Genomic DNA, 72,089 nt, shown 5'->3' on the forward strand with positions numbered 1-72,089 from the left:
TAGTTTTCTAATGCTTCAAGACATCTCTATGAGTTTTAGTCTTGTTAAAAAAAAAAAAAGTCAGTGAAGCCAGGACCTCTGATGTCCTAGATGGTAGGACTCTTGTACAGCAAGATGAGGGGAAAGCATATTAGAAGCTCTCTGGTAGATCTATTTCCAATTTTCTGAGATCTACCTGAGATCTGTATGCATATAAGTGTTTGCCTTCATGTATGTCTGTGCACTATGTTCATGCCTGGTTCCTTCAGAGGCTGGTAGAGGGAATTGAATCCCCTGGAACTGTAGTTCCATATATGATTGGGGCCCACCATGTGTGTGCTGGGAACTGAGCCCACAACCTCTCTAAGGGCAACGAAGGTGCTTTGTTTATTTCTTTATTTTGATCCTTGAGCTGTCTCTTCAGCCACCTCATGCTTCTGTTTCGAATGTGGAGCACTAGGGGATAAAATAGTAAAAATTTTAAAGTAGTCTTGTGTGGTGGTTTGAATATGCTTGGCCCATAGGGAGTGGTACTGTTAGGAGGAAGTGTGTCATTGTGGGGGAGGGCTTTGGTGCTTGCCTCGTATGCTCAGGTTCCAGGCACTGTGAAAGAGATCTCTCTCCTAGCAGCCGGAGGAAGTCAGTCTCTCCTGGTTGCCTTTGGAACGAGATGCAGAACTGTCAGCTTCTTCTCCAGCACCACGTCTACCTGCATGCTGCCATGTTTCCCACCATGAGGACAATGGACTGAACCTCTAAACTGTAAGCCAGTCCTAATTAAATGTCATCCATTATAAGAGTTGCCTTGATCATGGTGACTTCATGATTTCAGCAAATGAAACCCTAACTACAACATCTTGTCTCTTTAAACAAATGGCCTTCATGGATTAGTCTCTGTTAAGTTGAATAAAAAAAAAGTAATATCCTGAGATGAGAGTTAGATTTGTCAACAATGAGGTCCTGTGTAAGTTTGGGAAAGACTTGATGGGGGCAACTGAAAGGCACATGGTCAGAAAAGCAGGCATCCGGTGGTCAGCCTGCTCTGATGGAGGCACAGCGGCCTGGAGAGGAAATGTATTCCTTCTATATAGCTGGAGAAGGGGGTGGGTTTGCTAACTTCAGTAGTGAGTCCCTTAGGGGAGTAGACTCAGGTTGCAGTCACCTGGGAGGAGTGTAGAGAGAATCTCTTAAAGTATCACCTGTCGATCAAAAGACGTATGGCCAATAAGCTGGGGCAGAAAATAGGAGTGGGCCATCTGGCAGGGAGAGAGAGAATTCTGGGAAATAGTTAAGCATTTATTAATAAATAATCAGTCTCAGAGTAATTATTTTCTGGGAATTGAGTGACTGGGAAGGAAAACTTATTTTTCCTTTTTTCAAAGGAGGAAGTTGTGGTTGATGCTTTCTGCATAAAGTCAACATTCCTACTTGGAGCAAGGGAAGGTCTTGCCCTTTACCTGAGTCTGACCCAGGGAAGGCCTTGCCATTCCCATGGATTTGAGCTATTGGGGTCCCTGCTGTGGATGCCATGCCATGCTATGCCATGAATGTTCATCCATTCAGGGTGTACTTGCTTCCTAACTCTGTTGAATGCTAAACAGGAGATACATAAAACTGTTTCTGAACAGAAGTAAAAAGTCATGCTACTCAAATCTGTATCCTGAAACTTATTTACCTAGTTATTTGGAGACACCAAGCCACTCAATAAAAAAAGACACATCAACTGTCACTGAGAGTTGATGTATATATTTTCTGAATATATACTAAAGAAGATATATTTTTCTGCCTTTTGTTAGGGGTTGTTAATTGGAATTAATATCACAGAAGACATGGTTTCTGGCTTACATAGCTTGAAACAGTATAAAAAAATGATCTTTACAGATTAGCTTTTAAGTTGAATTGAAAGGATGTAATGTCCCAAGATAGGTGTTTGAAGACATTTGTACTTATTGGCTTGTCTAGAACATTAAAGATTTGTTCTCTGTGATGCAGAGTGTGGGTGTGTGTCACATACATGTTAAGCCAGAATATACACTTCTCTTAACTATTATGAGAGGTCTTTTTCCAGTTGACATTATTCCATTCCCTTATTTACAGCAAGAAATTATAGACAGGACCATCTTGTTAAATCTGTGGTGATCTAGTTCATCTAAAGGTTTAGTACTAGGTTAAAAAGAGTTGAAACAGTGCGTTTTATACCTGCAGACATGGTATTTTTGAAGATATCCCCAAATGTCTGTAATCCTATGTGACTTACTCTAGTGTGGCCTTGACACATGTCTTCCCTCCTATCAAAAGGTGAGGTGTATGTGCTTGAGTTTGGATAAGCCCTGTAGGCACTTTGGCCAGCATAAGATAATGCTGGGCCTCAGGATAGTCGTTAACTATATTTGTTCTCTTCCTTGCTTGTTAAGGAGCTATTCCTGTTCTGTGGTTCATTTTGCTTTGCTTTCCCCAGAGCCACATGCTGCGAAAAACTAAAGTCACACAAAATCTTTCTGTCAACTTGACATGATCTAACATCATTTTGTAAGGGGGAACTTCAGTGGGAGGGCCCAGCCCACTGGGGGCAGTGCTGTCACCTGGGGGTTATAGTCCTGGATGGTATAAGAAAGAAGGCTGAGGAAATCAGAGAGAGCAAGCCAGTAAGCAGCATCCTCCATGGCTTCGGCTTCAGTTCCTGCCTCCAGGTTCCTGCCTTGAGTTGCTTCCCTGAATTCCCTCAGTGATGGATTGTGGTTTTTAAGTATTGTAAGGGGGAACAAACCCTTTCCTCTCCAGGCTGCTTTTAGTCTTGGTGTTTTATCCTATCAAAAGGAGCCCCAACTAATACAAGTGGGTACTTGATTCCACAGCCCCAGCTGATCCTTCAGAGGTTGGCGTCTACGGACTCTGAGCCACCTGAATGTCCATCCACCATGGATGCTTACCTGGGGCTCACATACTGAGACCCTTCTTCTGCGTGAGCTCAGCCTAGGAACAGGCAGCCAGCTGAGGCCATCCAGTGCATGGACCACGACTGTAAGTACTTGGTTTTATTGAAATTGTGGCTAGATATTATAAAGATGACTTATACTTGGTTTATAAAATATTATTCCAATTAAAAACATTTCAAAATTGAACACTGAAAACTGATATAATATCCATTTTTTCTCACTAGAAGCTCTTTTAGGTAAGGAAATAGGGATAGTCAACTTTGGAGCCCCAGGATTCAGTTGCACTTAATAAATGCTTGTTAAATATGTGACTGTGTTCTTCCGTATTATGCTCCCCGATTTCTTATTCATCAAGATCCTTTTATCTATTTTCTGAATTGAATTAATAATCTTTCCCTGTGATTGCTGAAGACCATGGTTCTGATGAAAAAGTTCCAGCACTTTTTTTTTTAAAGTCACAGAAGGCTTTAGTAGTATTGTGAATATATAGGCCTCTCTACAGGTGTTATACACAAAACAGGCTAGCTAGTCTTTAGTTTTATTTTAACTCTAACTTTCTCTCTCTCTCTCTCTCTCTCTCTCTCTCTCTCTCTCTCCTCTCTCTTTTTCTGAGATTGCAATATAATTGTGCCATCCCCACTACCCTTTGTTTTACTCCCTCCAAACATGGCTTAGAACCTAGCAAGTACCAATCCTATACAAAGCCCTACAGGCAACCAAGGAAAGCAGACAGCAGGAGAATTAGTCTTCCCTCGTTGGGGGTGGGGTGGGAGGGTGGGGGGGCACATCAATTGGTTGTGAAATACCAAATGGCCAGCCCTGAAAACACACTTACAAATAACACTACACAGACTGACCAGGTTGTACTTAGGTATTTAGTCTTTCGTCCCCCACCCCACCCCCCCCCCCCGATTTGGAAAACAGGACGATGATATGCTTTCACTGCCCTTTCACTGGGGCAGCTTTGTGGACGATAGGCAAGCACCTTATCAACTGAGTAGTTCTTGTTAAAAATAATAACCAAAACTGTCTCTGATGAGCAAGGCTATAGGAAGAGGGCTTAGTTTTCTATGGCAAGATTCTTAAAATTTTCATATGAAGCCAGGGCAATGTCTCTGTGGGTTACGCTGTTTTCTGTGACCTTCAGTTGAAGGTGGCCTTGTTTCACAAAGAGTACCCACAAAACAGGAAATCGACTGTGGAATGGGAGAAGGAAAGACTTTGGCAGAGGTGACACCCTGACAGCTCCCAGGTTTGATTTCTTGTCTTTCAGGTTTTGCCTTCTTGCCCCTAGGCAGCATGAGATGCTTTTACAACAGTACAGTAAGTTTCTCCTCTCTATCCCGAGGCTGGAGACGATAGTTTCTGTTGGACTTACTGAAGGCAAACAATTCAGCCAGTTATCAGACTCTCTAAAGCCCAGGAGATATATGATCATTTTTAAAGGAAGACATGTAAACTGACGAGAGGTGTTCCTTCACAGTGCTGTCTTGGAATCCTCAAGCACTTCCTGCATTTTGGCATCTGTAATTCAGTATATTCATTAGTTGTTTGCAGGTCTTCACAATTATGTCTCCACTACCCATTTCTGTGCAGTCTTCTTTTAGGCTCACTCCCGTCAGTGAGATTTCTAGTCTTTTCAACATCTCTTTCGTTGTTTTTCTCATCTCATTTGTTGAATACATGTCTTCTCATAACTCCTTCCCTCTCAAGTCTCACATTTGAAAAAAATATCTTTTTATTTGAGACATAGTTTCTCTGTGTAGCCCTGGCTATCCTGAAGCTTGCTTGGTAGACGGGGCTGGCCTTGAATTCAGAAATCTGCCTGCCTCTGCCTCCTACGTGTGGGGATTAAAGGGATGTACCAGTAAGGTCTGTGTGAAAAATGATTAGTTTACATTTTTACTTTAAAAAAAAGTGTATACGTTTGTCTATATGAGGATATGACATGTATGTATGGGTGCTCATGGAGGCCAAAAGAGGATGTCAGACCCCCTGGAGCTTTTTATAGGTGGCTGTTATCTGACTAGTAGTGTAGGCTCTGGAAACTGAACCTGGGGCCTTTGAAAGAGCAAGAAGCACTTTTACCTGTTGAGCTATCTCTTCAGCTCCTGAGAGAGATACGAAAACCAGAGGGAAAGGACTTTGCCTGGTTAGGCCAGTCTAAATCTCTCAGCCTTCTACAGTTGGCCTTTTCTGCTTCTACCCTGAGAAGATGGAAACATCACCATCGGTCTAGTTCGTAGAACTAGAAGGGTCCAGATGGAAGACTCCTTTTGCTTTGAGGGTGAGACATTGAATAACTACATCTCTTGCCACTCCATTTAAGGGAATCCCCCGAGGAAGTCCTTTCTCAGTCCCAGGCTCCTCCACTTGGACAGTGATTGACAAACACATGGCCAACTCTCTTTGTAGCACTTTTGATTTTGTCTCAGGTGCTTTCCTGGAAGCTGTGATGTAATTGTCTCCTTCCAGGGTGACCAAACTTTCTTCAGAACTTTGGCCCAACCCTTAATTCCTGAATCTTCATGGGAGCTTAAAACTAAATATAGTTCTATGGTCACTTGGGCCTGCCAGTTCCCTAGGGTGAACATACAAGTGGCACATCTCAGGTACAGTTTCAAGCAGTGTCTGGACTGGTAACGAGTCAAGAGCTATGCTCAGAAACTTAGATAAAGAAGTAAATTTACTTCTTATGGGAGTGCTTGAGGCGTGATGTTAGAATTCTCGGGGATAACAATGAGGACGAGGAAGTCTAGACATGATTTAGAATCCACAGGAGGCATGATAGATAAAGGATGTAGACTTTACCCTTGGCATTCTCATAGGCCATCATCTGCCTCCTGAGTAGACAGACAATAAACAGAGCCTTTACCAGCCCTGCAGCTCAGAGCAACCAGAAAGCATCCATTTTGATCTGCAACTTTCCCTATCTGCTGTGTTCTTCTGTCTTTCCTAGGTAATCCTGAACTCCAAATGTCACCCAAATTTCCAATTTGATCGAAGCTAATGATCTTGTATTATACACTGTCTTATTTCAGTGGCCTCCCCTCCCCTGCCAAGAAAGAGAATAATGTTCGAGAGACACAGGCTTGAACTTTCTTGCACCCAGAGCTAGATGATCAGGACCTCTCTCCTCACTTTCCAGGATATTGGTAACCAGTAATATGTTAACAGTACCATCCTCTTGATAGTTCTGTTTTATTGACTGACATGTTCCTAGAGTTCTGTCTTAGTTACTTTGCTACTGTCATGGAAAGACACCGTTATTGGGGCCTTGCTTAGAATTCCAGAGTGTTCTGTTCATGACCATCATGGCAGAGTATGGCCACAGACAGGCTGACATGGTGCTGGAGCAGTAGCTGACACATACATCTGACCCATAAGCAAGAGGCAGAGAGAGCAAGAGAACAGGAATTGCCTGGGCTTTTTAAATCTCAAAGCCCATGCGGACCCAGTGACACACCTCCTAATCCTTCTTAAGCAGTTCTACCAACTGTGGAGCAAGCATTCAAATATAGAAGCTTATGGGGGGGGGTGTCATTCTTATCATTAGTTTCTTTTTGGTGTGTGGTATATGCAGTATTCTGTTGATGTGCATACATGTATGTAATGGACAGAGGTCAACACTGGGTGTCATTCTTCATGGCCTATCTTAATTCTTGAGCCAGCATCTTTCATTAAACGTGGAGGTCTCCAATCCAGCTCAGAGATCCTCCTGGCTTCACTTCTCCAGAACTGGAATCACCAGTCTGTGCCACCCCATCTAGATCTGAACCCAGGTTCTCAGGTTTATGTGACCAACAGTTGCCTATCTTCTCAGATCTTGAAATAGTCCTAGTTGTAAAGATTGCTTACTGATGGCAGGTGTGTTTGCACTTTGTCAGTACATTTGTGGTTTAGTCTCACCTATTTGATCTGGCTACAGAGTGCTTTTTTAATTTGGAGTGTTTTCATTTTTGAAATAAAAAATGAATCATAGATATATCACCCATAAAAAATTAATTAGGGATTGGAAAGATGTGCTCAGCCATTAAAGGGCTGGGCTCATGACAATGGAGAAAAGAACCTTCAATTAGGAAATACTGCCTTTTAATGGCTTCTTCTCGTGGTAGATTGATAGGCCTTCCTTAATATGTTCTTAATATATTTTGCTTAGTTCATAAAAACAGAGTGAGACCTGGCTGTTTGCACTGTGTCTGCTGGCCCTGGGTGTCAGTCTCTGCTAATCTGCAAGCCATTCACAAGAGAGAAGACACAGACATCACTCCAAACACAGTGACAGCACATTGGGTGTGGGTTGGGGAGCGTTGTATTATGGAGATGACAGTGTGAAACATCTTACTAGAGGTTCTCCGGAGGAAGAGGACTGAACAAAACAAACAAAAACAAACACACACCAAAGAACAAAACAAAAACCCCAAAACACCACTATTGATTTAACATCCCTTTAGAGGACAAACAGAAAATGGAGGTAGAATTCTGAACGTCTTCCTTTTCACCTACCTTCTTGGGGGTGGAGAGCTGTTTCTCGATTCACATAGAAATAGACATTTGGTTACAGGAATACAGGGTAAATCTATAATGATCTAAGACTGTCATACCTTGGCCCACTCTAGGCAACAAAATAGCTACATATATATGTATATATATGTACATGTATATAAAATGAAATTAATCAGGCAACAAACAGGATTCTTAGATTTTTGAGTTCCAGAAAACTCAAATTCACTTGCTGTTTAAGAAAATGGAAAACTTCTGTCTGGGTCTCTGGAAAACTGGAGGTCTGCTGTGGACGAAATGGGGTTGCATGGCTGAGCACATCTTTCGAAATGGCTTACACACATGGTTACTGAGCACCCAGGAACTGTATCTCTGGTGCATGTAGCTCACATGATCCAGTTGACCTAAAATTTCCCATTTCTGTGCTCTGACACGCAGCGAGCTCTCTAGAACCCTGGTTCCCTCACTCTGGGTTTACTCCATTTAGCATCCCACCTGGCAACAGCAGGCGCTTTCCTGAGTCTGTTTCTTTTCCAAACTCTCCTACCTCCTACTTCCTCAACGCAGATCACTTAGAGTCACGTGACATCTCCTGTTAAAACACCCAAGAAATGAAGGTTTGCAAGCCTTCAAAGACAAAAGTCAGGAAACAAACCAAACCGAAACAAACCAGTCTTGCCTCCCAAGTATTTTCAGCATGGTTAAGTCGCTGTTTTCTAGTCGGCCTTCAAAAGACCTGAGGTGCAGTGTCCTTAAGGGTCAAGGCTACTCATTAAAGACAGATCTTCGGACCAGTGGGGCACTGCTTTATTTGTGATCGCTTAAAGGTTATAAAAAAAAAGAACTACAGTAACAGTCAAGCGGGCTAGTGGGCAAGTACAACTCATGAAAACTGATTAGGTATTAAGTCCCTTCCTCCTCCTGCAGAGGTTCCTCAGCTCGTCCAACAGGTGTCACTGTAATCACAGAGCAGACATGGGGCAGCATGGTCCGTAACTTTATTTTTCTAGCATAATAATTTAACGTATTTACATAGCACACACTCACTGCTTTTACACAGATGCTTACTCATATACCTATGAACCACATCTACAGGTTTCTCTGCAAGGACTCGACACAATGGGGGTGGGTTTCAGGCACAGCAAAGAGGGCAATGTGTTTTTTGAGTCTTTCCTAAGAGAGACCTGGGAAGATCTGTGAAAAAATCAGTGTTTTTGCCCCAAGTTTCAAGCTCTCCCAGGAGACCCGTGAAAAGCAATAGCCTATCTGTTTGCCAGTACGGGCTGAAATTCTTCTGGCTATGGACTTCATGAAACAAGTTGAAGCACTATGTTCCTTAGAAACCCCAAAGAAAATCTGGCCCTTCTCTACAGAAGTACTTTACTTCTAAAAGTTATCTGTGGGAACCGTAAAGGACGCGTAGGGACACTAATATGAAGGAGAACCTCCAACACGCTATTACTAATACTACTGCTGTAGTGTATCATGGCATCCACCCTTCCCAGCTAAACAACACAGCTAAACAGGCAAACTTTCTCTTCCAAACTATGGATAGACATGGTGGCTTTGTTCTCCTCAAAAGGATCAAAGGTGTATGGATCACATACTCTAAAGGAAGACACGGCAGGACCTTCTATTTTACTTTTACATTTGCACAAAAATAGTGGTTAAAAGTATCCAACACTCTCCCTCCCTCGTTCTACTCAATTACAAGTCACTTAGCTATTGACAGCTTCTGAGCTTGGCACATGGCTTCATAGGTGAACAAAGGTGGCCATGCTTCAAGGCTCAGGGTTGGTTGGTCCTAATACAGCTTTCTTACAAGGACCTTCTTTCAAAGGGCTAGATCCTAATTCTCTGGAGTTCAACCTTTAAGAACACAAAGCAGGGTACCTTCCTAACTGCCCCCAAGGTAAGAATCTGCCACCTCTACATGAGCATCCCATGGGTGAGATCACTTCTCTAAGAAACACAACTTCACAAAAGATTCCGTTTACTGACAGCCTTTGCCTGTCAGTCCCCCTGGCCAACAGGACATGTCAAAGGGCATCGCCATGTCCCAATGACTTTATTTAAGGTTTGTATCTTTGCGAGCGCATTAATGCAAACCTTAAATATGAAAACACAAATCCTATTACTTTTTGGAACCAAACACATTTAGATAGAATACAAACCTACCTACTCGGGAGTTAACTTTGCTAGTCTCACTGTCTTCTGTTATGTCCCTTTTATAGCTGGTGTAATGGAAGAGGCAAGGAGAGATTTTACTTGAGGAGGATTTCACTAACTGGCAGGTAACTATAATATTCATCTACAGGTGTTAAGATGGCAGACAGCTGCAAAGGTGGACATCACTTGGGGAGTGAAATGCCTGGTTATTAACACCAGGACTCAATAGCATCCATGGGCAAGTGCCCACTAATATACACCAAGACAGATTTTTCTGTTCTTAAGGCTGTACCACTGGACCTCAATCAGAGGAGTACTAACAGCCAGTGTTTGGAATCCTGAGGGGAGGTTAAGGAGATGCTGGAGCAGAGCCAGAGAACACTGTTAGGACTCCAAGCAGCCAAGGAGAAAGTTAAGAACGTGAGTTTTACAAATTACCAAGGAGAGCGAGGCATGATCTCTTCTAAGCTGATGGTTTTGTTTTGCCTAACGACTTAATGGAGGGGAAAGTACAGTTTAAACAGGGACAGAGGATGGAAAAGAGTTATTAGCTGGGCTATAGCAAGGTGCCTGGTATTCACTTGAAATGGCCACCTCCAGACTGGCACCTGACAAAGAGCAGCTTCAGAAGGGTCAATCTAATCGGCCATATGTGCTCAAATGCACATGAGTAATGGCTGCAGGTGTAGCACTAATGCCCCCATGTTCTGGAAAAGTGAGCTGTTAGAAATGGGGCTCTTTAGTGAGATCCACATTTTAAGAATCAAAAGTACTTACAAGTGAGGGGACAACTTTCAAATTGAGACTTCAAAGGAAGGGAGACAGCTCCATCAGGAACCGGTACCTTGGCAAATCAGTAGTAACGGGAAGGGCAGGAGGAGCAACCAGAGGAGCTATAAATTAGTCACCTCCAAAGGGATTGCTGTGGTTGGTGTCTGTGTATATGCACTGTACATATTAACCAGGTACACACATAAATATTTAATATATAAAAAATAAAGTGCTTTCTAAGAGGTCCCTAGGCAGGGACATTATAAAACATTTCACAAAACGGCAAAACAAAATTGATACAATCAAAAAACACTATAACAGACATATGTGAAAACAGCCAAACACATAATGTACAATCTGGTGTTCCAGGACAAACATCTGTCATATACATGGTATATACATATATACTTTTTCACTCAATATATTATGACAATATATATTTAAAATTTTGCTATAGACAAAAAACCAAAACAAAACAGAAAAACAAAACAAAAACAACAGAGAACTCCTACAAAACCATAGTAAGGATCAAGCACGTGAGTCCAAGACCAACAGGCAGATCGCTGTGTCCCCCATGGCTGCTGGGGAATATGTGCCAGCGTTCCTTTCTCGGGTGCAGCGCTGCCACGTCCTCCAAGGCACTGTGGGCCGCAGCAGTAAAGTTGGCATCACCAGTGGTGAGCAGGTCAAAGACACAAGACTGGAAATAGATGTCCTTCACTGGCATCTTCTCTTGGCATTGGGTGCTGGCAGTCTCCAGTGTGTAGCCAGGCCAGGCCTGTGCTGAGGTGGTGTGGGGCAGGCTGTGCCCCAGGATAGCAGACACCTGGCCTTGTCCATCATCAATGCATTCACTCATGGGGCAGCCATTCACGCACAGCTGCAAGTCCTGGCTTTCCTCGTAGGACATGGCCAAGTCTTCGGGCATCCGGATAGCGAGGGTTAGGTAGCGACCCAGCTGTCGCACAAACACTGTGGTGCCTATGTAGCGGGCATGCATCTCTACGTATCGGCCACTCTCCTTCTCCACGATGTGAAGACTCTTCACATCACCGTCCCCCCCACTGGTGGTGCCATCCACAAAGGCAGCCGGCAGGTCATCTGTCACAGCTTGGTAAACCTTCTGATCCGTGCACTCATGCTGTGCTTTGAAGATAATGGTGATCTGTGGGGTGGAAGAGGTACAAGTTAACACAGCTGGAGGGGAGTGCTGGAGGGAGAACTGAGGCCTTGGGAACAGTCCATTTATTTGTCTCCTTCTAAAAATCACCAAGGGACAGCAAGCATAGTTGGGGTGAGGTGGGGGCTCCTTGCTAAGACGTACAGAAGCTTCTAGGGACTTAATTAATGATAACAGAGCCCTGCCTTCTACAGGGAGATCATTCATTGGACTATCTCCATTTTGCATGACTCATCACTATTAATATAAATACTGAGAGACAAAAACAGAGGCTCTTTGGGGGTGGGGGTGGGGTATCCGCAACAACTACCAATCATGTGCCTGCAGAGAGAGTCCTTTAAGTCTCTTAATCAAATGTTTCGCATCCCTGCTTAATCCCGGTGACAGGGGATTATTTGGCAAGCACAGCACTGGCAGAGATAACAAGCCCCAAACCTAGTAACAGAAGAGGTTTGCCCCAAACACTGCCGGGGCCTCTGACTCCTCATGGCTTTTCCCTGTAAGCTCTTAATTTTCCAAATGAAGCAAATAGTTCAGGGAGAAAAAAAAAAAAACCCTACCCATTGATAATACAAAACCTTCCTTAGCAAGACCCACCTTCTTCCTTGTGGAATCCTTTTATTTTAACATTTATAAAATCTGTAACAAATGAACCCCCTCCCGTTTTTGCAGCCAGCTTCTGGTGAGAGAGGGTAACTGGGAAGGGACAGAGGGTCTGTGTGCCGCTCCCCCAGCACCATCTGACATCGCCTGAGACTCGGCTTATTGTTGGTTACGCGGCAACAGTTTGCTTGTTCTGCTTTTTAATTTAAAAAAAGAAATAAACTAAAGGACACTGGGTGACCTGAATCAAGAAGGCAGGCAAGCCACACACTCTGTAAGAAACTCTGAGGGCATGAGACTCTTAGCTCCTGCAAGGAAACTAGTCAAAACAATGGACCCTTGTTTAAAAGGCCAGAAATGCCCCCCAAATCCTGACTACCACCCTCAAGCTCATGTCTGAAGTTTTTCCCCAAGTCAGCCGGCATTTGCTCACACTATTTAATTCCACATGTTCCCACTGGTGTTACTTGACTGGAATTTTCCAGCCATTTCATTTTACTTCAGCCAGTTACAAAGCCCAGATCAGAGCCAGCTGCACGACAGCAACTGGCTAAGTTCATATCCGTTGTTTGCAGCTGCAGTCGAAAGCCAGACAATGTGCTGTGAAAACCCGGGCCTTTCTCTCCTAATTGCCCAGAGCCACAATTTGATTTCACGACCAGCCCTTCTCACATTTCAACACCTTCTTAACAAGCCAGAGAAGGTGACCAGAGATGACTCAGGAGAGCTGCTCACTCTAACCAGGGCCTTCCCCTGTGAGGGGTTCTGAGGTGGGTATCTAAGGAGACTGTAAACAGATTTATTTGGTGGCTCTAACGCCAGTTTGACAAGTCCCTTTTTAAGACAAGCTGGGATTGCTAGGAGGTGAAAAGTAAATTCTGTACCTGAAAACACCGGAGGAGGGACAGAAAACGCTAAAGGTTAACCAAACTAAAAGTCAACAACACTGTTTCACACAGTCGTGATCCTCACGGTATGAGGATCCTCTCAACTACAACACATTTAAAAACAGAAAGCTCAACAACTCAGCCATGAGTCTTTCTGGGCTAACAAACCTTCAGGCCAGCTTGGCACTGCACGCAACACTACAGGCATTTTGTTCACATTAGGAAGAGAGAAAAGGAATTCACTTTTGTTGGGGCAACAAAGCAGAGATATCCAATTGCAAACGAGTTACCGAAAAAGACACACAGGAGTCTATATTAAGATGAGTGGAATAGCTTCATGTTTAACCAAGCCTGGTTTTTTCATTAGGCACAGCAATTCCAACCTGGAACTCTGGACTCACTTTAAACACCCCTCACCCATCACCTTCTGTGATACAGGGCTCGTGGAAAATTAGCATTCTCTAGGACCTGTACCTATCAAATATTCTACTCTACCTCATGGGTTTTGTCTACCCATTTTACTTGAAGAGACTTTCCATCCGATAAAATTACAATGTGATTTCTCACTTGGGCATGAGTATAAAATTATCTGTTGAATCAACTTGCTGGGGGGAGAGGGAGGCTGAAAGAACTTCAGAGCATGGGAAAGGGTCCCTGAGAAGTCCCTTATAATTTCAGTGTGTACTAAGCAGGGACCTAGATTCCTAATCAATGCAATGTAGAAAAAACTCTGGGTGGCAGTTTCACATGACTTGACTTTTGTACTGCGATGCCATTCCTCAGAACAATTACAACACAAGCTCTCGACCAGCACTCAGCCGTGACCAGCACGAAATCCATTTTAGATTGTCCAACTCTCAAGAAAAGCAAAGTTGTTCACCCGTAATAATTTTCACTTCAATAATATTCAAAGTTTCACTGGAATTTCTGCAAATTACAAACTTTAAGAATTTTAATATAGCAGCCATCGTAATCCTAAAATGGGTGTTCAGACTGTTTAGAGCTTTCACTCCGCAGTTAAAAGCTGTAAAACAGTGGCTATGCTGCTGGCTTCCCTCCACTAACTGATCCATGTGCAGTAATAACTCAATTTGTCACATCTGTCATGCCACACCATTTATTATTGATGGGTGGCATTTCTGTGCATTTAAAACATCAATGTCTTTTGTTAAACGTCCTCCGTCTAGTTCCTCTTAACCCCACCTTAGACAAACTACTCTAGCTTTCCTCATTCATTTTTAATCTCACTCCTGAGATCTCTACCACCCACAAGGTCTATGAGGGAGAGAGGGATAGCAGCTACAAATCAACCTTTCCACACACAAAAGGCCGAAAGAACTTAAGGGCTGCTGTAAAGGAAGAGCAGCCGTCCTCGACCTTCCTAATGCTGTGACCCTTTAATACAGTTCCTTGTGTTGTGGTGACCCCAACCATAAAGTTATTTGTGGCTACTTCATAGCTGTAATTTTGCTACAGTTATGAATCCTAATGTAAGTACTTATCTGTGCTTTCCAATGGTCTAAGGCCGCCCCCTGTGAAAAGGGTGTTTGATATCCACAGGTTGAGTACCATTAGTTAAGAGGCACCTGCCTGCTTCTTTCCAACTGGCAGGTAAAGGAAATATATGAAATGGAATTGAACAAGTCATGAGGAAAATCTAGGCCCTGCTTCCCCAGGATACAGAGAAATCTTCCCAGCCTGGAAAACACCACGCACAGGTTTTAAAACACAACTCCCCAAAGGCTTTGCCCTCAGTTCTCTGTGTAGACTGTAGCTCTGGTACACACTGTGGAAGAAACATTTACCAGGGTTCCAGCAGACTACTTAGCACCACAAGTGCAAAGAACTTTCTTGAATGAATCCTCAACAAGAGAACTGGGCTTTTAGAGCTAAACATGGGACTAGAAACGAAACTGAAGCAATGAAAGGTAATTTGATTTGTATCTGTTTAAAATTCTGCCATGTACAAGGAAGTTAAAGCGAATTTTATTTCATCTAATTAACTGATATGTCCATGTTGTCAAGTCACCTGGGAGTAATTATGTTGGAAAAAAAAAAAAAAACACCAGCAGACCCTCAAGGAGATCAAGACCGGGCTCAGGGCCCCTCTCAGGCCTGCACATGTAAGTAGAATACGGCTTTTCCCCTCAGTCCTCTAGACAGATTAACATGACCATTCCAACAACAGCAATACTGAAGCCACACTGGCTTTGTCTCCAGTACTAACAAACCTAAATTCTACTCAGGAGGCCAATTTTTCTCAATGTTGAGAAGCTCATGGAGGAAGCTCTGAAAGAAGCTGAGGCCCTCGACTGCACCTTACTTTATTTCCAGGGTCATTGGAGTGTGGATTCTAGCTGGGGCAGGCCTCTTCTGTGCAGGCAAGGAGGGAACTGACCTTTAGTTATATGAAAATGAGCGTAACTCTCTCTCACTTTTGTGAAATGGGGAAATTCACACACACTCATTCAGAGTAACTTTCTGTCTGAACAATTTGATGCAGAACCCAGACGAGAGTCTGTTTATATGCAGTATACTAAATGCTGGGCGGGAGGTACATGCTGTCACTGACCGTTTTCCCAAAAGCATCAGGGAGAGGGTCTGTTAGGAAGTTGTAAACTCAATAAACCAGAAAGCAATTTTACAATCACTACTCAGCTTACATCAAATATTATACTCGCAGAAAGTCTAGGAATTGCAGAAGTATAAGATGTTAATTACTTTTATTGGTTAGGACAATATACCAACAGTTAAGACAGCACACGTTTATAAGGTGAGCAACATATTACCCTAGACTCCTTTAGGGTTTAGGCAAGACCAGGGTTATATATGCCTTCAAAACAGGTACCAGGCGTGTTTGCTTCTACAGAGCTCTCTGCTCTGAGCACTCATGGGCAGGATGCAGCCTTCGGTGTTGCCCTAGGTAATGAGCACAAGCAAGAACAGGGGCAGCTTTGGCTGCTGAAGGGGTACTTGGCAGCAGATGGAGAACTAAGAAGCCAAACCAGAGGGGAAGGACACCCACAGCTGAAGGCTGCTAGGGTGGTCCAGAGAAGCATCGGTCCAGTTGCTGGAAAAAACTCCGAGAAGGAAAGCAATCTGGCCCAGGGATAACACACGAGACGGACAGGCACAGAAATGCCAACTTTCAAAAACCAGTTTCTATATAATTAAAACAAGGAAGGCGGGAAGCATAAATAGGCACAGAGGTGGGGAAGTTAGCCAACTTCCTTCTACACACCAGAGTAACACCATGCCGAGCATGAGGAGGCAAGCCCTCCAGGCCTGCAAATCTCAGCAACTTCACAGCCCTCAGCTAGGCAGGATCTGTCACACAGGTCCCAGTTTCCAGGGGTCAGATCCTGCAAGTGCTCAGGGTCTAGGTTCCACTGTGGTTCCTCGACTGATGGATTGTGGGAAACCATGGCCTCTCTGATTACTTCTCAGCATTAGGGAGGGGAGAAAGGGAGAAAAACCCTCATCGTCTTCACAATATACCAATTTTGCCAGCTCTAGGTTCAATTTCAAGTTCCCAGAAACAAAAGAGAAAAGGATTAAGACCTTCAGAATTGGTGCCCACATGTTTTAAAAGGTCAGTAACTGGCCAAAAACATCCTTGTGCCTGGGCAGGAAGACGGGAAGATGTCAGTACCTGACAAATGTCTGTAGGTCCAGACTGAAGCCCGAATCTGTCAAGAGCACTTGCACGGGAGATGAGAAGTTCATGTGTAAATGCTGAGGTGTCCATCTCCACAGTGCAGACAGAAAGCCAACATAAAAGAAACCTACCAGAATTAGCTGAACTCCCTCCCCGGCCCCAGGTATTGAAATAATCAGCTGTGGAGCAGAAAGAGCTCCCATTCTCTAGGAAGCTGGTTTCACTTGAGTTCCAGTTAGGACCCACCAGTACCATAGGTTCACTCCAAGGCTCTCCAGGTTAATCTCTCTTAGGTGTGTTAGTTCTTGCTCCTTAGCACTCAGACAGGCGGAGCACTTGGTTAAATTACCCCACCCACAAGAACACAAAATCCAAACACTGGAAGAGCAAGTTTTCTGGCAGTCAAAACAAAGACAAAGCGGGGAAGGGAACATTGTCACTGTTGCAGTTTCATTGTTTCACTGTTGCAATGTTGCACACCGTAGGTAACTCTCAGCCCATATGCCAGGCAGAACACGTCTGGCTAGCATTAGCTGAAGCCAGCAGCAGCAACAACACCACATGGGAACACCAACCAACCAACCAGCGTTTCCTTCTCGACCCTTCCCCTCCAAAGGTTGACTCAAAGAAAACTGAGCAGGGCAGAGAGAGACACTTGGAAACTTGACAGTGAAACAAGTTCTGACTCTCAGCTGTGTATCAGACTTGGCTTCCTGCCCCTGCCTTAAACTATGGAGGAGTGTGGATGTGCTTTGCAGCAACAGAGGCCTATACCACACAAGGAATCCTGCCTGGCTTGGACAAACCTCGTTTAATTTCACTTACCAAGGGGGATTTTAGAAAGCCTCCTTCCAAGGACATCTGGGATGGGAGTGGGCAGTGTCAAGAAGATTAAAAGATGGTAAAGAACTTTTTACCCAGAGTATTTTTTTTTTAAACATATGTGGAAAAACCAAAGTGATACCTTATTTGAAAAACACAGCAGAAAGAATAACTAAGGAGCCCATCTGTCTTACCAAATGCTCTCGTACTGTATACACCAGTCACCCAGTGACAATTCTCCTTTCCCCTTTCTTCCCTAACAAGCACTTGGAAATCTTTCTACCTCCAGGCAGTTTACTGAAACTATACCACACGGTAGTTCCTTTGGCTAACACCTTATAATCCAGTACAAACGAGAGCCTTTTGGGACCTTGAGAAAGACAGCAGACCAGTCCCATCCAGAAGCACAGCTCCTCTGTTCTTCTAAAACCCAGTCTTTAACATTTCAGTGCTATGTCTAAAAAAAAAAAAAATATCAGGAATGACAAAAATGTCTAACTCATGACTTAGCGAGGGTTTTAAAAATTAGATGGGACTCTGAAAGGTAATTAAGACTGGTGATGGTAGAAATATAGATGCAGGTGGCAGGCACTGGCTGTGGGAGGTGGGAAGACAAAGGTGCCAAATCCCAGGAGCAAGCAGGGCAGGAGGGGTGTGCCTGGGGGATGGCCTGTGATGCACTTCCACAGTAGCTGCTCTCTATTGCTTCCTGACAGCCGTGTCAACCTGCTAACTAATGTCTCTGGGAATCAATGCATTCTACCAAGACGCTCTGAGGACAGCTGGGTCTACACACAAACCCACCCTTGCCTAATGTTGTACATTTCAGCCCAGACAATGCAATACCGAAGCTACGCTCACCCCTACATCTCCTACATGATGATTTAAGGATAAAAAAAATACAGCAGCACCAAATTAATGACATTTTTTATCAGAAATTATTACACCAAGGGAGCTACAACTATAAACTAGTATCTTTGTAGTCAAAAAGGATCAAAAGGAACAAATGGCTATTATTACACACACACACACACACACACACACACACACACACACACACACACATATCTTACAAAAGCAAATCTTAGATTTCAATGTTTAGATACTTCTAAAATTAGACCCTTTGCCACCATGACTACCACTGAATGCAGGTCCATACATCTAAGCACAATTCAACCACAGTGAAGGAGGGACATCTTTATTGATAAAAATTAAAAAATCACTACTGTGTAGCTCAAAGGTATTCACAGTTATTAAAACAAGTCATTATAGAAACTTGGCTACAAGAAACAAATATGCTAAGGTGTGAGGTCAAGAGAGTACAGATTTCTGAACCGTGATCTGGAGATGCATTTAAAACGACAGCTGAAAGCTTTTGCAATGCGGGCATGTCTGAGCAACAGATGACTCCAGAACGATGACCTACATGTCCACTGTTGCTGTGCGAGTGTCTAAGGGCCATCAGAAAGAGTGGCCACAACATGTTCTAGTGCTACCAAGGTGGATTTTATCAGAATGGAGACCTTAGGCTACACTGCTCAAGAAAGATATTAACCAAAAAGAAATAAGACCAAGCTGTCTACATGTCTGGTGGAAACTCTCACAACTTCCAAGAGAGCAGCTAAAGAGCTTGAGATGTATAGATATGAAACTGCCTTGGCTCGGCACTGGGTGCGGCCCACAGGATAGCAGGAGGTGGTGGCCACTGCAAGAACTAGTGTCTTACTTGGCCAATGGTCATCTGGTTCAGGGAAGCATAATGAACAACCCCTTTCTTAAAGGTAACTAACCTGCCTTACAGCAAACCCTTTCCGTGGCTCAAGGAGGAGCCCAGGATGTGTGGTTCCCAACCTTCCCTACCTCTGATTTGTTTACATGAGATTTAAGTATTTTATAGAAAGCCAGAGAAGTGGGAAAGAATGTGAATACAGACAAGCTAGAGGGAAAAATAAAGCGGAGGAATACTTGTGAAAATCATCACTAAAAATATGGTCACTGTTAGGTAGGTAACACGAAAGTTTAACTGAAAAGCACTTTGAAAGGTTATTGAAAATGGACTTAAGAGACTGAGTTTTAATTCTTTAAGTTACATTTTATCTGTTTATTCTGTGTTTGCACGGAGAGCTCACGTTGGAATCGGAGCACAGTTTGTAGAGTCGGGTCTCCCCTACCACTTTACTTCCTGAGCTAACATCAGGTGGGTCAGGCTTAGCTGCAGGCGCTTTACCCACTGAGCCATTTTGCTAGCCCCAGACTGAGTATTTAAACAGTGTCCACTTTCATTTTCATTTGTAGGTCTGAGGAGGTAACTCACAGTAGGAAGCCTCTACCACTAAACTCTACTCCTGTCTCAGCAACTTTAATACATGGGCACATGCAAAGGGATTGAGAAGTTTTACTTTCTAATCGCTTTCTGTGATCATGCATTTACGTATCCTTTCTAGGGACCTCTGTTTAAGGGCAGAGACCCAGGCTACTGAGCGGTTGTGTTGAGTCTGAAAGTGGCAAAGAAAATGGGAAGCAAAGGTCCTAAGCCAGGTGTCCCGAGGATAGGCTACCTGGCTCCTCTGGGGCGTGTGAGGTCAGGACAGCCACTGCCCAGTGCTTCTCTGGAACTGGCAAGGTGTGACTGCCTCCTCCCCAGCAGGAAACCCTTATCTCTGCACTCCTAACGTTTCTAGTTCTAGTGCCATCTCCCCCCTCCCAGCCCCCCCATTTCACATTCTCTGTGCCTGCATGCCTGCAGCTGCCTCTCACAGCCAAAGGTGGGGAAGATGTCTATCTGAGATGAGGTGATGTGTGTAGGTGTGCCAGAAACTCTTGCAGCCCCGGGGTGGAGAGATGAAAAGCTTGCCCTGGCTTCCCTCCTTGAGTAACACATCGACCTGGTGAGCTGGTCCACTAGTACAGTCTCTTCCAGCGAGCAGGGTCTAAACAAAAACACGGAGGCCCTAAGAAAGCAAACGTGCACACCGTGACCACCTGGAAAACAAGCCCTTCTTTTCCCTTGGGGAAGGGAGAGCCAGTGTGTGGTGAGAAGAGTGGATAAGGAGAGATAAAGACACATTAGACTGTAGGTCTATCTGTCTGAACCCACTCGCTGCTCATATGCAGAAAAAAGTGTACTTAATAAATGTCCCCGAGTACAGTGACTTCATCTTACTTTAATCTGTTTAGGTGTCCTTTGGTGACAGGGGGCAGATATGTTTGGAAGGGAGACCTTGCTAAGCTCAACTTGCAGGTGGCTGGCTCATGAAGCCAGGCTCCCAGAAGCCAGTTGTCTTAGTGACCTCACACTGAGTAGAACACCCAGTGTCTAGCATTTCTCACAGTGAGATGCATGGATGTTTAAACGTAACACTTCAGCCTCACAGATGGCCTTCCGTGGGGCAGTTACTCTTTAAGTACAGAGATGTAGCACGCAGGTACGCTTCCTACAGTGTTGGTCGGGTAGATCCAGCAATTCTCAGTGCAAGAATACCCAGGAGACTGGGTTGGGACCCTTGTTTATGGGAAGTGTTCTAGCTGGTGGGACAATCCTGGTGGATTCATATAGAATCTGGGGAGTGGTGGGAAGCAGCTGGCATCTAGGTGGAAGGAGCTGGCCACCTTCCCAGAAAGTTACACCTTGTCCCCAGCCTCCTCGCTTACACTCTTTCTTTTCTCCTCTCTCTGCACAACTGGATGCTTGTACTTTGTCTTGTCTGAGGCTCAAATCAGTGGATTTGGTCAAGATAGGACTGAGACCCAAATGACCCTTCTCTCCCTTTTTGCCGCTTTCTCTTCGGGTACTTGTCACAGAGACAAAAAACGGAAAAGGCTACTGTGTGCTGAGAGTCACATGAAGGAAACCCTTCCAAAACTTTTTAATAAAAGAAAATGTTTTAAAACAGATTTTGAAAAAAAATCAGATTTCGCTTAGAATGTATTTTGTAAGGACATTGTGCCTCATGTGTTTTTATTTTTATTACCACTTTTTCTTTAAAGTCCTTAAAAACGAGCCTGTGCAGCGTAATCGGCCTTTGCTGATTTCAGCAACACACAGCACAATGGCGGAGGGCCATGGAGTATGGCTGAGCAGCATGGGGGAACAGCGCTAAAGCGCAGCCAGAAACCACACACTCCAGCTGACCTCCTGAACCCCTTCAGAGGACTTTTCCTCCATTTTGAAAGAACAAAGACTTGGGCTCTTACCAGATCAAGAAAACAGACTTGTATGTGTGTGTGTATGTATATTTATTTATTTGCTAATCTAAATGCACTGTTCCATATACACGTGTGTGTGTGTGTGTGTGTGTGTGTGTGTGCAACAAATTATTATTTAATTTGACCAAAAGTCTTCCAAATCCTCAACTATTTGAACAATGGATAACTATTGCCACATTTGAGGTGTCTTATGAATGTTGTAATCCTAGATTTTTGGCAATGGCCTACCTTACAACTTCATAATCATACATATATATATATATATATGTATATATATATACATATATATATGAATGATATATCATAATCTTAGATATATATATATCTTAAGGGTTTTTGTGTTGAGTGTGTATGTGCCTTGAGTTCATACATGCAAGTGTCTTCAGAATCTAGAAGAGGGCATCAGAACAGAGAACTTGAGTCACATGGTTGTGAGCTGTCAAGTTGGTGCTGGTAACTGAACCCAGTCCTCTACGAGAGCGGTAGCTGCTCTTAACTGCTGAGCCTTCTCACCAGTCTCATAATCACACATATTATATATATATAATATATGTGAACTTTTCTACGAACCCCATATTCTGAGATCTATGATAGAAAAGTTATTTATAAACATATAAGAGCCAGAGAAAGAAAGCTTTATTTTTGAGATGTAGAATTTGCTAAGGCAAGAGGCAAGCCTGAGATTTTACAGGGTTGAAATATAAACATTTTGGAGACTCCCCTAAAAAGTCTGCTGCGCTGGAACAGCTCTCTGTGTTCAAGAGCAATGGCTTCTATTTTTAGATTTGTGACACTCCTGGGTGTCTCCAGATATCTCCTGAGGTGTTGTAAAATTCCCTTCACAAAATGCCAAGTAAAATAATTTAAACTCACTTAAAAATATGCCACACATTTGGAGGCAGGGGAGGGAGCCAAAGGAACAGCCACAGGACTTCCAAAGCTTGATCTCTGTCAATTGTATTTAGTCTATGACTACTAAAGAGCAGGTATAATAAATACAGGAAATCAAAGCAAATCTATCTGTGGGGTTCATGGCCGGGGAAGACAGGGAAGGAGGGGGGTTAGTTGGACACTAGGAGAAACTCCTCTGACTTTATTTATGAAAGGTCAGTTACTTAGCACTGACTGGTCCTTGCAGACCCTCCTGACAGTCTCTTCCACCTTGCGGGAAGACATCGTACCTTGCAGCTGACATCAAAGGTCTCTCCCTATACATGATCAATTTCTTGAAAATAAACAAACCAGGCTCACAGACACTGGCTCAGGGTAAGCTCAACTTAATTTTGCCAACTTTCTTCTTAGCTTCTGACTTGAAACTGTTAAAAGAGGGTGTGAAGTTACACAGGGCTTATATGGCACTGTTCAGCAACAGCCAATCCTTAACTTCCTTGGTTACCAAAAGGTTAGTAACTAAAGCACCATTGTGGGTTTGCCACTGGGAAGCCTGGCTTACCGCCATTACATTTACTATAGCTTCTAAATCTCCAATAAAGTAGGTTTCCTGATGGGCCACTGCCCCAGGCTTCACAGCTTTCTTTACTCAAAACACCCACTCTCTCGTCATCTGAAGACTCTGAATGTGGATTTCTTTGAGAAGAGTCACACACACAAGCACTCACAAGACAGCACTGGGGAGCACACACATTTTCCTCATTAAACAGGCCCGCCTTTTCCTCCCTGGAGAACTTGATTTCACTGTTATGTTTTGTCCTTCATATCACTGTCTAGTTAACTTTAGACCCACGTCTTACATGCCGGAGAAGATCTTTCATCAAACAATTTCAAACCTTTACCAACCCTGTTAATAACTTCCCAAGAAGATATTCAGACGGCTCCTCTGAACGAGGCCTTTATAACAACGCATTTTATCAGTTGTCTGAAGGACCAAACAACTTGAGTAGAAAGGGGGGAAAGACATGTACTTACCTTGTTCGTGGCAGTTGCGCTGGATCCAGGGACCACAGGCACGTTCGTCACTTGAACCGAAAGGTAATTGTTGTCTATGAGTGGCCAGGCCCCTTCCACTTTGCACGTTTGGAAGTGATCCTTGAAAGTTCGAAGGTGAGGATCTCCGAACAAGCCACAGAAAAGGTAATTGGGAGGTCTCTGGTCCCCTCCCCTGTGTTCTCTGACTCCCCCATGGCTGTGGTAGTTACAGGGGTCATGGGTCACTTCCGGGTTGGTGGAGGATGTGGGTCCATCCTTGGAACAGTTCCTCTGACTCATGAGATCACTGATACCTAACACGGCAGAATGGTACACCAGGTTGCCACGGCAGGCTTTTGAAGTTCGCTGGGTGCACCCAGCATAGGCACGAAGTGCCTTGCAAAACTCAGAGTCAAAGCCATCGGCCGCGGAGTTCAGGTGTGAAGTCAGGGACACGAAGTCTGTGGTACATTTCTGGATTCGACATTGAGCAGGCTGTTGGCAATCACCTATGGGAAAGAAGGCAGGATCAAGCATGCAACTGTGTCATCAGTTCCTGGGCAGCAGGAGAGAAGATGCTTTTCTCCCTAGGAACTCTCTGTTCTACCTCATATACTCCCACTTTAAGACACCTTCGCAAACAAGCTTGAGCTTTGGTAACTGAACAAGAGTCTAGTCTAGAAATGCCTCCAGGTTAAAATTGCCAATGAAATATTGTTTCTTGTTTGCTATTTTGACAAAGATTGTTCTGCTCCAAAGCAAAGCCAAAGATATGGGCTGTTTTGAGTTTTAAAGTCCTATGAGTAATTTGCTCTGGAAAGCAGCGGGGGGGGGGGGGGGGGATACACTATGCACATAGCTATGATTAAAGCCTACACACACCGAAGAAAGGCTAAAACTCTAAATTATAGTTTGTTTAAAGTATCTTTACCTGGCTTTGTATGGCTACAGGGTAAGAAAATCAAAGGAAAAAAAAATTCAAGTAGTAAGTTGTTTTACTTTTCCTGATGTATTACTAATAAGTTGCATCACCACATCCAGTCACCACGCCTTAGTGTCTATCAAACCTAAGTACTCTGCTAAGAAAGTGATTCACTTGACCAAGATCCGATTTTACTTCTCTTCACATGTCTGTCATACCGCAAGCTTAACACGTCAAGCGAACCGTAGGCAAAAGACAGTTAAAAAAGTATGCAACATCAAAATTGTTTTTCAAAATGGGATCAGAGAACTATCGAGCCAAGAATTTGTATGTGTGTGACTGTGTACGTGTTTGTGTGATCATACACAACTCCTTTCCCTTTTAATTCAATTAATTAACAGTTTAGAGAAAAAGTTAAAATGAAAACCCAAGTATAAAAAGTCCTGTATTAAGAAATTCCAAATTATCTGTCACTTGTCTCTTATATAACAATTCATGAAATGTTTCTGAGCACAAGAGGAAAAGACAAAACAAAAAACTAGGTTAGTCATGTGTACCAATCAATTATACATTGTTTCAAAACTGAGAAAAGGTTTACTGAAGAGAAACACTGGCCCTCTATTTCAAATTGTATAAAATGAACTGTAACATATATTTGTTACTTAAAATTCCTAGTAGGTGTTTAACTGTTTAACTTATGAAAAGCTTAATTTCTTCCCATCTTAGCAGCATCCTCTTCTGAAGAATGTGTCAGCTGTTGTAACAGCCTCATGGTCTTTTCTTGGCATAAAGTGTCTCACCTTTTGTACTGGTGGTGGTGAGGGTTTGACATCACTGGATGATCCACTGGTTTTGGCTAGTTTTGTGGTATGTTTGGTAGGTATATGAGTGTTTTGCTTGCACGTATGTCTGTGCATCACATGCATGCCTGGTGCCCTTGGAGGCCATATAGATGATGGTATTGGATTTCCTGGAACTGGACTTACAGATGGCTGAGCCACTGTGTGGGTGCTGGGAACCACGTTGGGATCCTCTGGAAGAGCAGCCAACCCTCTTAACTGATAAGCCATCTCTGCAGAGCCTGGTTTTGCTTTTGTTTTGAGACAAGGCAGGTCTCCTTGCATTGCAGCCCAGGCTGACCTTGAACTTTCGATCCTTCTGTATCAGCTTCCAGAATGTTGGACTACAGGTGTATGCCACCATGTTTGACAGAAGTGGGTGGGTTACTTTTTAAGTATGTAATTATTACAATATGTGGATACAATATATTTCAGGATATCAGTACTTAAAATGTCACCTGATGAAGGACATCATTTAGTAACCTCTATATTGTTTAGAAAGGTGCCTCAGTGTTTTTAAATTTTAATTAAATGGTAAACTATTTTTGTCTTTGGTTGGAGGGAAGTGTGAGGGTAGCAATCTGTCATTGTGAAATTTCAAAGACCCAGTTGAGCCTTCATTTTCATTTTTTACCAGAATAAAGGAGATTAAAATTGTTTTACTATTTTGGAGTTAATGGATTTATAGCAATCACTAGACCACTTTAAAAACAAAACAAAACAAAACAAAAGAGTCATTGCCATGTGTTTGGTCCATTCAAGGCTTGTTCAGTGCAGTGCTGACAAAGGGAGTTTGATTTACAGGACTCCTTTCTTGAAAACAAATGCATTTACTTTCAACTACTTTTACTGGACAACAAAGCGAGGACCAAAACAGTCAAACCAATTCACTATTCCAAAAGCCTTCAAGTTGTTTATCGAGGGAAAGGAGTATCCAAGGTCTTGCTCTGGACTTGGGATTGTTCGAGACTAACTAGTGTCAGTCACCGATAGCTGAGAAAGCAGTTGGGGGACAATGATACCCCTCCTTTTAAAGTACGATACAGAGCAAGTGCAAAATAAGTAAAAGCAGGGCCAAGATCGCTCCCTAACGAACAGCTCTTGGACCTCAAATAATGACAGCACTAGAACTTTCCGCTAAACTCGTGGGGCCTATTTGTTCTTTTTATGGTCTATAAAATCTATCTGAGCATACAGTTACTTATAATTATTTCGAATAGTCATAAAATATCAAAAGTGAGGACAGCGTGGAGATACAGAATCCCAGAGTTTGGGGGGGGGGGGAGAAGATGCAGCGTTCATTCCCAGTGTTCTATTGTACCCAACCCCCATTCCTAAGCTTTCCCTTTTTCATGGTGGGTAGGTGCTGACTGCTTTGAGAAATCACACACAAAACAACAGCTCTTTTGCTTTGGATGAGGGGCCTACCCTCGGCTGTGGAGAGGATCAGGGTGGAGGGCTAACTGAAGAGAAAATGCTTTGAGGTCAGCATTTTCAGCTCCATCACAGGCTCCGGTATAATGACTAATTTGTAGCATACACCCAGAAATATCCAAGCTTCATGAATTTATAATGACAATGCACACTTTGCCTGTTAGAGGCGGTAATGTAAGCCCCCTGTCAGAATGCCAAGATAATGCAGGGCAGAAACACTCTCCAGGATGTGGCCAAGGAGGCCATGGAGTGTATGAGTAAGCAAGAAGGCCGGTATGTGATATTCACTCCTGAACTGCAAAGGTCTTCTTAAAATAAAATCATAAAATACATGTGAAAAATAAACAGGCCGTTTCCCAAGGGCAGAATCCAAACGATGCACTTACAAAGAAGAATTTTCTATTTTGGTGTCAGCAGGCCATCTACAGTTGGTGTGACTTGTGCTTTCGGCCAGTTACTGGAAGTGCTAAAAGGATTCGTGGTCTAGAGATTTCGATTCATTATTTTTTAATGAACATAGGCAAGACAGCTTCCTTCACACGGGGACTGTGACTACAGCACAATTGCCAGGTTATCGTAAAGGAAATGAGATCTGTTGAGGCTGAATTGAGGGAGCTATGGAGCCATATGGGGCACAGAGGCAAGCGATATGACTCAGACGGAAAACATATGGTGGTCCATCTGCAAGCAGCACTTCCTCGGTTCCCTGGTCTGGAAAAGGACCCCAGCATTTCAATAGAGCCACTCTTCAAAGAGATCTCTGAAAAGCAGCTCGACTTCAACAAGTTGTTCACAGTAATGAGGGCCTTGGGTTCAATCTCAATGTGAGCACAGACTGAGTTACTGAAACCAACCTCGTGTTCCAAAGCCTTTCGTCCAGTTTCTCATGCCTTTGACAGGGCAGCAAGCAACTCCTCAGGAACTACTCTCCAACCCTGTCAGGACCCCACAGCAACCAATATCCAAGCTGCCAAGAGCTCAACCTAGCCTTTCAGCGTCCCTTTCATGAAACGCACCGTTTGACATAAATCATACATTTTTCTCACCCCAACGCTCCTGAATACTGGAACATTAACAAAAAGTTTCCATGAAACCGCATGCAGATATTTTTCTAAGGTTCTATTTAAATTACTAACTTAAAGCCAAATTTAATTATTCCACAACTGGCTATTACATTTTAGCATGACCCCGTCCATTTCCACAAGTGACAGTGTTACAATGCAGCTGTTATAACACCTCGAAGACTTGTCTCTTCGATGTCATTTTATTCCATTACTTAAAAGGCCTCCCAGTTATTTTAGGACGGTTCGTATATCTTATCAAGTAAAAAGTTTTCAGTACAGTTGAGTGTTATTAAACTAGAATTCTCCAGATTAGTGTTGTGTCAGCTGAACAAAGGGGGAAAGGGCTTCCAAGGAAATCTATGTAAAACAATGATCCTTTTAATTTTTGTATTAAAGGGAAATGCACAGTCTAGGCCAAGTATTAAAAAGATATGGCACTTCCTTGTAAAGACAACAAAATTAGGCATCACACGTCACGAGGGTCAGGTTCAGGTATATCCTTAGGGCATATTCCTAGTGCTGCATGGGCAGGGGCTGTGCGAACCTCCACACTGCAGGGCGCATCTGTCAAGCCCGCTAGGAGCCGAAAACCCAAGGCTTTCAAAGCACGTCCTCGATTCGCCAAACTGCGTCCAAAGCAGCACTGGCAAAACCGAAAGAGATCCCGGTTAACTTAAGTTTCTTTGGAATTCATCCCCCAAACTCGGGTGAAAATCTTTACACCGTGTGCGACTCCGGGCCTCGCCGCCACCCCCAGATGTAGAGGAGGAACAGCACAGAGTCTCCGCTCGCAGGCGACCAGGGCGGTGGAAACCCGATCAGCAGCTGGCTCCAGTAAACACCCCTGCAGAGGGCAATAAAGCCCCGGGGTGTCTGTCCCGCACGCGGTTCCAGCCCGCACGCTGGGACCGGACCACCGGCTGTCGCCGGCGAAGGCAAGAGGCGGCAGACAGGAGCGTGAACCTGCGACCGTGAGTGCCCTGCTCGCCCGCCAGGGCCGTGGCGTTCCGCACCCAGAACAAAGCCCGCGCGGCCCGCTCCCCACCCGGCCCGCGCCTACCTGCGTGGAGCAGTCCAAGGCTGAGCAGCAGCAGCAGCAACAGCGGCGGCGGGGGCGACGGCGGCCAGAGTCCGGGGCGGTGGTACTGCTCAGCCCCGGCGGCGGCGGGGGCGGCGGCGCAGGAAGGTGCTGCTCTCACGCCCATGCCCGTCCATGCAGGTCTCGTGCGCTCCTGCGAGGGCGGCGGCGCGGGCGCAGTGGCTGGGCCGGGCCTCGGGCTGCGGCATGGGCCAGGGCGCACGCCTCTCTTCTTCCTCTTCCTCCTTTCAGGCCAGCGTTCGAGACCGGCCGCCACCGCCGCGATGAGCAGGGCGTCGCGAGTGGAGGGAGGCGGCAATAGGGCGCAGAGACATCGAGACGGCCGGACGCGGCAGGCAGAAAGAGGCGGGAGAAAAAGATACAAAGACCGTGAGCGAGCGCCGACAGCAGCCCGGAGCTCAAGGGTGGCTGAGACCCAGCTGGCGAAGGCTGGACGTGCGTGGATCGAGAAAACCTCACCAACCGTAGCAGGCAGCGGCCCGGAGAGCTCCGCACCGCGGCCTGCGCGGTCAATCAATCTCAGCCCCGCACTTTCGCCCCGCCCCTCCGGGCTCTCACCAATCCGCGGAGGCCCCGCCTCCGATCACCCGCCTTCTCCACTCCCCATTGGCTGCGAACGTGCCTCCCGCCCTCGCATCTCACTCAAGTTCCGTGTCCGCCGCCCGCGGGTGGGGCAGCTTCGCCAGGGCCCAGCCTCCCTCCTGCCGGCTTCCTTGTGCTTTTCTCCTCCACCCCTTTCCGCGATCACTGTTTTCTGGTACCCAATAGAAATGGGCGACAGCGACTCTCACTTGGCCCGCGTTCCAGGAGAACCGGCCTTTAACCTTTCCTTGAATTAATGAGCTTCAGGTTCAGCTTCCTCCTAGTTTTTTGTTCGTTGTTTTTAATGACCCTCTCCAACCCCTTGTCCTATTGCTAGCTGCAGCCACTTGCAGGAAGCCAGCGCTTTCCCAAGCTCAGTGTAGCAGGTCCCCCCACCCCCACCCCCCACCCGACTCAGCCAATCGACTGCTGGACCTCATAGCAAACTTGTTGGGGGGTCTCTTGGCAAATCAAGAGTCCAGCCAAGCCTTGTTAGATACTCAGATGACACCGAGGTCCGTAGCAGATGGATGGACTGAGAAGGTACCTGCGAGCTCCCAGCGGAATTCGCTGGCAGCTGCGTGAGGCTCTGGTGTTTTGGTTTCTTTGACATTTTCCCAGCTTCAAAGCGGAGAGCGGGAGTCAGGGATTGGGCGAACTTCAACGTGTTCGGTTACAAGGTAATTAGATTAATGAGAGTGGTGAGTTTTTATGCAGTGCAATTATGCCACGATTTCTTGTTGCTCGGTGGCTTTTCCACAAATTTCCAGTCTATTAAATTAATCCAATGTTAGGTCTGTTTCTACTTGAGTTGTCCTCCAAAACCTAGGGCAATCCCCCTCAAATTATCTCTAAGGAGAAGGGCTAATATATGGAGACAAAAGAAAGCACGTGCGGAGTTGACGATAGGCTCCAATTTGTTATCAGTTAGTGTGAAGTGGTATCTATCTCCTTCGGAGAGTGGCGTCAGTGCTCCTAAGAAGCCACTTTACTTTCCCCCTGCCTCTGCCATTCTCCAAACTGTTGAGGACTGGCATTTAAAATGCACTTAGTGCAATCTAAATTACAGTTTGCAACTTTACCTGCTACATTACTCAGAATCTCTAATTAGGAATCTCCTATCAACCACAGACACATTAATAGTCCACATGTTACAGTGTGCTAATCAATGGACAAGGATAATTGGGGGGCAAGCCTTAGGTCTCACCATCTTACTTATTAGACACATTGTGAATTCCTCAAACCACCAGGTCCCTAATGAAGGAGACCTATCTGTTTTTACTGTAATTTTTCATTACTTATTACAGGCCATGATGATTCAAGTGGTAAACACACCTTTCACTACCCAAGATATAATCCAAGCCTTATGTCTATCTTTAATATGCTTAATAATAGCTTCACAGTTGCCTGGAGAAATGACTTTTGATGGGGGGAGGGCTGGATCTGACAGTTTTACATAATGGTGTATACTAAATGCTATCAGGACTTTTTTTTTTAAAAACCATTTTGCAGTTACTACATATAATCCATGAAATACAGTTCAGAAAATATTTCTTTTAAAGAGTGATCGCATGACACTCTTCTTAGAAGTCCTTTTAGCTTAGAGCTGGAGAGATGGTTGAGTGGCTTGTACAAAAGACCCGAGGTTCACTTCTCAGTGTGCACTGGCAGCTCACAATAGTCTGTAACTCCAGTTCCAGGGGATCTGAATCCCCTTCACCTTCACAGGCACCAAAGGGGCACATGGTGCACAGACATACATGCAGGCAAAATGTTCTTACACATAAAGATTTTAAGTGCTTTTAGATAGCTGGCTCACAGAAAAATGTAGGGTTTTCTTACCTCAATATTTAATTATATTCCGAAAGGAACCTTATGTTATTATCATGTTTCATATAAACAAAAGGTTAAAGATCAATACATTCAATTTAGAATCTTTCTGCTGATGACTTTGCTTTTTTTTTTTTTTTTTTAAATACAAGGGGCTCCAGATATTCTTATCAGTAGAGGGCACCCTCGAGTTGCTTCGAATCCTGGTGTCAAGGAAAAAAAAAACTGTTCAGAGGAAAAAAAATTCATCTCTAAGGTGTTTTATTGCTCCTCTGTTGTAAAATTTGACAAGCTTAAGACATGTATGCCTAACAATTCACTTTTTATTACTGCGTAAGTGTTCAGCTGCTGGAGGAAAATGCTTTTTCTTTTTAACAATTAAAGTACAAGGTGGTTCTTATTTTCCTGACATTGGGTCTGTTGACACAGTCTGGGGTGAATCTGGATGTTAGCAAGATTTGAAGTCAGCTTGGAAATCAAGAGCATGTTGAATGGTTTTTAGAGGGCAGCCACTCTTCCTGTGCAGCATGGTTAAGCAGAATTTGGGACTGGACAAAGAAAAACCCAGGGAGGAAGCTAGAACAAATTTGATGATTATAAGTTTTACATTTTTAATTAGGAAAAAAAAAGTGAGGTGATTGGCAACTTGAGCAACCCAAAAATCCACCTCGTGTCTTGCCATCTGCATTCTTTCTCTCTTCCTCTTTGTTTTCGAAGAGACCAGAACAGTACATCTAAGAGACCCAGCAAAGTATCCTACACCATGGGCATGCGAATGGGTAATTAAAACGGATGCCAGTAACGTTAATGGATTCTAAACATGATGCAATTTCATTTCCCAAATCCTTAACTGTGTCTTAACTGTTCCCCAGGTACTGAATCTCCATACCCAAAAACCTAACAAGAGGGTCTCTGCTTAACAGCTCACCCAGGACAGAGAAGCCAGCAATGAGCGATTTGTGTAACCCATTCCTGAGTAAGGGCTCCCCTGCTGCTCATTGCTCCACAGTGTTTGAAAATAGGGGGCCCGGAATAGCCCAGAGTCCAGCAGCATGTAGCTCCTGGCTTGTACTTACATCATTCTTAACCCTTCTGCACCTGGAGGGGGCTCAGCGGGATCAGGATGCCCCCGAGCTCCGGAACACGCAGGACCTAGGTGTGAGAGAAGAGCCCCAGGGCTCCGTATGAGCGCTGAGTCCCTGGAGAAAGAGAGAGACCACGGAGATCACGCGCTTACATCCCGGGCCCCTTGATCCCTAACAGATTCCAGTAGGGCTCGCTTCTGGCTCTCAGGACTAGAAGCGGCAGGTGCAAAAAGCATTTGGGAGCCGCTTGCCAGTGCTTGGAGGTAATGTGCTTCCTGTCCATTTATCTCAGGAAACCAGCACAGCCTTCCCTTCGAAACAAAATTAACCTCTCATTAGCCAGCCACTCACTCCCAAGAAGGCCTTAAAAGCTTTACCCTCTCACTAATGTATTTAGGCTTTTCTTCCAGGCAAACGAAGCCGAGGCTGTACTAACATCAGCCCCAGGGGTTCCTATGGGCTCCCTCAGGAGCCAGCTGCCAGCCTTTCACCAGTCTACTTTGGGAAATTGGCCAACACAGGATCCCAGTTTGTAGAAGCAGGCCAACCCAACATCCCTGACCGAACTTCACACCAACCCACCCCCTAGCCCCGGAGGATAAGTTTTTCTCTCTTTTCTTGGGTTCCTTTCACATTAAAGCTTCAGCTCCATTACCCCCGAGGAATGGGAAAACTTCACTGGCCAGCTATTCCCAGGTCATGGGCAACGATGGTCCCTTGGGAAGCATCCATGGAAAGCTGGGTGCGGGGTAGCCTTCCTTAGACTCTAGTCGGTTCCAGGCATTGCGAATTAAACATGGCCAGGAGCTTTTGGAACGCCAGGGCTTTCTCACCCTGGACCCCACAGCCCGGAGCCTGGCAGATTTATACCACACAGGTGGACCCAAGACCTAAACAAAACAATCCCCGCCGCTGCCTGCCATTCGCCCCCCACGTCCTCCGGGCCCACCGCAAACTTCAACAAAATAAACAACTCACCACAGGCATTCCCTTGTCTGCAGCGCGACGCTTGCCAGCTGGGAAAATAAGCCGCAAGCCACGCGGCCGGGGCGCTGGAGGGAGGCCACGCCGCGCCCGCCACTCTGCCCCAGGTGGGCGGCAGGCGGGCGGCTCCACCCGGGGGCCGCTCTCCAGATGCCGGTTCCGGAGTGAGCTCCGGGGCAGTGCTCGCACCCTGCCAGCCAGCAGGGCCTCTCTGTCACCTAGGGGGAGAGGGCGGGGAGACAGGTCCCTCTCCCCAACTTCCTCCAAACTGCCTCTTTCCCACTCCTGCCCCCAGCCGCAGCGGCAGACAACCTCCGCCGCGCCGGTCCCCACTCCACCTCACTGCCCTACTGTCCGGCTGGAGACCCGACGGCAGGGAGTGTGGGACGCTTCTACCCCTGCTTCCAGGTCCCGATCTCTCCTCTTCCCGGCTCCTACACCCTTGCTTGCACAAAGGCGCCTTTCACGCCGCCAGCGCCGCCCTCTGCGCCGCCCTTCAGGCCCGCAGCGCTGCCTTTACCCACCCCGCACATCCCGGTCCGGCTGCGGACTCTGCCAGTTGTCACCCGGACCGGCAGTGGCCGACGCGTGCGGTGTTCGCACTCCGCGCCCCCACTAGGGCAACAGACACCCTCCCCTCTATTTCCTCCTCGTTTTCTATAGCTGTTCGTCAGCGCCCTCAAAAGAACGTCCCTCCAACTATCCTCCAGGGTTTCCTACTGTGTGTAACTATGAAGGAGGTGACAGGGGTGGTCCTCTGGACGTGTGCGAGCATAAGGGTGTTATCGTTCCTGTCTATCTGAGGTGCCAAAATGACCTGGCCTCACGTCGAGAGAAAGGGTAGGGAAGAAAGAACTCCTAGACCCAAAAGAGAAAGTGTGTTGTAAAAGAGCTGGCTCAGGAAATGTTTCAGGGCGACAATCCTTTCCATTCCGTGGAAGGAGATGGGGGAGGGGAGATCGAGCTATGTTCTTGAGCTTGATAGGTACTTAGCGGCAGCTCTTTCTAGAACAAGAGTGCGTTTTTTTCAGTTAAAACTTTAAGCATCTGGACTCAGGTCGTTAAACCTTACCCTCCCGTGATCACCTTCTCGCCTCTAACCTTTACCTGCAGTTTCTCCATCTAACGGTAGGGGCAGCACAGGGTAGTATAAAAAGGGCGGGACTTCAGCGGGTTTAACTTCTGAACCTTGGGTTCACTGTCAAGAAAAATGTGGAAGGTTGAGGACTCAGGACCTCAGGTTTAGAAATGTAATGACAAAAGACCCCTCGTCGTATTCCCTGTCTGGATGTTTGCATTTCACTTTACGTTATCGTCTCTAAATGCCAATCAAACTGGGGAGAAAAACAAAACAAAATGAAAACAAAAACAAAACAAAAAACCCTGAGACTGTTTAAGGTGTCTGTAAGATACATTGAAACCGGCTCTATTTAGTATTGAGAATGAAAAAAAAACAAAGAGAAAAGAAAAAAAGAAACAGGTGGCGATGGTGGTGGGCTCATTTCGTAGTCCAATAGAAACAGGAATTTTAATGTCCCCACTTGTTTTGCCTTTGAAAAGCCACTTGAGCAATCAGCCTAGCAGAGCTTTAATTTAGAAACTAAAGCCCAGTCTCCTGTGTTTTTCCTTTCCCTTCTACCAACAAAGGCGAGCTGCTGCATAGCATAATGTTGAGAAAGAGTTCAAAGGAAATCCAGAAAGCCGGCTCAGAAGACCACTTCTGATGCAGTCCAGTTTTTCACTCCTCTGCACAGCTAGCCAGGCTTCACATAAACACAGACACAAACCACCACAATCCCCCTTTCTATAAATACTGGCCAATGCCAAAATGGACACCAATTGTTATGCAAATCACCTCAGCTTATATTTATTTAAATCATACATTTAACTTTTCCACAGTCTTGTCTCGTCAGGTCCCACTTTGGAACCTTGATCTTTAGTTCCCTCTGTGGTCAACTGTGCCTGTTTCCTTGTAGAATCTTTGAAATTAATGCACAAAACGGTGGAAATTTCAGTAGGAGGTACTATTTTTTCTTTTTTCTTTTTTTTTTTAGGGCATCTGAATTTTTAAATCCTTCTTTACGGGTTACCTAGACCACTTTTTTTTTTTTTTATTAATTTGAGTATTTCTTATTTACATTTCGAGTGTTATTCCCTTTCCCGGTTTCCGGGCAAACATCCCCCTCCCCCCTCCCCTTCCTCATGGGTGTTCCCCTCCCCATCCTCCCCACATTGCCACCCTCCCCCAACAATCTTGTTCACTGGGGGTTCAGTCTTAGCAGGACCCAGGGCTTCCCCTTCCACTGGTGCTCTTACTAGGATATTCATTGCTACCTATGAGGTCAGAGTCCAGGGTCAGTCCATGTATAGCTAGACCACTTTTGATTAAGAAAACTATAGAAAGTTCATAACTGCCTTTAGCGGATGCCATTTGGTGGCACATGCTGATTTTCCAGATCAGTGTTTTGTGGGGTACTGCTCCAGGTCTCTGCTCAAACTTGTTAGAATTACGCATGGTAGATTTTGTTCCACAAGTCAGTTTAATATCTATCTATCTATCTATCTATCTATCTATCTATCTATCTATCTATCTATATCTGAAGTATTCTTACAGAATATTTTATGTTCCTTAGAGTATTCTTCAGCTGGGTCAACCGGGAGTGGATGCTCAGGCTGCGGCTTGTTCACCAGTGTTATGAGGGACTGAGTTACTTGGTCAGTCTTGGTCGCTAGGTTCCAGTTTTCAGCACTAATGACTGGCAGACAGACGTGCCCATTCTCATCGATGTCAGGGTGGTAGATCTTTGCTTTAAATGTGATGTTGGGTGGTTTGAATGGATGGATGCTCTGCTGGAAAGTTGATTTCAATTCTGAAGGTATCGTATGGAGGGCTGTCAGGAACAATAAACCCTTGCCAAGTCAATAAATTAGCTTCATCAACCTGGGTGTTAGAAAAGATTTCATCACACATTTGCGGATCTCTTCAAGCTCCTTCATCAGCCTCCTGCTGGCTGCCATGCATGAAGTGCTACTTTTAAACTACACATCTTGTCTCCTGTTGTAACAAAACCTGAAACCATGCCTAGCTTTTACTAGCAATATACACTTTAAAAATAGAGCTGGTAAGGAGAATTTCCTTTAGTTCAAATTTATGGGGAAGAGCTATGACAACTTAATACAAGTATACACTGTTTAATGATTAAATCAAGGTAGTTGACATTTCCATCTCCTCTAACAAGTGTCTTAACACACAGGGTAAGAAGCCTTTTTACAAAAATATTTGTGCATGTTTATGGATTAAAGTATGATATTTTGGGACATGAATGCAACATGGGCTGATCAAATCAGGGTAATTAATGTTTCCATCTCAGCAGTACTCAGTGTCTAAGCACTCCTATGTTAGAAGGTAAACCTGTCTTTGAGTAATGAATAGTAGTGAGAAATGTGAACTTTTAAAATTCTGTTGCTACTATGTAAAAATTTTAACTAAGAAATGATAATTACATATATGTCATTGTGTTGTCATGGCAACACAATGCTTTGAAGTAGGTATACATTGTAGAATGCCTAAATTTACTTCCGTATGCTAGAAATGCTTAGGCTTTACTTTTTTTGGAGGGGGTGAGAATACTCACCTTCTATTTGCAGTGATTCTTAAGAGTTCCTTCAGGTTGTTATTAACGATGGTCAATTATACGGTGTAACAGTATCAACTTCAACACTCCCACTGTCTCATTCACCTAGGCTAGAATATGTAAGTGTCTAATTGGATCGTGGATGTTCCATCAATAAAAGGCTATGACTTGTGGTGTTTTTCATCCTCAAATTCTCTATTTTGCTTAAAGTTGTACACTCCTTGCAGTCTCAGCTCAGATTGAGGTTTCCTTCTCTTAAACCAATCTAAATAAATAGAAGAGAGGCACGGAAAGGGAATAATAGTGCTGAGGAGATGACATTTGCCTCTATGTTTGCTTTGTAAGCATGAGGACCTGAGTTAGCTCCTCAGAAAACAAACAAACAAACACACACACACACACAACACACATACACACACACACTCACACACATACATACACATAAACACACACCCACACACACATACACACAAACCCACATACACATACACACACACCCCCACACACATATACACATATCTACACACATACACATACACACACTGCCACACCCACACACACATACACACACATACATGCACAGCCACACACATACACACACACACATACACGCACATAAACACACACATACACACACACCCTACACACATACATACACACATACATATACACACATACACATACACACACGCACACACACATACACACATACATGCACACATACACACATACACACCCCCCCACACACATACACACACATACACACATACACATACACACACTGCCACACCCACACACACATACACACACATACACACACACATACACACACACCCATACATACACACACACACATACACACACACATACACACATACACATACACACACACCCATACCCACATACACACACATACACATACACACCCACAGACATACACACACACATACACATACACACACACCCATACATACACACACACATACACACACATACACACATACACATACACACACATACACATACACACACATACATACACATACACACACCCCCATACATACACACACATACCCACATACCCACATACACGCATACATACACACACATACATACACATACACATACACACCCACAAACACATACACATACACACACCCATACCCACACACACATATACAGACATACATAAACACACACACATAAACACACACACATATATATACACACACATACACACATACACACATACACACCCACACCCACACACATACATACATACATACCCACATATACACACACACACATACACACACACATACAGGCACACACTCACACATACACACACACGTGACACACACGGGTAAGAAGCCTTATTTTTTCAGTAAAATGTATTTATTGTTTTTATAGTGACTGTTAAGAAACATTTATTGATACAGTTTGGGGAATACACATTTAAAGGTGATGAAAGTTGAAATTTTAATCAGCTTAGCTAATGCCTCAAGATCTCCAGCTGCAATGCCATAGCTTGCTTATTTTTGATGTTTTTACAATTTCCCTTCTGTGAATTGTGGACATCTTCTCTAGTACCAAGAATACAAGGAGATGGAGAGATACCACAATAGTTAAAATTACTCCCCACTTCCTCAGGGGAGCCAAGCTCTGTTCCCAGCACCATGTCAGGTGGTTCACACCTTGGTTTAGGGGCTCTCATGCCCTTTTCTGGCCTTTGTTGGCACTTGCACACATAAAAAAGAAACATAGGAACATTTTTTGTTTTTTCTTGTGTTTCTTTTCATGTGTACGTTGTGTGTGTGCACTTGCACATGTCTGTATCTGTGAGTGCAGGCCAGAGGTCAAAGTCAGGTGTTGTTCCTCAGATGCCATCTGTTGGGTATTAGCCTCAGGTCATGAAGAACTGAGGAGGGCAGTACTAGGCAATAGCCTCTAGCCATGAAGAATTGCTTGGCTCCAGCCTCACCTGTCTGCTTCACCTGCAGAAACAATATGTCCTGGTATGGAAAACAACCCACCCTGCTCCCAACTCAAACCACAAAAAATTAGCTGCAACTTCCTGGTACCTACCCATTTATATAGACATATCTTCAGGCCCTGTAAATGTACTCAACCTGCATCCTGTGGAAAGCTAGACTCCATCACTGTTCTAATACAGCAGTGTCGGCCTGCTGAAATCAAGACCATCCGCTTCTCTGCCTCATTTTTCTATACCACCTACATTTTTTTTCTTGAGACAAGGTCTCTCCCTTGGTGGAGCACTTAACACACACATACACACACACACACACACACACACACACACACACATACATACACACCCACACACACACATACACATACACACCCACCCACCCACCCACCCATACACACACACACACATACACACATACACATACACCCACCCCCCCACATACACATACACACACACACACACATACACACATACACATACACACACCCGCCCCCCCACATACACATACACACACCCACCCACACCCACCCACACACATACACATACACACACACACACCCACACACACCCACACACACACACACATACACATACACACACACCCCCCACACACACATACATACACATATACATACACACAAACCCACACACATATACACACATACACATACACATACACACATACACGCATACATACACACACATACACACACACCCACACACACACATACATACACACATACACATACACATACACACATATACACACATACACATACACATACACACATACACGCACACATACACACAGATACACACACATACACACATACACACACAACCACACCCACATACACACATACACATACACATCTACATCCACACACATCCACACACACATCCACACATACAGATATACATACACACATACACACACACATACACACATACACTCACACACACACCCACACCCACACCCACACACACCCACACCCACACTCACTCACTAGTTGGCCCATGAATTCTAGGGGTCTATATGGTCTTCCTTGGAGTTCTGAGGTTACAAGGGCACACCACCCTGCCTTTTAAATATGTGTTGTGAAGATTAAACTCAGACTCTTACATTACACTCACATAGCAAGCACTTTACCTTCTAAGCATCCTTTCACCTGCCTTGCTTTTCTATTCTTTGCTTGCATGTTTTGTTGAAAATCTTTGAACCATTTTCAGATTATGTCCAACTCAGTAATCCAGTTATTCACTCATAATATTTTAGAATTGCTATTGCTAACAAATCATGCTGCACTAAATAGTAGCAGTTCTAATAATATGATTAATGTACTGACTGGTTTTTTTGTGTCAACTTGACACAAGCTGGACTTATCACAGAAAAGGAGCCTCAGTTGTGGAAATGCCTCCGTAAGACCCAGATGTAAGGCATTTTCTCAACTAGTGGTCAAGGTGGGAAGACCCAGCCCATTGTGGATGGTGCCAACCCTGGGCTGGTAGTCCTGGGTTTCATAAGAGAGCAAGTTGAGCAAATCAGGGGAAGCAAGCCAGTAAGAAATACCCCTCCATGGCCTCTGCATCAGCTCCTGCTTCCTGACCTGCTTGAGTTCCAGTCCTGACTTCCTTTGGTGTTGAACAGCAATGTGGAAGTGTAAGCTGAATAAACCCTTTCCTCCACAACTTTCTCTTGGTCATGATATTTGTGAGGAATAGAAACCCTGACTAAGACAATTAGTAAGGCATATCATATTTGTAAGCAATAGATAAAATGCTACTTGAAGTATGATTTAATAAACATGGTTTAGTTATTTAGTTAAATTATTGAAGTTTACACTTTTATCTTATAGGCTTACCATTCAAAATGAATGAAAAAGGTAGACCTCCCTTTAAATTTAAGATGGTAAAAGTTTACTTTGCTTTTTATCCTACTGTGCAAGGAGCCGAATCAGCTTCCTTGCATCACCTTTTATAATGGTTAAAGTATGGGATTCCAGAAACTTGTAAGTGTGAAATATAAAACGTGCAGTCACAGAGCTAAGGGATAGAAGAAAGTGTGGGTGTGTTGAAGATTGCTCTGTGGGAAAGGTCTGGCCTAGCATGCACGGGGCCCTAAGTTTGATTTCCCCAGCAGAAAAATAAAACAAGCAAATAAGTAATAGAAACTTTATGTTCTATTAGTACGATAAGCCTGATAGTCGAAAGAAAGCCTGCAGTGCTAACGTGTTCCTACAGAGGCACACAATGACACAGATAAGTGGACTCGTATTAAATTAACAAAGTCATAATTCACGAGGACTATGTGAATAAAGAGAAAATTGACAGCAATTTCTCTGGTGTCATGATAAAATATTTTTGGGTTCTTTTACTGTTAGAAAAACTTGATGGTGTTGTCTAGCCATCCACCTCTCTGGAAGACAGCAGAAGAGAAAGATTAGGAACTGTTTCTACTGGATTTGCAGTCTACAATTGGAGACCTTAATTAGACTCACACAGGCAGAATGGTTTTAGATCTTATAAGTCTTGAGGAAGACCTGTCCCAAAGGCATTCACACGATACACTTTTCTTCTATGACAAAAGAACACCAAGAAGCTGCTAGAGAACCTTTGTAGAGAAGTAAACAATGAAGCCATACATATATGTAACGATTTAGACCAACCGGCATGATTCATAGCTTTGTTCAGAGACAAAAATCTTTTCCCCCACATTCACCTATCTTCATAATGGCAAGAACATTGCAGAAAAAGACAAGCAGAAGATACTACAACCAGTCTTTTATTTATTTATTTATTTATTTATTTATTTATTTGTTTGTTTGTTTGTTTGTTTTTAGATTTCTTTTTTTAAATTGATTATTTTATTTATTTACATGACAAATGCTGTCTCCATTCTGGGGTCTCCCCTTTGCAACCCCCCTATCCCATCCCCCACCTTTGCCTCTAAGAGGGTGTTCCCCTCACCCACCCACCCACCCCTGCCTCACCCTTTTAGCATCCTTAGCATCCTCCTACTCTAGGGCATCAAGCCTCCACAGGACCAAGGGCCTCCCTTCCCACTGATGCCAGACAAGGCGGTCCTCTACTACGTATGCAGCTGGAGCCATGGACCCGCCCATGTATACTCTTTGTTTGGTGGTTTAGTCTCTGGGATCTCTTGGGAGTGGGGGTGGAGGGGGTAGGGAGGTGGGGTTGGGAATAGGGGTTCCAGTTAGTTCATCTACAATCAGTCTTTAAAGCACCACAAAATCTTTGTGCACAATGGAAAACTGGACACCCTTTGTTCTAAAAGCCTATTATGCCCTTTAAGAGTTTAAGTTAGAAAAACTACTGGGTATATTTTAATATACAGATAAAATGTACCTACACAATTGTTATAAAATTGCAAGTATATTTTAAGATAACTTGATAAATTATACTAAGTACACGGAAATCATTGTAGAAATCGTTACAAATATAAAAATATTAAGTATTCTTTTCCTTCTCATATCTCGTCCTTAAAAGCTATTCAAGCCTCATAGAGGCCTCAGGTAGGATTCAGCACCAGCATCAAGTTGATAATGAGCAGAGAGGAAACAGTTCATGCTAATAAGAGCTTGATTCAAAAGATGACAATCTGTGAGCAGGAAGGGACTTCTGAGGTCCGGCCTCCTGCTGTTGAGTTGTTTTGCACTCCTCAGCTGTCACAGCTGGAGCTGCCTATCACGGAAGAATGTCAGGAATGTATGATTGGTGAGGACGGCTGTTTGAAACCCAAGTTTTCTTTTCCTCAGGACCCTGAAGGAGCGGGCCTGGCTGGGGAGGTGAGGCGCCATAACCTGCCATCTCCTGGAAAGGATTTCCCATCCTTCATGTTTGCTCCCCGTGAAGGAATGAATCTGACCCACGTCAAGCCTTACTTGTTTCATTAAGCAATGCTCGTTTTGTTTTGTTTTGCTTTGCTTTCAGATAGTCTCGCTTTGCAGTGAAGAATCATCCTCCCTCCACTTAGGCTTATAAAAGCCAACTGAGAGTAAAGACAAACTGGGTTCGTTCCTGTTGCTGATGGAACCTATTTCTAAAGGATTGGGCTATGCCCCACTGATAAGTTATTTCTCTGCCAGTGAAGTGAGCCAATTCAAACCAGATTAGACGGTAATGAAGGTAACGAAGGCAGGTTTATTGGGAAGCTACTCTTGGGTAAATTCATTGGTCCCAAGGAAGGAGACCAGGGGAGTCACCCTGGGAAGGGAGAGAGAAGGGAGGGGGAAGAAAAGAACAGAAAGAATGAATTCCCAGAGGGAGGTGGGGGAGATACCAAAATGTCTGGATTACATAGGAAAGACCATCTGGGGGAAGGGCAACCTACCTTCTGGGCTGGAATGGTCATGGTTGAGGGCAGGGTATGCCAGGTAGGAACAGAGGGTATGCTGGGAGAACCTGAAAGCCAGGTCTGCTTTGGTTCCCTTGTCCCAGGGTCTGAAACCAAACACCCACTGTATAATAACCTGTAGAGAGGATCTCTACTGCATATAAGCATCACCTGACAATAAAGAAGCCTATGGCCAATGAGGCAAGGCAGGAAATAGGAGGTGGGACATCCTGCAAGGATAGAGAGAATTTTAGGAAATAATCAGAGATTGGGGAGATTTGCCCCTGGAATGCCACGGAGACTGACATAAGAATCTGATGAGGAAACCGGTCATGTAGCTGAACTAAAGTTAGAATAAAAGGGATAACTAAGTTAAGAGCTAGTTAGAGAACAAGCTAAAGCTTATGCCTAAGCATTTATTAATAAATAATTGGTCTTGGATTTCTGGGAATAAGTGGTTGGAAAGAACAGCCTAAAATTTACAACAACTGTCTTGCAGCCCTACCTTTGTTTCGAAAGGATTGTTATGGCTACCTTCTTATGATTACCTGCTGTTACGATCACCCTGCAATCATGTCTTTGTTTCAGGAGATTGTTGTACCCCTGTAACCCTGCCTGTTTTGCCCACTGAATGCCCCATATGGAAACCCCCTTGCTCCTAAGCTATAAAAACCAGTCTTCCTCACAGCAATGGTGACCTTTTAAACATCACCTTAGGGGGAGGCAGCCCTTGTACCAAAGTAAAAAAAAAAAAAAAAAGAAACAAACAAACAAAAAAAAGCCAAAAAACAACCCCCCCCCAAAAAAAAAACCCAAAACCCTTGCTTTAATTAATTGCTTGCTTTAATTTATTTGCTCATGATGATTTGGGTTGGTGGTCTTTCGCCTTCTATCTTTGGCCTTGAACTTATGACAGTCCTCCTGACTCAGACTCTGAAGTGCCGGACCCCATCTAACCAACAATTTAATTTTAGTCTCTTTTATTTTCCGGAACCTAACATATGAAAGAAGTTATACTTTATTAGTAACAATTTCTGGTAGTGCTTTCCAATTAAGGTTATTTAGGATGCAGTTGACTTTGGTCGTGTTCTCTCCTAGATGCCAGGATTCTAATTGTCCTCCAGGGAGCTGTTCTAAAGGACAAATCCCAAATAATCAGAGTGCATGTACACTCACAATACTCAGAAGCCCATGAGAATGAATTTCTGGCCATGGCTTTGTCTGAGTCTCGGTAAGTGAAATCATGGTGCCGAAGTATTGTTGGACACAGTGTTTAAAACTCGCTTCTCTGGACCCAGGTGTGATGGCATGACCTATAATCCCCAGTACTCGTGAGGCAAGTTATGTAGCCCATATCTCAAAGAAGCAAAGCTTACCTTTCTAATATTTCTCAAGTCTTTGCGCATCTCTTGGCTTTCTTGTGCTTCTCTGTAGGGCAATTTGGGCTGGTTTTCTTTGGCTATAAAGTGTGATGTCAATCAAGTCTCACTTTCTAGTATACAATTTCTAGGTCTTTTGGGTTCCAGACTTATTATAATACACCTTAAAAGTCAAGCTTTTGCTTTCTTAAAAATTCCAAAGCTGGACAATAGTGACGTATAGACCTTTAGCCTAAGTTCTTAGCAGGAGGACGGAAAGTTCAATGCCAGACAGAGTGACCTATCGAGACACTGCAACAAGTAAACACATCCACAAGTAGTTAACCGGCTCATCAAAGCTCAACTTGAAATTTTACTTTCCTCTCTTTTTGTTATTTATAAGAGGCTATTTCTAAGCACCAGGATTAAAATGATATGATACCTTTTAAATTAAATGGAGAAGTCTGTTACCTTTCTCACTCCTATCCTTTGTTCTGAGAATACAGGAACTTGACAAACTATCTGGAGCCTTGTTGTCATCCACCCCTTAGCCTCTGGTTTGGCAGGTGTGTGGGTAGCATCTTCATGCTATGATTTAAAGATGTATAAAACCACACTGGGTTTATGAATTTAAAACATGGCTTTGATTTTATAACCAGTGCATTAATTCTTAACTGATTCATAGCAGAATGCTGGATACTTTTATTGGAAATAGATTTTTTTTCACACAATATTTTCTGATTATGGTTTCTCCTTCCTCTACTCCTTCCCCATTCCTCCTAACTTTCCCTCCCGTCAGATTCTGTCTCTCATTAGAAAACAAAGAGGAATCTAAGGGATAATAAGACACAATAAAATTCAAGATAAGACAAAAGCAAACACATTGATATAGGACAAAACAAACAAACAAAAGGAAAGACACAAGAAACAGATTTAGACTTAGAGACATGCTCTTTGCACATTCAGGAATCTCATAAAAACGTAAACCTGGAAGCCACAATATATGTGCAAGAGACCTATAGTGTAAAAAAAAATAGGCAATAAATACAAAATGAAAAAAAAAGAATAATGAGAAAATGACATGAGACAAGGAACCTCCAAAGACGTTCTTGAGTTTGTCTTCTGTTGGCCATTTACAGCTGGGCATGGGGTCTACCCTTAATAATAGTCTGTTTCCCCAGAGAAACTCCCTTGAGAAAAACTAAATTTTCATTTGTGTGGTGGTTTGAATGCATTTGGCCCAAGGAGAGGTACTATTAGGACGTGTGGCCTCGTTGGAGTAGGTGTGGACTTGTTGTCACCATGGGGTTGGGCTTTGAGACCCTCCTCTTAGCTGCCTGAAAGTCCGTCTTCTCCTGATTCCCTTCGGAGCAAGGTTAGAACTCTCAGCTCCTTCTCCAGCTGCCATGCTCCTGTCTTAATGATGATGGCCTGAACCTCTGAACCTGTAAGCCAGCCCCAATTAGATGTCCTTTATAAGAGTTGCCTTGGTCAAGGTGTTTCTTCACAGCAATGGAAACACTAAGACAATCTGTAAATGGTCATCAGTTGGAGTTAGTGTGTGGGTTAGGAGTGGAGGCATAGGCCCATTTCTCTTTTCTGCTCTAGGACCCCGTCTGGTACAAACTCATGCAAGCCCTTTGCATACTGCCTCAGTCTTGGTGAATGTATGCCTCCATCTTCTTCTGTTTAGAAGGCTCTCTTCCTTGGTGCCCTTTATCCCCTCTGACTCTTACACACTTTTCTGTCTGTCTCTTCCACAGGGTTCCCTGAGGCCTGGAGGTAGGAATTTGATGAAGACATCCTGTTTAGAGTTCAGTGTTTCAAAGTCTCTTACTCACCGGTTGTAGGTCTCCATATTTGTTCCTATCTGCTGCAGGAGGAAGACTCTCTCATGATGACTTACTATAGCAGAAAGTCATTAGAAAACATTTCATTGCTACATTCCTTTTGTAGAACAGTAATATTTGTTTTTTTCCCTAGGTGTCTAGGGTATCTAGTTTTAGGTTCTTGTTCACACGAGCAGTTATGGGAATGGGTTCTATCTCATGGAGTGGGCCATAAATCAAATTAGATATTGATTGGTTACTCCCATGAGGTTTGTGCCACTATTGCAGTGACATATCTTGTTGACAGGGCACCATTGCAAACTGAAGGGTCTGTAGTTGGATTGGTGTTTATGTTTCTCCTTTGGTAGTATGCAGAGTCTCCTCTGGTACCAGGAAGATTAGCCAGGAAGGATGAAGTCCCTAAGTAGGCATCAAGTTAACTTCTCCATGTTCAATGTGTCGCTCATGTCTTATTTTCAACAACAAAGCCTTGCTGTCAGTTTGTGGATAATGACCCATAGCTATTCATTTATTTGTTTGTTTGTGTGTGTTTGTTTATTCACTATAGAGAGAATATCTTACATATTGTACTGATACATCACCTGTCAATTAAAAACCCTATGACCTATGACTTAGGCAGGAAATAGAAGGTGGTATATCTTGGATGCAGTAAGAATTCTGGGATAGAGTGGGAAGATGTAAGGAGATGGTACCATGATACCTGAGTACAGGTAATGGTCATGAGAGAATGTAGGTTAAAATAAATGGCTTGTTTTACTTATGATCTGGTCAAAGAAGAGCCTAGCTATATAACCACGGTGTTTATAAATACATTTTGAGTCTGATTCTTATTTCTGGGAGCATGGGACTGTGAGAAAGAATCAGACTTTAACTTCTACAATTCATTTTATGTCCTGATCTCGTTTCCCCATCCCTCCTAAGTAGTCTAGGCAGGGGATGGGGGTCCAACGACAGACAACTGAATCAGAGACAATTTTTCAGGGACCCACATGAAAACTAAGATGCACAGGCCTAGGTCCAGCCTGTGTATGCTCTTTGGTTATTGGTCCAGTCTCTATGAGCCCTTGTGGGCCCAGTTTAGTTGACTCTGTAGGTCTTCTTATTCTGTCTTTGACCCCTCTGACTTACTCAATTCTATTTCCCACTCTTCCACAAGACTCCACAAGCACCACCCAAAGTTTGGCCATAGGTCTCGTGTCTGTTTCTACATGCTGCTAGATTAAGCCTTTCAGGAGACAGTTATGCTAGGCTCCTGTCTGCAAGCATAGCAAAGTATCATGAATAATGTCAGGGATTGGCTATCTTACATGAGATGTATTTCAAGTTTGGCTAGTCATCTTTATCCCCGCATATCTTGTAGGCAGGATGAATTTTGGATTGACAGTTTTGTGAGTGGGTTGATATCCTTCTCCCTCCATGGCAAGTCCCACCTGGCTGCAGGAAAATGGAAAAAGATCTTCACCAAACCTACATGCAACAGGGGGATAACATCCAAAATATATAAAGAACCCAAGAAATTAGGCACTAAACTAAATATTTAGAAACTAAATAACCCAATTAAATATGGGGTACAGTTGGGCTGGAGAGATGTCTCAGAGGGTGGGAGAACTGATTGGAATTACAGATGTCCTGAGCTCAGTTCCTAGCAACCACATGGTGGTTCACAACCATTACACCATCTGTAATGGGATCTGATGCCCTCTTCTGAAAGCAGCTACGGTGTATTTATATACATAAAATAAATACATAATTCTTTTTAAAAAATGGGATACAGAGCTAAACAGAATTCTCAACAGAGAGATTTCTAATGTCTGTGAAGCAACCTAAAGAGATGTTCAGCATCCTTAGTCATGGGGGAAATGCAAATCAAAACAATTCTGAGATTTTAGATTTCTTATAGCCATCAGATCAAAAGAGGAAAAACTGAAGGCTAAGATTTAAAAAAAAAAACAAAAACAAAACAAAACAAAAAAAACCTCGGGCTGGAGAGACGGCTCAGCGGTTAAGAACACTGACTACTCTTCAGAGGTCCTGAGTTCAATTCCCAGCAACCACATGGTGGCTCACAACCATCTGTAATGGGATCTGATGCCCTCTTCTCGTGTGTCTGAAGACAGCTACAGTGTACTTATATATAATAAATAAATCTTAAAAAATAAATGCTTAAAAAAAACCTCAAGAGCTAACACATGCTTGAGAGGATGTGGAGGAAGGGGGACACTTCTTCATTGCTGGCGGGAGTGAAAACTTATACAACCACCTTGGAAATCGATTTGGCAGTTTCTCAGAAAATGGGAGGAATAGTTCTATTCCAAGTGCCAGGTATATGCCACTCCTGGGCTTATACCTGAAAGATGGTCCACTATAACACAAGAACACTTACTCCACTATGCTCATAGCAGTTTTGTTCATAGTAACCAGAAGCTACATGCCCTCAACTGAAGAATGGATAAAGAAAATGTGGTGCATCTACACAACTCAGCTATTAAAAACAAAGGTATCATGGCTTCTGCAGGCACATGGATAGAACTTTTAGAAAACAATCATCTTGAGTGAGGTAATGCAGACTTACAAGTGGGTACTAGCTGTGAAGAATAACCAGGCTATAATCTACTGACTCAGAGAACCTAAGGAACAAGGAGGGTCCCAGGGAGGAGCCCTGAATCTCACTGTGAAGGGGAAATAAAATAGACATTGGCGTGGATAGAGGGAGAGAACCGGGTGGAAGAGGGGTGAACGCAGGAATGAGGATGGGGATCAGGTGCGGGAGAGGGCTGGGTGTGAGTGAGGGGGGCATCTCTGGGAATAACTGGAGAGCTGTATGGGGAGGTTCTGGGAAGTCTGTGAAGGTGACCCTAAGTGAGACTCCTACCAGTGGGGGATATGGAACCCCATAGCTTTTGTGATAGCCTGGTTTGCTTAAGGGTTCCCATGGGCTCCTTTGACAAGCCAGTTGATTATATGTAACTCATTTCAGGTTATGAATCTTTATTTGCTCTTCTTTTAGAGTCTGCAGAACATCTACCCTGGCCCTTCTGGCTTTTAGAGATTTTCCTGAAAAGTCAGGTATAATTCTCATAGATCTACCTTTGTCTGTGATTTGATCCTTTTCCTTTGCGGCTTTTAATGTTCTTTGTTTATTCTGTATGTTTGGTTTTTTGTTTATTATGCATTGCGGGGAATTTCTTTTCTGGTCTGCTCTATTAGGTGTTCTGTGTGCTTCTTCTACCTGGATAGGTACCACCTTCTTTACAGCGGAAACATTTTCTTCTTTTATGATTTTGTTGAAAATATTTTCTTTGCCTTTGACCTGGTTTCTTCTTCTTCTAGTCCTATTATTCTTAGATTTTTGTCTTTTCATTGTAGTCCAGATTCCCTGGATGTTTTGCAGCATGGTTTTCTTTCTTTCTTTCTTTTTCTTTTTTCTTTTTAGGTTAACATTTTCTTGACCCAAGTATCCATTTCTTCTATCTTGTCTTCAATGCCTGAGATTCCATCTCTTGGATTCTGTTGGTGAGGCTTACCTCTGAAGTACTGGTTCAAGTTCCTAAATGTTTCATTTCCAAATTTCCCTCCTTTTGGGTTTTCTTTATTAATTCTACTCCCAATTTCAGGACTTGTTTTCTTGATGTCCTTTCACTATGTGCTTGCATGTACACAGATTTCTTTTAAGTACTCATTCATTTCCTCTCTAGGGACTTATATCATATTCGTAAGAGCTATCTAAGGTCCTTGTCTCATGCTTCAGCTATGTTGAATTTCTCAGGCCCTGCTGTAGTACACTTGCTGGGCTTTAGTCAGGACATACTGTACTGATTGTTATTGACTGTGATTGTAAGCTGGTATCAAGACCTCTGGGTTTGGTATGATTGTGATTCCAGGCGCTGATAGACGGCTTTGTCTTCGTTTCATGGGTGCAGGAACCAGGGATGAGACTGGGGGGTGAGGGGCGGCAGGATTTGGAGGAGAGGAGGGAGAGTGAAGATTTGAAGCTCACCCACCTGCTTAGCTGGCCTGTGTGCTTCTCTGGCAGGCATGGCTGACAGGTTACCAGGGAACGCTTGCTGGAGTTGTGGGCTTGGACAATGGGATGAGTGGGGAGGAAGGTTGAAGAACTTCTGCATGGTTCCACAGGTGATGGGACAGAAAGGACAGTGAGGTCGTAGCTGGTGGTCTCCTGTAGAGCTGGAAATGAGACTGGGGGATTGGATTTGGAGGAGAGGAGGGAGAGGTGAAGATCTGCAGTTAGCCTACTTGTGAGGTAGAATAAGGTAGAAAAAAACCCCATTATTTTATTGATTTTTTTTCTGATTTACTAAACTCACTGAGTGTACTGCCTCTCTACCAATCATGACTTCTCTTGATACCTGGAACAGGATGACTGGAGAAATAGTCAAAACAATGGGCCATTGCTTTGAACAACAGCCATGTTTTTTTCTGTATACTCGTTTGCTTCCTCAATCCATCTTGTGGTTTTAAAGCATAAAATGAGAATAGAAACTACACCCACCATCGAAGCCTTTCGGGGAGGTAGTCTGGCCTAGGTCTACCTATGACATCAGCACTCCTACTCTCATTGGTATTGGAATATTTATTCCAGAAAGATTTTTGGAAATACCTGTTTCCTGGCCTGTGAGTCCAGTGGGTTTCCTTGGAATGCCTTTTGGGATGGGGGGCTGCGATGAAGGGGTGAGTGGGAGGAAGGGAGGTTGGAAGAGAAGCTCTGTGTGTTCCCCTGGAGATAGGGGCACAGAGGGAGGCGGGGTCACAGCGTTGGGAGGCGGGGCCACTGCTGGTAGTCTGCTGAGGAGCTAGAGGTGAGGGTGAAGACCTTCAGATAGCTTATCTGCTCCTCCTCTGAATATCTTCCTTACAAACTGCTAGTTAAGGGTTACTTTGAAGATCCTGGCAACAGAACCCCAATTATTTATTAGATTAAACTGTTTTTATAGGGAAAAATCAATATTTCTTAGTTTATCATTTTGAATATGTTTTATTATTTTGTGTTGGGGAATTGTGCCTAGGTCTTCTGGGTAGATTGATATAATTGTAGGTGGAATTCAGGCGAGGAATGAAAAGAAACTAAAAGACTTTAGGGAAATAAAAATAAAAATTAGATCTCTAGTCCTCTACCTTTCAATATATGTTTATTAATAAAATAATTTAAGTAATTGTTCTAGAATAACATGCAGAGGAAGAGAATGAGTAATATCTCACCAGAAATATGTGGGGCACACAAATATATTTCTCCTTTTCATATGCAGGTGACCTGGCAGAATGATTATTCTGGGACTCTTATGGGAAAAGTTTTTCTACATACAGAACTCAACTCTTTGCGCTTTAATGGTTTTTGTTTTTCTTACTTTACATTATACAGTATGTTCACAAAAGGCACACGTAGTAAGTACCCAGACAACGGAAACAAGAATTCAAAACAAGAATTCAAAATTTTGCCGAAATAGGTTGTGTGCTATAGCAAAAAAAATCTATGAAAAAGATCATTAGGTTCTTTAAGATGTACTAAGTCAGAATGTGCTTTAAAGATTTTATATATGTGTGTGTGCGCGCGCGCGCGCGCGCGCACGCGCGTGTGTGTGTGTGTGGTATGCTTGTGGTTAGAATAAAACTTGTGGGAGTTTGTTTCAGCCTCTACCATATGAGTTCTAAGGATGTGACTCAGGCTTTTTGGCGAGCACCTTTTCCAGCTGAAACATCCCACTGGCCCCAGAGTATGCTTTTGAATAGCCTGTCCTTTGGTAGTCGGTCCTTAGTACATCAAAGTTTGGGTAGTACAGGTTAGCTATTTGTCATAAGGGTTTGGGCCTTGGGATGCGTAATGAATCACCGGGGACAATTTTAAAGTTTATCTTTAGAGATTCTAATTTAATGATTCTAAAATATTAGTTGCACATGTGTGGGGTTACAGGTGGTAACAAAGTTGTCAGTCTTCTCTGACAGGCAGGAACAGCTAGAGTGCCATGCAGGTTATTTTTGTCACCACGAGCTCCCTCACTTACTGTGTTTGCTCCTGGTGCTAGGCAAGTAGGTGTTCATGGTGGTGCATCTCCAGCCTGTCCAGACCCTAGTTTTCTGAAGGGAATCTTAATCTTGTTAAGGAGGAACAATCTAAGAGATGATTATTTCAGATCAGTGTAAATGATTACACCACAGTCGGTGTTCTCTCTTTAGTTCTGAGTTCCCTTCTGAAGAAAAACACAAGCAACATAAAATGAACAATCAATCCTGTGAGAACTGGGCATAGAAACCTTATGTTTTTATAGTATTCAGTGTGGGAGGTTCACGGTGACATTTGCATACTATTATATCGCTATACTTTCTTCTTTCTTCCTCCTTTTCCTTTCCTTTCTTTACATTCCAGTCATTGCCCCCCTCAATCTCCCCTCCCACAGTTCCTCTTCCCATTCCTCCTCCCCCTTGCCTCTGAGAGGGTGCTCCCACTCCAGGTCTCCTTCTTCCCTGGGGCCTCAAGTCTCTTGAGAATTAAGCGCATCTTCTTCCAATGAGGCCCCACCAGGCAGTGCTCTGCTATATTTGTGCCTTGGACCTGCTATATTTTATTCTTACCTGCATGCCATTACCCTCCATTCCCCCGTGCGCCTCTGCTCCTCCTCAAACAGTTCCTCTTGCTCTCTGGTCACCATTTCCTTCCCTGATTCCTTCCTGATCTTTTTAGATCTTTTTCTCCCCCTTTATAATCTTCTTTCTACATTTCAGTGTGTGTGTGTGTGTGTGTGTGTGTGTGTGTGTGTGTGTGTGTGTGTGTGACAGAGGGAGAGAGAGAGAGAGAGAGAGAGAGAGAGAGAGAGAGAGAGAGAGAGAGAGAGAGAATTTAAAACTACATTTTACATATGAGAGAAAATGAGGTATTTGTCTGGATCTGGCTTATTTTGCTAAACATAACTATTTCCAGTTTTACCTTCCTTGGGGCACATGTTGTAATTTTATTCTTGTTTACTGATGAATAAGATTCTGTCTGTCTGTCTATCTATCTATCTATCTATCTATCTATCTATCTATCTATCTATCTATCCATCTATCTATCTTCTATCTATTTATCTATCTATCTATCATCTATCTATCTATCTTCCATCTACCTATCTTCTACCTACCTACCTACCTATCTATCTATCTATCTGACCTTTTTTATCTCTCCATCTATTAATGGATTGTATGCTTGTTCTATATTTTGTCAATTGTGATTTGTGCAGCAATAAAATGGATATGAACATGGATCTATAATATGCTGACTTATACCCTTTGGGCATGTACCAGAGTGGTATTGCTTGATCGTACCATAGTTCTATTTTTCAATTAGTGTTTGTGTGTGTATATGAGTGTCTTGCTTTCATGTATATTTGTGTACCACTGTGTACCTGTCCCACGTAGGCCAGAAAGGGTATCAGATCCCCTGGAATTGGAGTTACAGACAATTTGAGCTGCCATGTACAGGTTGGGACCTGAACCCAGGTTCTTAGATAATTGTGCCAACTAAAGGTAAAGTTCCAGTTCCATTTAGAAAACCTGTTTCCAGTTTCCAGCGCCATTTCTTTTTTTTTCCTTTTTGTTTTTCAGGATCTTTATGAGATAAGACCCTGTTTAGTTAGTTTCCTTTTGAAAATCCGAGTCGTGATGATTCTCTGCAATGATGCTTGCTCGTTTACTTCCATATTCATTATCGCCCTCAGAAGAAGTTAACTGGACATAGGGTTCTTCTTGTTCAAATATTTAACAATTTCATAATTATTATTTATATTCAATGAATGACATTTTTCACTGAAGAATCACATAAGTGATTTATTTGAGAAAAAGAAAATTCTACCCAGAGTAGAAAAGAGGCTGGGATGGTATAAGTGTGGATATGCTCAAAGTACTTATATATGTATGCATGAAAATGTAATAAGAAACCATTTATTATCTATATTTAATATATGCTAGTAAAAAGAGGTTTTATTTTATCTACCTATGAAAATTAAAGCAAAAGATCTTACTCATATACAAGTATAAAGTTAACTACTTAGAAAAATCCATATATCCAGGCTTCCATGGCACCCTCTGTCTAAATATGGATACAATAGGTTGTGTTACAGAGGTACAGTTGACACTGCAGCTCATCTACAAAGAACTTTTTCAGCACCGTTTCCATCAGTGGAAATGCATCTCCATAGAGTTGTAGTCCTCTAGCAATGAGGAAGAGCTTAGTGACTAAGACGTTTCTCTCAATCTACAGTAGCTGTGAACAGAGGAGATGTTTCACTCTTCACTCTGATATTTAGATCAATTTCTGTATTTCTAGTCCTCAGACCTCATCAAAGAGGTTCCATGGACATTTCATGGGTAAACCTAGTAATATTATCATACAGAAAATAAGCATAAAAATATATCTTCCGTAAGTGCTGAGAAAATTAAATCATGATTGCAATGTGTCTATATAAATGGCTATCAAACTATGTAAGTAATTAGTGAAAGAATAGTAATCAACTAAGCGCCAAGGAAATTTCGCTTTGAGTTTTAGCAATTTCGTTTTATGCTGTTATCATTAAATTGTTTAGGAATGAGCTCAGTGCTTACAACTCATTTGGACGATTACTTCCTGGAATTGCTGATGAAGTTCTAACAGAGCATAAGTAAGGTTCTGACTAATTAACAAGTTCAGAGTAGTTAGAATACAGTTTACCATAGCTACTGTTATGCATGTAACTATGTTACCATAGTTACTTACATTGCTGGAACTTTGGAAAAGAAATTTAAATGGCAGATAATATGGTCTGTGCTTATTTTCTGTTCTGTAGTGGAAACCATCACTCAAGTTCTCTGTACTTCTAATCTTCTGTTGCATTTAATTTTCTCTCTCTCTATTTTTTACTCTAGTTAGTACTTTGTCAAAATTTGTTGGTTTTGGGATTCCTATAATTTACTAAATTTTATCTTTCTTGTTGCCTGTAAGTATACTTCTGTAGTATTTCCTTCATTACCTGTTACATAATTTATCATCTAATATAAAGTTTATAGGGAATGGGGTAGAAAACAATGAAGAGATATTGAGAATTTTCTTCAATAGTCATTATATAGACACATTGTGAGCATCGTTTAATTTTTTCAGCAGTTACAGATGATGCGTTTTTATGCTTATTTTTTTTGTATGAGGCTATTGGGGATGCCAACATGTCTGTCATATAACAAGTGGCTAGTTTGATCCTCCTCGTGCTTGCTCCTTTGTCTTCTCTCTATTACCTGTTCTATAAGTTAGTGTGAAAATCCACTACACTCCCCAAATTAAGGCAGAGGCTCCGTAGATCTGAAATGAAGGAGCCATAATCTTCCCCATTGTGCAGCTCTTATTTCAGAGAGGAGACCGGACCACACGAAGAAGAGCTCCGTATCATCTGTACATTTGGAAATGGGAGGAACAAGCAAATTCACAGATAATAATGAAGGTAGTTACGATTCTCAGATAAGCCAAGAAAAAGGAAGAGACACATTAATAAGATCTGGCATGGGAATAATTCACTTTATTTGTATTCATGTGACTTGCCCTCTTTGTCCCATTTATCTTCTGCTGTTCTCTCTCTGTCCCCCAAGGGTCCCTCCTCTACTTATTTGTTGTTGTTGTTTTTTTTAAAATCCAGAGACTGCCTATGAGTGTGGTAACTGTCTTTGCATGACCGTGTTTTAGAATGCTGCAGACTCTTTGAGCTATTTCGTAATTGCTTCCAAGTTCTCTAAGCCTCCGCTCTGCAGCCTACCTTTACAGCGTGGTCCACAGGGGAGTGGGAACACTGAAGACCCATCACAGGGGTTAGCTTAGCTTCTAGTGCCAAGGCTGGGTTTCCCTTCGTAGTCTTAGGTTTGTAGCTTCTGTAAAAGTCAAAGTCGTTACTAGCAAGTCCTCTGCTCCTTTCTCCCTGCATCCCTGCATTCTCCCTTTTGTATATGAGAAATCTCATGTCAGGCCGCATTTTAAGCAGTGGGAGTCACTTCTACCCCCAATTTGCATAGATTTAATAAAATGAAATGGTTAGAAAGTTCATAAACTGAATGAAGTCAGCAGGAGCTGCAGAGTGAGCCAGAGGAGAGTGAGGAAATCATATAGCATTTAGAATTTCATGCAGAAATACCAAGCACCCCACCACAAGTGTTTATAAAAATGAATTTGACTATGTGGAAAAAAACACAAGGGGTGCTTAGCTAAGTGTGTGTGTGTGTGTGTGTGTGTGTATGTGTGTGTGTGTGAGTGTGTGTACACATGTGTGAATGAATATTTGTGTGTGTACGAACATGCATGTGTATATGTGTGTGAGTGTGTACATTTGCACATGTGTGTGTACTTATGTATGTGTGTTGGCATATGTAAGTGTGTCTGTGAGTGTATATGTGTATGAATGTATTTTCTTTTTTTTTTAAATTTATTTAATACTTAATAATAATTCTTTGGTTTCCGGGCAAACATCCCTCTTCCCCCCTCCCCCTCCCCTTCCTTATGGGTGTTCCCCTCCCAACCCTCCCCCTATTGCTGCCCTCCCCCCAACAGTCTAGTTCACTGGGGGTTCAGTCTTAGCAGGACCCAGGGCTTCCCCTTCCACTGGTGCTCTTACTAGGATATTCATTGCTACCTATGAGGTCAGAGTCCAGGGTCAGTCCATGTATAGTCTTTAGGTAGTGGCTTAGTCCCTGGAAGCTCTGGTTGCTTGGCATTGTTGTACATATGGGGTCTCGAGCCCCTTCAAGCTCTTCCAGTTCTTTCTCTGATTCCTTCAACGGGGGTCCTATTCTCAGTTCAGTGGTTTGCTGCTGGCATTCGCCTCTGTATTTGCTGTATTCTGGCTGTGTCTCTCAGGAGAGATCTACATCCGGCTCCTGTCGGTCTGCACTTCTTTGCTTCATCCATCTTGTCTAATTGGGTGGCTGTATATGTATGGGCCACATGTGGGGCAGGCTCTGAATGGGAGTTCCTTCAGTCTCTGTTTTAATCTTTGCCTCTCTCTTCCCTGCCAAGAGTATTCTTGTTCCCCTTTTAGAGCAGGAGTGAAGCATTCACATTTTGATCCGTCTTGAGTTTCATTTGTTCTAGGCATCTAGGGTAATTCAAGCATTTGGGCTAATAGCCACTTATCAGTGAGTGCATACCATGTATGTCTTTCTGTGTTTGGGTTAGCTCACTCAGGATGATATTTTCCAGTTCCAACCATTTGCCTACGAATTTCATAAAGATGAATGTATTTTCATGTGTGTATTTGTATGTGTGTACATGCATGTGAGTGTGTGTGTGTTTGTACATGTGTGTGAGAGCATGAGTGAGTACATGTGTGTATTTGTATGTTTGTGTAATGGTGTTTGACATCAACACAATGATGGAGTCATGATCAAGAACACCTTGAGGGGGTCTGTTTACTATTATCTGGTCATCTGTATGTTCTAACCACAAGCTTTTACAGTTAATTCTCTGTATTAGCAGTAGTTGTCTTTTTAAAAGTTACTAAAAATATTAAACTAATGAATATACAATCAGGGAACGTACAGTCTAGTTCTTCTGTGTTATGGTTACAAAGTTTGCACCAACCAATCAATAAATAGCTTTGTCATTTGTGATTCTGTTTAAAAACACCTTATTTAATAATATTGCTGATTGATTAATACCAAGGCCCTGGCTGTCAGCATTACAACTGGGCTTTGAGCTTATCCAACACATGTTTTTTTCATAAGACACATCACAGCCTTCTTGTATTCAGAGATGACATATGGCACTTCAGTTTTTCACTTGAAGGACATTTCAAACACTGAAGTCACCAAGTGAAAAATTATTAAATTTGAAAAAACTGACATTAAGTAGATCATGAGGTGGGGGAACTAGTATTGTAGCTCACAAAAGTAAGCAGAAGTGAAAAGGTAGAGTCACCTGGCTTCTAGTGCAGTGTCAGCTGGGAACAGGCACACCACTCTCTCAGACATCTCTCTTCTCCACACATATGAACAAGCCCAGAAAAGCACAACAAACACTGATTTGGGCAGATAGATTTATCAAGTAGGTAAATTCATAAATATGGAATGATGGCAACCAACTGTAGTATCATCCTAACACCCATCAATATGTCCTTGGGACTTAGCAGTCTCTGCCGAGTCTTCAACTGTTTCTCCAGTGTTGTAAATGAAAAGGAAAGAGTAGAGCATGATCTCTGGACACTTTCATCTAAGGCCATATTAGAGAAAAGAGGAGCACTTTAGAAACTCTTTGGAGTTTAGATTTCATAGCTGTAAACATGTACCCATAGGTATTGCAGAGAACTGAAGGATGAATTCACAGAAACTCAGAGCTCCGTTGTCATCAGGCTTGGAGGCAGGCACCTTCCTTTACCTTCTGGTCCATCTTACCAGCCCAGCAGTTTTTCCTATCTGAAGAAAAGTTGTAGAAAAACTTGAAGTAGTTCAACACGGCTCAAAATGTTTATTCCACAGTCCAAGGTATCTAATTGGTGTTAAAATTCCAGTGTGTGTCGCGGGGAGTATTTGGCTGGGGAGAAGCTCAGTGACAGAACACTGGCCTAGCATGTATGAAGCCTACATTTCGACCCCAGAGTTGAAAAGCAATAGGGAAATAATATTTATTTATGACATTCATTAGTCGAAGCTCCGAGATAAGGAAGGTTCATAAAACACCAGAATTAATAAGTAAAACATGGGACCAGATTGCCAACGGCCTTTTAAAGGTTGGGGAAAGATCTGAGAGGTTGTGTCACATGGGCTACTGTGAAAATGTGTTAATTAAACAGGAACACTTTAAAGGTGATGAAGCTTTAAGAAGCTCAGAGTTGGGGGCTGGGGATTTAGCTCAGTGGTAGAGCGCTTACCTAGGAAGCGCAAGGCCCTGGGTTCGGTCCCCAGCTCCGAAAAAAAGAACCAAAAAAAAAAAAAAAAAAAGAAGCTCAGAGGCACTTACTTAACAATTAATAAGTTTTTCTATTGGATGTCAGAGCTGGAGGGAATGTGATGGACCTTTCTAAAGGGGCCATATTCTTGCTTAGTTTCTCTTTCCTCTGAGGAATGGGTATCTTTAACTTTCAAGTTCTAGCCTTAGATAAGCATAATGTGGTCAGATAATAGAGCTGTATTAATTGAGCCACTCTGGAGCTTAATTTTCTAAACTTGAATTCACTAGTGTGACGTTTAACCTGATAATTTGATTATAGCCCCTAATGCTCTCGTACATGATAAGAACTCAATGGGGTGCTTATTATTATGAGCTAAATTGAAAAAGACACAGTCTCCTAGATTGAAAAAAGGTCTAGTGATTTGGCTTTTGTTTATTTTCCCATGTTTTGAATTACTGCACGTTAGAGCGGGTGGCTGAAAGGCACGAGTTGTAATAAGCAGGTAAGACACTCATTTTCTTAGCAATGCTTGGCCTGTAAGAGCTGGGATCCTACTCTGCAAAGCCTTTGAGGGTTTTTAGAAAGTTATACGATGAGATGACTCCACTTTAGAAATGCGTGTTCAAGCGTGTATACACAGCACGCCGTAGAGACTGACTGTGACCTATGTATGGTAAATGAAATCAGAGAGAGAAAATACAAAAAAGAGTATGTGACTAACACTGTATATAACTCTTTTTACCCTAACATAGCTTAAAGGCTAAAAGATCCCAGACACTTTGGTTTTGGTCTAAATAGTGGCTTCCGTTTATTTTGATGGATTTTAGTTGGAGCCTATAAGAACTGGACCAAGTGACCTAAGGATGGTCGAAAGAGATCGCTTATAATGTTATTCATATCCATATTGTTAGAAAAGATTAACTTCTTGTGCTATTTTAGTGTCTGTTTAGCTGTCAGTAAAGAGAGTATCAGGCGGTACAGTTTGTCTTTAACTTTCCTGGTCTTTGCTTTTACTTTGACAGATGCAGGACTTCTAATGATTTTAAAAGGAATAGAGAAGCTTCTAGGACAGAGCCTGTAGGGATAATGTTTATATTCTGGGGGAAGATGTGTCTTTGTCCTTCCTTGCCTGTCTAAGGCACCCTGTGACTGTATAAAATAAAAAGCTAATGGCTTAGAGTGGAGGCAGGAAGTAGGTGCGAGTTCCAGGAAGGATAGGAACCATGAGAAAGTGTCAGGTGTAGGAAGATTTGCTACCCAGACTCGGAGGAAGTCGGAGGTATGAAACTGAGGAGAGGTAGTCAGCCATGTGGCAGAACTTATATGAGTATAAAAGGGTTAATATGTTAGGAGCTAGTTGGGGAACAAAGCATAAACTAAGGCCATAGCATTGTTAATAAAAATATAGCCCCCATTCAGGAACTGGGATGGGTTTAGGAAAGCCCAAGTGTTTATAAGAGTCTATACTTCCCTATCCTGAAATAAGGATAAACTCATTAATGTGTGGCTTGATTTTACAACAAAAGCCCTAGAATTATCAAAGCCAAGATTTGTGAATGGGTCAGTTACTCATACAGGAGGCAGTCTGTCCTGTTGCATAAATTATACACGAGTGGTGGGAACAGCTTAACTTTCTTACCTGCAGCTGACTATGATCTGTTTTTCATGTCATGCTTACCTCTGACTCAGTGTCAATTATCCATAGGAAGATCAGATCAGAAAAGGGAAGAGAATGGCACACTGCCTTACTAACTATGTACCATGTGATGGCTCATATGTTAGAACATTCTAAACACATTATCATACTTGATCCTCTAGACAATTCGTGGCAGTGAAAGGCTGAAGTTGGCAGAAATTATATACATAGTTAAGCGTTGATGGATAATGAATTTAGAGTCAACACAACCTTGAGAAAGGTTGGATAGAGTCCCCTGTGCTGGGAATGACCTGAATACCTCCTCCTTGAGGACTAGGTTTCAGAGTTCTAGAAGGTGCTATATAAGGTTCCAATGGAGGAAGGCGCTAATAGTCTTACCCAGCTATGACACCTATGAACCACAGGAGCCATCTTGCTCCTAAGGTTGTAGTAGTAGCATGCATAACTTGGCAGAAAACAACAGCTCTTTAAGTTGGACTTAAGGCTTATTCAACTAGAGAGAAATCATGCCTGGTACTGGAAACCTAGCCAATTACTCAAGGAGGGTGAGGGCATAGATCTTGGAGGAGAACCTACAGTCACAGTGCTTTAGCCACCACTTTGCTGAAGCAGCCTAATCTCTAAGTGCACTCCAAATATTTGTCTTTATATCTACAGAGAACTGTAGTCTTCAGGTCTCATCAAGGAAACTTCCCTTTATATCAGATGGAGACCATTACAGAAATCACAATCACAGCAGAGTTAGGAAGCCCAGTCCCAACCAATGGATACTTGTGCAAAACAAGTCCCATACTTAAGGCTTGGGAAACATCCCCAAAGAGGGGTAAAGGAGATTGTAAATGTGGAAGGATAAGGGAGTCTGCTATGACATTGAGTTTTCTAGACATGTCAAAAGCTACAAGCTACAACTTTATGTCTACACAACTCTAAATATGAACGTATCCTTGTTCACAGGACATAGGCATGCTGAAGTAGATGAAAAAAGCCCACAAGGCCTCAGTCCTACACAAAGAACTAGAGGCAACTAAGGAATGCCAAGAGTGGAAGAAATCGTCTTGCCCAGGGAAGAACACAATTGGTTATTCAATGTCAAATGGTCAGCCCTGAAAACACACACACACACACACACACACACACACACACACACACACACACACACACAAACAAACACACACACACACAAACACACACACATACACACACTCCATATTACTACTATTAATGAAAAAGATTGAACAAATATAATAAGTAGGGCTAGGAAGAAAGCTGAGGGCAAAAGTGCTCTAAGTCCCCTTGAAGGTGGGGTCTTTGTAGCCCACGCAGTTATTTCTTGCTCTTTTTACTAAGCTAAATAAATCCCTTCTCACACAGGGAAAACTTTTGCTTGTTGAAACTTAAAGTTGAAAGTTATAGACCTAGAGTTTAATATCACATTTTTTCCTATTTCAAATATTCTGAGTAATCAGAAAAATATATTCCCTATCATGGTATGGGGAAGCATTATATTTCTCCAAATAAAGAGTTCATTCATGGAAAGTGATATATACCATGTGGTGACATACTTCCATTTGTATGAATCCATGCTGTGGCATATTTCCTCTTCAGAGTAGAAGTAGCCTGAACTCTTATCAAATAGGCCAGAATCTAAAACCAGACGTAGACAGAACAGAGTAACAAAGAGCACGAGTAACAAAGGGCATTAGGAATAGAAAGTGCGCAGAGCAGATGGACTCAGAAGAAACACTCCCTTGGGCAAGAGACACAAGAAAAGACGGGAGCACAGCAGACAGGTTGTGCAGGCACAATGGCTAAGGTCATAATGTGCATGAGGCAAGCAAATTTGGCGTTGGAATGGGATTTATATTCGAAGAATCATATGTATAGAATTTCTCTTCAAAAGATGTCTCTAAAGTTATCTCTATTGGGGGCTTAAATGACAAAGCAAAACATCATGAAATGAAGTGTTAGTTGACTACAAGAATTATGTGTTACTGGGAAGGAACAGAGAGAAGGTTAAGGCCCTTGCTGCACAAAATTGGTAAATGAGGTCAATCTCTGGAACACATACAAAGAGGGAAAGAGAGAACTGATTTCATAAAGTAGTGAGGGCGCCATCCCTCACTTTTGAAGAGAAATTCTCTTACTTCCTCATGCATGCCATGGTACATGCACAGCCCCATCATGTATAGAGGCATAGAAACAGGCACAGACACAGACACAGACTCATAGACACACACCCATGTATGCATACTCACCTAGAGATAGATTGATGTTCTACCTGTGATAATTTGAAGTCAGCCACTATGGAGTGAGGTTAAAAGTCATCCTATAGAGCTCTGACTTAGCATATAGGATTCTCCCTGCAGTAACTACTCAGACAATGAGACACTACAGGTATAGTGTTGTTTGGAAGGGGTGCTCCTAATGATCCAGGTAACTTGGTATTCTCGTTAGGGGTATGAACACTGACAGAGCCAGAGTTGTCTAGGCAGCATGTGCTGTCTTTGAGAAGAAGAAAAGATACTGAGTCTTTCTCAGAGGGTGCATGCTTTTTGTCCATTCATCAGAACTGCCAGAATCATCCTAAGACTCATCTACATCCTATCAGCTGAAAGAGAAAAGACAGAGGAGCATGTACTCAAAACTTTCATGGGCTAGATACGCCAAGTACATATCACGTTTGTTCATGTTCTATTGATTTACAAAAGAGCCACATGGACACATTTAATTGCAAAGAACACTGGTAAATGTGGGTTAGATTTGTTACTAAAAGAAGATGAAGAGATGTTTCAATGAGTTCTAGAGAAATTCTGTACCTTCCTGAAAGTTACACTGTTAGATTTAATTTTTTTTCCCTACAAAAAGATGAGCTCAGTTTTCACCCTCAACATTCACTGCAAATGTGTGGCTGTGAAGAGTCATACTTTGGCATAAGTTGTACTTACTTCTCAAAGTAAAGCAAGGCTCACCTTTTTCTTAATCCAGAACAGTGAATGGCCCATTTTGAGACCCACCCTATGGGTAGGCACTGATCTCTCACACTATTAATGATGTTATATTGTGCTTGCAGTCAGGAGCTTAGCATAGCCACCCTCTGAGGGGGTCTACTCAGCAGCTGATGGAGACAGATGCAAATAACTGCAGACAAACATTGGACAGAGGTCAGGGACTCCTGTGGAAGAGTTGGGGGAAGGACTGAAGGCCCTCAGAAGATGGGCAACCCCATGGGAAGGACAACAGTGTTAACCAATCTGGACCCCTGGGAGCTCCTAGAGACTGAGACACCAACCAAACAGCATTCATGGGCTGCACCAAGGCCTCCAGCACATATGTAGCAAAGGGCTGCCATGTCTGGCCTCAGAGACTTGATGACCCAGGGTGGGGGAATATGGGGGCGCTGTTCTTTCAGAGGTGAAGAGGGGATGGGGGAGGAACTCTGTGACCCCTCAGAAGGCGGGGTCAACATTTGGGATGTAAATAAATAAATAAATAAATAATAAAGGAAAGAAGAGGCTGATCAGGTAAGATACTTGTTGATGGCACAAGCCTGATGACCTGCGTTCACACCCCTGAGCCCAAGTATAAGTGGAAAGAGGAAACCATCTTCTAAAAGTTGTCCTATACATGCACACCACAGCATGCATTATTATATTCACACACAAATCATACACACATGACATAATAAAATAAGGATATATATACATATACATATAGATATATACAATATCTACCTCTTTTTGTATTTTGAAAGAATACCTAGACTCATGGGACAAAACTCAGTTCCTGTGTGAAAAACCCAGTGAACTGAGCATCAGCCGCCCGTTTTAGCTAATAAAAAACAGAACTTCATGTTTGAAATTTGCATAAACCATTAAACCAAAGTATTAAAAAGCATGACCTTTTTATTAGACTATAGAAGAGTTAGATTACATGCTATTTTTAATATTTGAAGGAAGGGTGACTAATTTAGCAAACATGGATAGAAAAATCCAAAGTTTGTGGCTGCAAGCAAATATTTTAAACATAATTATTTCAAATATTATGTAACACAAAGCACACAGGACTTCCCCTTAGACTTTAGAACGCTGGCTAAGCCTTAAAGTGGAGAAGAGATGGATAAAATATGTTAGACGTACCTCTTGGGCCTTTACCTGGTGTCTCTGCAGATTTGGGACCCACACTCCATGTAGTTGATATGAGCCAGTACCTGAGAAATAGATTTCCAAAGGAAATTTTTAGGCACGAATAAGACAGAAGTATTTTTTTTCCTCTTTGATTTAAGGGAAGGAAAAGGAGTTTTGGGAAGTGTGCTTTTTTCTTAAGCCAAAGAGATGCAGGGGGCTGAAAATATCCATAGAGGAAATTGGAACCACTTGTTAAATGAGAAGACTTGGGACAGCAGAGATGGCTCATTAGTTAAGAGAGTTCATGGCTCTCCTGGGGGACCAAGTTCAATCTCAGCATCCATACTGGGCAGCTCAGAATTTCCTTCAACTTCAGTTGCAAGGATTTGATGCCTCTGGATGCCTGCACTCATATACTCACTAATAAATATAATTTAAAAAATTGAAAACACAAAGAGAAGACTTACCTTGTATCTGGAAAACTCCAAAGAAGAAGGTCAAGCAGGTGTGTGTTCTTGTTGTAAAGCAGACATCAAGACGTGTGAGCAGTTGGCCAGGCTTTATTCTGTAAGTTGGTGGAAGATGAATACTAAGAGACTTCTTTTGGACCAAGTGGATATGTGAGGAAGATGGCGAGGCTTAAGATTTTTCAAGTTCTAGGCCAATAGAACTAAAGGGTGGAGCAGGGGAAACGTAACAGATTATTTATCAACAGATTATTTATCAAGAGAGTGCATTACATGAAAATAGTGTATTTAGATACTGCATTAGTCAGGGTTCACTAGAGGAACAGACCCACTAGAAAAACATATATTACAAAGGGAATTTATTTGTTAGTCTACATGATACACTGGGTACCCCAGCAATGGCTGTCTGGACTTCCGAGAAGCTGAGTACTTGGGAGCTGCTCAACCAATGAGATAGATGCCTCAGCCTTCCCAACATGAGGAGAAAGCCTGGAAATTCCTGGAGATCTGCTGGTCTCCAGTCTATATTGGAAGCCTGAAGAATATGGGTTCCTCTGTTAGGGAAGGAGCAACCACGGAGGCAGCAATAGAGTAGATGCACTTACTAGTAGGGTGTGAAGCTAGCAGGTGAAAAGAGAGAGCTTTCTCCTTGCACCTCTTTATATTTAGGCTGGAGGTGGAAGATGCCATCCATTTTGGGGTAGAGTCTTTCCCTTCGTTTAGCCCCTTTATAGATCGATCCAGAGGCCTGAGTCCAGATCCAACCGAATTGATTATGAAGATACCTACCCCTACCTATTGGGAAATGCTATTGGGTCCAAATTGTTGCTGTGTGATAGCAAGGTTACCAGTTCGGTTCTACTACATTTATTTCTGGAAGCCCTCCTGTGTCTCTTCTCTCTTCATCTAATCGCTTGCTTTCCTTTATCTGTGAGGGAGAGCATTGAGTCCAAATGTAATAAGTTCTCTAGGTGATTCTGGTGCCATTTAACTCCGACAGTGCGAGCGAGCGATCTTCACTTAGCAGGCTCACTTTTCTTTCACCTAGCGATTGACATCTTGGTGTGTTTTTGTTTTTGTTTTCTTTTATTCTGTTGTTCAGTTCCAAAAGCATTTGTGGTGGGATGGAATTAGTTTAGGGAAGTTATTTCACAGGTCTTCCAATTCCTTCTTTGGAATTTTATTTTATTTTTTTAGATATATCTCTTTATTTAGATTTCAAATGTTATTCCCTTTCTGGGTTTCCTGTCCATAATCCCCCATCCCTTCCCCCTTCCCCATACGGGTGCTTCCCCCCATCCCCCCGCCCCCGACATTCCCCTGCACTGTGGGTCTAACCTTGGCAGGACCAAGGGCTTCCCCTTCCACTGGTGCCCCAACAAGGCTGTTCACTGATACATATTCAGTTGGAGTCCTCAGTCCATGAGTCTTTGGGTAGTGGTTTAGTCCCTGGAAGCTCTGGTGTGTTGACATTGTTGTTCTTATGGGGTTGCAAGCCCCTTCAGCTCTTTCAATTCTTTTTCTAATTCCCCCAAAGGGGGTCCGGTTCTCAGTTCAGTGGTTTGCTGCTAGCGTTCACCTCTGTATTTGACATGCTCTGGTTGCGTCTCTCAGGAGAGATCTATAACCGATCCCTTTCAGCATGCACTTTTTAGCTTTCAAGAGAGAGAAAAATAAGGTAACGGAGGGGGTTCTTCTTGTTTCCAGTGTTGTGGAGTAAGTAGTCTAGCTGCATCTTCCTGTTGGAAACTTGTTTTCCAGCAGGTCAGACTGCTGCCCTCAAATTGGAGAGTTGTCAGCACGTTTTTTTCTGATACCTGTGACTACTTTTTCAATTTTTCTTGAGGTGGTGAGAAAATAAGAGAGACCGTTTCCATAGTCCTCGTGTTCTTTTTTTTTTTTGGTTCTTTTTTTCGGAGCTGGGGACCGAACCCAGGGCCTTGTGCTTCCTAGGTAAGCGCTCTACCACTGAGCTAAATCCCCAGCCCCCCTTTTTTTAAAAGATTTATTTTATTTATATGAGTAAGTACACTGTTGCTGTCTTCAGACACACCAGATCCCATTACAGATGGTTGTGAGCCACCATGTGGTTGCTGGAATTGAACTCAGGACCTCTGGAAGAGCAGTCAGTGCTCTTAACCGCTGAGCCATCTCCCCAGCCCCAGTCCTCGTGTTCTTAAATAGAGATTCTTGTTAGAGTGAATATTTTCTGACTCATAACAACTGTCTGAAAATTCGATCCATGAAGAATTTGATTGGGAAAGGGCAATCAAAATTTAACAGAGGATCATTTTTTCCTTAATGCCCGTTAGGACTAGAAGATGTGGATACAGTCATTTAGACTTTGAAATTAATTTTTAAAAATTGACAATCATAATAATTACATGTTAGAGAATATTTACAAAATAAAAATATTCTCAGAAAATGAAATTTGTACTTTTGCACATTAAGATCATGCAAGTTCTCACGAACACATCAGCTAACAAAAGAAGCTAACTCAACACCTCCCCTTCTGTCTGAAATGCTACCTTTTGCAAGGGAAATTTGGATATTTAAATTCTCTTTCCTTGTTGGTTCTTCTAATAGCGTGCGATTATGAATAATAAACATGGGATTATACTCTATAGAAATTTGCTATATAATTTGAAAATAAGATCATACTCTTATTGAAAAGAAGAGCCCCATGAAGATATTTGAGAAGGAAGAAGGGACTTGGCGTGACTTTGACATCCTGTACTATGGACAGAGAAGAAGGCTATTGCGTTTCCTGCCTGGAGCTGACGTTCCTATCCCAGGACTTGTGAGTGTCATCCCTGGGGCTGAAGTTACTGAGCAGTGTGCAGTAACTCCTTCCTTGCATGGAGTCCTTTTATGTTACCTTTAGAGGTAAGGGGAGTAAGGCTCAGTTTAAGTAGGGTAATTTTAGCTTCTTTTCACGGAAGAACAGATAGGAATATTCATAAGAATTCTACCCCATAGACAGCAGGGAAAACTGTAGGGAGGGTTGGTTCGCTTGTACAAACAAGCAAGAGAGGGAAAGGAGGTGTGTGGGCTTGGCAGGAGGAAAAGCAATACACTCTCTGCCAAGACAATGACAGCCGGCATCCGTGGGCTTTTTTTGTGTACGAGAATATTCAGAATTGGGTAAGTTGGGTCTTTTCAATTGTGGTGGTTGCTTGAATAGTGAGTGGACGTTTGTTTGTTACCAAGTCCTGAACACATATAACTTATGTTATTTTTCTATAGTACAGGTCTTTCATGTTGAAACTTAGTCAAGAAAGAATATTGATTTTTGGCAAGTGTGTTTTTTTTTTCTGGTTGAGTTTTTCTGTTGATCTGAAGATGAAGGAAGACAAAATTTAAGTGGGCTTGTTTTGATGTTTATGATAATGGAAGATCCTCAAAAAATGTAAAGTTATCAGTATTAAATAAAAAAGCGTTTAATGCTCCCCATTTACAAGGAGACTTCTCAAGACAAGTAGACTTTGGCTTGTGAGAATTTTGTTTGTCGTGTTTTTCTTTTATGGCAGAGATAAAACAATTCTCTGCTTTTTAGACTTTGCTTCTAAAAACTCTCTTCAGTAATGTTGATTCTAATACTTTATCTCTCATTTATTCATTTGGAGGTGGATGTGTTTGCTATGACACTATGTGGACGTTAGACAGAAGACAACCTACAACACTCAGTTCTCTTCTCCTTCCACCAAGCAGGTCCCTGGGACAGAACTTAGAACCATGCTTGGCAGCAAATGCCTTTACCCACTGGGCCATCTCATCAGCCCAGAGATCCTCTTGTAGCTCTCTTGGGGTGACATCCCAACAGTGCAAATATACATGCAATTTTCACTTGCACGGTACTTGTGTTACAGCTGGTCTGTATTCTATAAAAACATGGTGATATATGTAATATGGGACTTTTGTTTGCTACAGATTTGAATAATGACAAAGAGTGTACAATTGCTTTCTGGAGTGGATGATATATTTTAATAAAATGGGGGACATTAAGTTTTTTTTGTTCCATTTTTTCTGCTACCAATGTAGTATTTGTTAGATAGATGGTTCATGTAACATAAGAATTTCAGGTGGAATTCTTAATGCTGTTCGTTTACAGATGTCTTTACTTGCTGTAGACCTTGCATTGTTCGTCAAATTACTTTAGTTCTTTATCAGTTTTATACATAAAATTCAAGAACGCTCAACACTTGACCATTTCTGAACTTCTCCGTCTCATGCACTCACATCGTTTTGGATGTTTCTTTCTGTATTCTCAGACTCAACTCTAGAATATACAGTTGCAAGGTCCCCCACTCCACCTTGTTTTGGTTAGTTCTCTAGATAGGAAATGGCACAAGGTATTTTCTGAGAGAGGGCCAGCAAATCATTAAAATTTGTTATTTAGAAGACAAACCACGATGAAGAGCTAGCAACGAAGGGTCAGCGAGCCAGAAAACCGATGGAGGTACTCTTTCGGCTTAGTACTAAGCTAAATCATAGCTACTTTATATTAACAGAAATATTTGCTCTCTTTTTTATGTTTTTACTAAAGTAACTTGGAACAATTTGGAACAATACATTAACAATTCGTTCTCTACGTACTTCGATCTGTTAAACGCCTACATTGAGGTAGAGGTTTGTTGACTGAATTAAGGTGCTCAGTATCTTGTTAGTAGTGGCTGGATCTTGCTGATATCATTCATTCACCGTAGACCACACCACTTCCGAACACCACAGCGCAATTCATCCTAGCGTCATCTAAATTAGGAGCTGGCATCCTTTGGTAATACTACTCATAGTTTCTTGCAAGTACCCCAGTGTGGGTAATTCAGATGGCGATGAAGACCAATCTGCTACTAACCTGGTTGTTTTTTGTGCAGATGGGAGAAATCTCAAAGCTTGTCACCTTTACGGTGGCATCTACATACACATTTATCGATGAAGCCGATATCTCTCTTCAACCTATGGATTTCCTTGGCAAGCAGGAAAGGAGATCTTTCTGAGCATTTTCTCCAGGGTTGTTCAACATAAATTAATGGTAAAGACTCATTAAAATGCCTTGAGTTCAATAACTTTTCAGTAATGACTCAGGGTAACTGTATGCTGAAAACAGAACCCGGCTGTTCTTATTTTCACCCTTTGCACATAGTTTAGAAGTGACAGTGTCTCTCTTTCACTGCAGTGTAATGCTCTGTCCTCTCAGGTTTTGCACTGTGAATTAGTGCCGCTGACAAAGCCCCTAGTGCTTGAATATGCAGAGCCGCCATGGACTTTAGACCACGTTAGGTCGAGTCGAGCTATGTACATATAAGGGAAGAGAAGAAAGCCCAACCTGGAACAGGACCAAGCGATGTTGGATGCTGTAAATGTTAAACAACGTGTTCACTTTCTATAGTACAAGAAATAAATTTACAGACTATATTTAGACATAGGTAAAAATTCTGCTATGCACTGGAATAATAGCGTTCTAGTGGGAAGCAGTCTGCATGTCAGACATAACTTGTTGCATATTATTTTCTATTGTATATATCTTTTGGAAAGAATTGGCTGGCTTGTTATTAACGGTTTAGATAGAATATTTTTTTTTAACTTTCCTGCCTTAGGGATATCTGAATATTTAATTTCCAGAGTCCTTAGAGATACTGCCTGATAAATATTCTAATTTGAAACTTTTTCATTTCCAAAAGTCACTTCAAAACATTCCAAGTTTAACCAGGCTTATGCTTTCCCACTGGCTTTACCTCGACACATTTTAATGAGTAGTTGTTTGAAAGTGTGAGCCTTTCTGAGAAAGAATCAAATCAATGAAACCACTATCGAGGAATTAATTCTAACTCTGACGGTTTTGAACATAATAAACAAACAAAACAATACCCACACAATGGATAGAGATATTAAATTAAATGTATTCATCTTCAAAATGATTAAGGTGTTGTGAGTTCCAAAAATTTACAGGTGAATCCAGGCACGGTGGTGCACACCAATGAGGCTGAGGCAGAAAAGCTCTGAGTTTGAAGCAATCCTGGGTTACAGAAGGACCTTTAAGATCCAGGGGCTGTAGGTGGGGTTCAGTGATAAAGCATCCGCCTTCCGTGTAAAGTTGAGGTTTGACCCTAACGCCACAAAACAACAGAGGATAAAATAAACTATAAGAACCGTAAATAAAAAGTCAGTATCTGGGAAATGTAAGAAATTTAAGACTGACAAATTTAAGACTGACAAATTTTCAAACGCTGTGATCCAGTGTTCATCAAAATACTTTAAACATGTTTAGTTCTCCAATATAATATTAGACAA

General features: G+C 42.7%; 1 protein-coding gene and 1 pseudogene across 1 annotated transcript; both read right to left on the reverse strand.

Moving 5' to 3' along the window:
* Positions 1–8,203: 8,203 nt before the first annotated feature.
* On the reverse strand, positions 8,204–33,605 carry Rgmb (repulsive guidance molecule BMP co-receptor b). Its single transcript, XM_006227982.5, has 5 exons — positions 33,474–33,605; positions 32,487–32,562; positions 28,960–29,222; positions 23,641–24,149; positions 8,204–11,523 (listed from the first exon to the last, which is right to left on the reverse strand). The coding sequence occupies exons 2-5, from the start codon at positions 32,489–32,491 to the stop codon at positions 10,867–10,869; spliced, it is 1,434 nt and encodes a 477-aa protein (XP_006228044.1). The 5' UTR covers positions 32,492–32,562; positions 33,474–33,605; the 3' UTR covers positions 8,204–10,866.
* Positions 33,606–36,062: 2,457 nt separating this feature from the next.
* Positions 36,063–36,936, reverse strand: LOC134484167 (ubiquitin-conjugating enzyme E2 L3-like; annotated as a pseudogene).
* Positions 36,937–72,089: the final 35,153 nt, after the last annotated feature.

Source organism: Rattus norvegicus, chromosome 1, assembly GCF_036323735.1.
Source record: "Rattus norvegicus strain BN/NHsdMcwi chromosome 1, GRCr8, whole genome shotgun sequence".
NCBI lineage: Eukaryota > Metazoa > Chordata > Mammalia > Rodentia > Muridae > Rattus > Rattus norvegicus.

What these genes read in the sequence shown, in the direction of transcription:
- Rgmb (XM_006227982.5), bottom strand. An exon ending in CCTTGGACTGCTCCACGCAG is followed by an intron (nt 24,150 to 28,959) that starts GTAGGCGCGGGC and finishes TCTTTCCCATAG; the next exon opens with GTGATTGCCAACAGCCTGCT. An exon ending in GCGCAACTGCCACGAACAAG is followed by an intron (nt 11,524 to 23,640) that starts GTAAGTACATGT and finishes TCCACCCCACAG; the next exon opens with ATCACCATTATCTTCAAAGC.